Raw genomic sequence first — 72,089 nt, 5'->3', positions numbered from 1 at the left:
TTCTCACTTCCACTGTATAATCATAAGGGATTTGACTTAGGTCATACCTGAATGGTCTAGTGGTTTTCCCTACTTTTTTCAATTCAAGTCTGAATTTGGCAATAAAGAGCTCATGATCTGAGCCACAGTCAGCTCCCAGTCTTGTTTTTCTGACTGTATCGAGCTTCTCCATCTTTGGCTGCAAAGAATATAATCAATCTGATTTCGGTGCTGACCATCTTGTGATGTCCATGTGTAGAGTCTTCTCTTGTGTTGTTAAAAGAGGGTGTTTGCTATGACCAGTGCGTTCTCTTGGCAAAACTCTATTAGCCTTTGTCCTGCTTCATTCTATATTCCAAGGCCAAATTTTCCTGTTACTCCAGGTGTTTCTTGACTTCCTACTTTTGCATTCCAGTCCCCTATAATGAAAAGGACATCTTTTTGGGGTGTTAGTTCTAAAAAGTCTTGTAGGTCTTCATAGAACCGTTCAACTTCAGCTTCTTCAGCGTAACTGGTTGAGGCATAGACTTGGATTACTGTGATACAAAATGGTTTGCCTTGGAAACCAACAGAGATTATTCTGTCGTTTTTGAGATTGCATCCAAGTACTGCATTTCGGATTCTTTAGTTGACCATGATGGCTACTCCATTTCTTCTAAGGGATTCCTGCCCACAGTAGTAGATAAAATGGTCATTTGAGTTAAATTCACCCATTCTAGTCCATTTTAGTTCACTGATTCTGAGAATGCCGACGTTCACTCTTGCCATCTCCTGTTTCACCACTTCCAATTTGCCTTGATTCATGGACCTGACATTCCAGGTTCCTATGCAATATTGCTCTTTACAGCATCAGACCTTGCTTCTATCACTAGTCACATCCACAACTGGGTATTGTTTTTGCTTTGGCTCCATCCGTTCATTCTTTCTAGAGTTATTTCTCCACTGATCTCCAGTAGCATATTGGGCACCTTACCAACCTCGGGAGTTCCTCTTTCAGTATCCTATCATTTTGCCTTTTCACACTGTTCATAGGGTTCTCAAGGCAAGAATACTGAAGTGGTTTGCCATTCCCTTCTCCAGTGGACCACATTCTGTCAGACCTCTCCACCATGACCTGCCCATCTTGGGTGGCCCCAGATGGCATGGCTTAGTTTCATTGAGTTAGACAAGGCTGTGGTCCTAGTGTAATTAGATTGACTAGTTTTCTGTGATTATGGTTTCAGCGTGTCTGCCCCCTGATGCCCTCTTGCAACATCCACCGTCTTATTTGGGTTTCTCTTACCTTGGACATGGGGGGTCAACCTTAGGAGGGCAGAAACCTAAAGGAAGAATGAATTAAACCTTAAAGCCTGGGAAAAGTTGACCTCAAACACAATACAATAAAAATAATAATAATAATGAGGCAGAGAAATGCTACACAAATGAAGGAACAAACTAGAAATACAGAAGTACAAAGAAATGAAGAGGAAATAGGCAGACTACCTGAAAATGAATTCAGAATAATGATAGTAAAGATGATCCAAAACCTTTAAAACAGAATGGAGGAAATGAAAGAATCAGTTAACATATAATAAAATTAAAAAATAAACATACAAAGACAAACAACACAATTACTGAAATTAAAAATACTCTAGAAGGATTCAATAGCAGAATATCTGAAGCAGAAGAACCAATCCATAAGCTGGAAGATAAAATGATGGAAATAACTTCTGAAGAGCAGAATACAGTAAAAAGAATGAAGAGAACTGAGAACAGTTTCAGAGACCTCTGGGACAATATCAGATGCACCAATATTCAAACTATAGGGGTCCCAGAAGAAGAAGAGAAAAAGAAAGGGCGTGATAAAAATTTTGAAGAGATTATAGTTGAAAATTTCCTCAACATGGGAAAGGAAATAGTCAATCAAGTCCAAGAGGCACAAAGAGTCCCATACAGGATAAACCCAAGGAGAAACATGCCAAGACACATACTAATCAAACTAACAAAGACTAAACACAAAGAAAGAATATTAAAAGCAGCAAGGGAGAAGCAACAAGTAACATACAAGGGCAACCCCATACACTCAACAGCTGATCTTTTGGCAGAAACTCTGCAGACCAGAAGGGAATGTCAGGATATATTTAAAGTGCTGAAAGGGAAAAATCTACAGCCAAGATTACTGTATCTGGCAAAGATTTCATTCAAAATTAATGAAGAAATAAAAAGCTTTTCAGACAAACAAAAGTTAAGAGAACTCATTACCACCAAACCAGCTTTACAACAAATGTTAAAGGGACTTATTTAATCAAGAAATACAAGAGAAGAAAAAATATGTACAAAATCAACCTCAAATAATTGAGAAAATGGCTATAGGAACACACATATCAATAATTACTTTGAATGTAAATGGACTAAATGCTCCAGCCAAAAAACACAGACTGGATGAATGGATACAAAAACAAGACCCATATATATGCTATCTATATATTCTGAAGCCACTTCAGACCTAAAGACACATATAGACTGAAAGTGAAAGGATGGAAAAACATATTCCATGCAAATGGGAAGCAAAAGAAAGCTGGACTAGCAATCAACATATCAGACAAAATAGACCTTAAAATAGAGAATATTACAAGAGATAAGGAAGGACATTGCATAATGATTAAGGGATCAATCCAAGAGGAAGACATAACAATTGTAAATATCTATGCACCCAATATAGGAGCATCTTGATACATAAGATAAATACTAACAGATATAAAAGGAGACATTGACAGTAACACAATAATAGTAGGAGACTTTAACACCCCACTCATACCAATAGACAGATCATAAAAACAGAAAATTAATAAGGAAACACAAGTCTTATTTGATGCATTAGATGAAATGAATCTCATTGATATCTTCAGGACATTCCACCCAAATGCAGAAGAATACTCCTCAAGTACATATGGAACATTCTCCAGGGTAGACCACATCTTGGGTCACAAATCAACCTCACTAAATTTAAAAAAATTGAAATCATATCAAGCATCTTCTTTGACCACAATGGTATGAGACTAGATATCACTTACAAGAGAAAAACTATAAGAAATGTAAACACATGGAGATTAAGCATCACATTTCTAAATAACCAACAAGTTACTGAGAAATCAAGAGGGAAATCAAAACATTTCTGGAAACAAATGACAATGAAAACACAACTCAAAAACTGTGGGATGCAGTAAAAGCATTTCTAAGAGGGAAGTTTATAGCAATACAATCCTACCTCAAGAAATAAGAAAAACATCAAATAGACAACTTAACTTTACATCTAAAAAACTGGAAAAAGAACTATATATATATATATATATATATATATATATATATATATATATTTGAAGAAAAGAAAGCATAAAGATCCGAGCAGCAATAAATGAAAAAGAAGTGAAACAGCATTAAACATGAATAAAAGTAAAAACTGGTTCTTTGAGAAGATAAACAACACTGAAAAGCTTTAGCCAGACTTATCAAGAAAAAGAGAGAGAACAATCAAATCAACAAAATTAGAAATGAAACAGGAGAGGTTACAACAGACAATGCAGAAATACAAAGGATTATAAGAGACTATTATGAACAACCATATGGCAATAAAATGGATAACATGGAAGAAATGGACAGATTTTACAAAAATCAATCTTCCAATACTGAATCAGGAAGAAATATAAATCATGAACAACCCAATTACAAGCACTGAAATTGAAGCTGTGATAAAAATTTCCAGAAAAAAAAAAAAAAAAAAAAAAAAAGCCCAGGACCAAATGGCTTCACAGGAGAATTCTATCAAGCTTTTAGAGAAGAGTGAATGCCTATCTTTCTAAAACTCTTTCGAAGAATTGTAGAGGAAGGAACACTTCCAGACTCATTCTCCGAAGCCACCATCACCCTGATACCAAAACCAGATGAGACAACACACAAAAAGAAAACTACAGGCCAATATCACTGAAGTACATAGGTGCAAAAATCCTCAACAAAATTTTAGCAAGCAGAATTCAGCAACACATCAAAAAACTCATACACCAGTTGGGTTTATTCCAGGGATGCAAGGGTTCTTCAATATATGCAAATCAATCAATGTGATACGCCATATTAAAAAATTGAAAGATAAAATCCATATGGTAATCTCAATAGATGCGGAAAAAGCCCTTGACAAAATTCAGTACCCATTTATGATTAAAACTGTTCAAAAAATGGGCATAAAAGGAACCTACCTCTACATAGTATATGCTAATTATGATAAGCCTGCAGCAAACATTATTCTCAATGGTGAAAAACTGAAAGCATTCCACCTAAGATAAGAAAAGGACAAGGGTGTCCACTTTCACCACTATTACTCAGCATAGTTTTGGAAGTCCTACCTACAGCCATCAGAGAAGAAAAAGAAATAAAAGGAATCCAGATCGGAAAGAAGTAAGGCTCTCACTGTTTGAAGATGACATGATACTGTACATAGGAAACCTTAAAGATAGTATCAGAAAATTACTAGAGATGATCAGTGAATTTAGCAAAGTTGCAGGATACAAAATAAATACAAAGAAATCACTTACATTTCTGTATACTAACAATGAAACATCAGAAATGAAATTAAGGAATCAATTCCATTCACCATTGCAACAAAAATAATTAAATATCCAGGAATAAACTTACCTTAAGAGACAAAAGAACTGTACACAGAAAATTATAAGACACTAATGAGAGAAATCAAAGATGACATAAACAGATAGAGAGATATTCCATGTTCCTGGGTAGGAAGAATCAATATTTTGAAAATGACTATACTACCAAATGCAATCTACAGATTTTCAATGTGATCCCTATCAACTTACCAATAGCATTTTTCACAGAACTAAAACAAAAATGTCACAATTCATATGTAAACACAAAGACCCCAAATAGCCAAACCAGTCTTGAGAAAGAAGAATGGAGCTGGAGGAATCAACCTTCCTGACTTCAGATTATACTACAAAGCGACAGTCATCAAGTCAGTATGGTACTGGCACAAAAATAGAAATATAGACCAATGGAACAAGATAGAAAGCACAGATATAAACCCATGCACTTCTGTATACCTTATTTTTCACAAAGGAAACAAGAATATGCAGTGGGGAAAAGACAGCCTCTTCAATAAATAGTGCTGGGAAAATTGCACAGCTACATGTAAAAGAATGAAATTAGAACACTTCTTAACACCATACACAAAGATAAACTTAAAATGGACTAAAGACCTAAATGAGAGACCAGAAACTATAAAGCTCTTAGAGGAAAACATAGGCAGAAGACTCGATGACATAAAACAAAGCAAGACCCTCTGTGACCCACCACCTAGAGTAATGGAAATAAAAACCAAAGTAAACAAGTGGGACCTGATTAAACTTAAAGGGTTTTGCACTGCAAGAAAGCTATAAGCAAGGTGAATAGACAAACCTTGGAATGGGGGAAAATAATAGTAAATGAAACAACTGACAAAGGATTAATTTCCAAAATATACAATCAGCACATACAACTCAATACCAGGAAGACAAACAACCCAATCAAAAAGTGGGGAAAAGACCTACACAGACATTTCTCCAAAGAAGACATACAGATGCCTAGCAAACACATGAAAAGATGCTCAACATCACTCATTATTAGATAAATGCAAATCAAAACCTCACACCAGTCACAATGGCCATCATCAAAAAGTCTACAAACAATAAGTGCTGGTGAGGGTGTGGAGAAAAGGGAATGCTCTTGCACTGTTGGTGGGAATGTAAATTGATACAGCCACTATGGAAGATGGTATGGAGATTCCTTATAAAACTAGGAATAAAACCACAACATGACCCAACAATCCCACTCCTAGGAATATAACCTGAGGAAACCAAAATTGAAAAATACACCTGTATTCCATTGTTCATTGCATCACTATTTACAACAGCCAGAGCATGGAAGCAACCTAGATGCCCATCCACAGATGAATGCATAAAGAAGTTGTGGTGCATATACACAATGGGGTATTACTCAGCCATAAAAAGAACACATTTGAGTCAGTTCTAATGAGGTAGATGAACCTAGAGCCTATTATACAGAGTAAAGTAAGTCAGAAAAAGATAAATATTATATTCTAGTGTATATATATACAGAATCTAGAAAAATGGTTCTGAAGAATTCATTAATGGGCAGCAATAGAGAAACAGACATAGAGAATAGAATTATGGACATGGGGAGAGGGGAGGAGAGGGTGAGATGTATGAAAAGAGTAACATGGAAACTTACATTATCATATGTAAAATAGATAGCCAATGGGAATTTTCTATATGACTCAGAAAACTCAAACAGGGGCTCTGTATCAACCCAGAAGGTGGGATGGGGAGGGAGATGGGAGGCAGGTTCAAAAGGAAATGGATATATGTATATCTATGACTGATTCATGTTGAGGTTTGACAGAAAACAAAAATTCTGTAAAGCAATTATCCTTCAATAAAAAACAAATTTAAAATATATAAATTATGAAAAGGAATCACTGAGTTATACACTTAGAAGACTCTAATAAAGGCCAAAGTAATTCGTTACTAACCTTTTCGTAATTTCAATTGGTACCCTGAGAGAAGTACAAGATAAAAGTTAGCCTGCTAGAGGTTTTCAACTCTCTAATATATTAGGTCCCTCTTTCTTGACAAATATTCTCACAACTCTGTTCCAAATTTGCTTTGTCCTGACCCCATAAATGACTGGATTTAAACAAGGAGGAACAACTACATACAAATTGGCCAGGAGGATGTGAATGTAATGAGGAACATTTCTACCAAACCGGTGTGTCATAAAGGAGAAAAATGCTGGTGTGTAAAAGGCTAAGATGACACAGACATGTGAACCACATGTGCTGAGTGCTTTGAGTCTGTCATCCCTAGAAGGAAGGTGGAAAACAGTTTGTAGGATCTGAACATAGGAGAGGGCAATGAGGAGCAAGTCAAATATCAGGGTAGCAATGGTAAATAAGCCATAGATGATGTTGACTCTTATGTTAGCACAGGCTAGACGAGCAATTCCCATATGCTCACAGTAGGTATGAGGAACAATATAGCGTCCACAAAAGGGAAGCCTTTTAAGAAGAGGACAAAAGGGGATGGCAAGGAGGACTGGCCTCACCACTGCAACAGAGGCCATGATGGCTACCATTTTGTTGGTGAGGATAGTGGTATACCTCAGTGGATAACAGATGGCGACAAAGCGGTCAATTGCCATAGCCAGGAGTACACCAGATTCCATTCCCGTGTAGGTGTGGATAAAGAACATTTGGATGAGGCAGGCTTCAAAGCTTACCTTCCTATGGTTGAACCAGAAGATGGCCAGCATTTTGGGTATGGTAGAAGTAGACAGACCTAGATCAATAAAGGAGAGAAGAGCCAGGAAGTAGAACATGGGTTGATGAAGGCTCTGGTCTGTCTTGATTACAAACAGAATTGTGACATTCCCTACAAGGGCTATCAGGTAAACAACAAAGAAAGGGAAAGCAATCCATATATGGAAATCTTCCAGACCAGGTACACCCAGCAGAAGGAAGGCAGAAGGATGTGAGGTGGTATCATTAACAAAGGACATTCTGCTGAAAATTCTTGGAGGATGGTCTGCTGTCTTCTTCAGTATTTCTGGGGAGACATGAGGGAATATATATATGGTGGTTGAATGTCACTGTATATATTTATATAGTAGAATAACAATAAAATTATTGAGAACATAATGGAAGGAAATTAGGGCCCTATTAAACTTAACTCTCAAAGATATTCAAATTATTTTTGTCCTGTTTAAAATTCCACATAGATGTTATAAGTTGCACTTCTCTGATGTTAGTGTGGTATAATGATTCATAATCATCTCTGTGTGGATCACAATAAACTGTGGAAAATTCTGAAAGAGATGGGAATACCAGACCACCTGACCTGCCTCTTGAGAAACCTATATGCAGGTCAGGAAGCAACAGTTAGTACTGGTCATGGAACAACAGACTGGTTCCAAATTGGGAAAGGAGTATGTCAAGGCTGTGTATTGTCACCCTGCTTATTTAGCTTATATGCAGAGTAGATCATAAGAAATGCTGGGCTGGAGAAAGCAAAAGCTGGAATCAAGATTGCTGTGAGAAATATCAATAACCTCAGATATGCAGATGACACCATCCTTATGGCAGAAAGTGAAGAAGAACTAAAGAGCCTCTTGATGAAAGTGAAAAAGGAGAGTGTAAAAGTTGGCTTAAAGCTCAACATTCAGACAACGAAGATCATGGCATCTGGTCCCATCACTTCATGGAAAATAGATGGGGAAACAGTGGAAACAGTGGCAGACTTTATTTTTTGGGGGCTCCAAAATCACTGCAGATGGTGATTGCAGCCATGAAATTAAAAGACTCTTTCTCCTTGGAAGGAACGTTATGACCAACCTAGACAGCATATTAAAAAGCAGACACATTATTTTGCCAACAAAGGTCCATCTAGTCAAGTCTATGGTTTTTCCAGTAGTCATGTATAGATGTGAGAGTTGGACTATAAAGAAAGCTGAGCGCCAAAGAATTGATGCATTTGAACTGCAGTGTTGGAGAAGACTCTTGAGAGTCCCTTGGACTGCAAGGAGATCCAACCAGTCCATCCTAAAGGAGATCAGTCCTGAATATCCATTGGAAGGACTGTTGTAGAAGTGGAAACTCCAATACTTTGGCCACCTGATGTGAAGAACTGACTCATTTGAAAAGACCCTGTTGCTGGGAAAGATTGAAGGTGAGAGAAGGGGACGACAGAGGATGAGATGGTTGGATGGCATCACCAACTCAATGGACATGAGTTTGGGTAATGCCTGGGATTTGCTGATGGACAGGGAGGCCTGTCCTACTTCAGTCCATGGCGTCACAAAGAGTTGGATACAACTGAGCAACTGAATTAAACTGAACTGAACTGAACTGAATCATCTCTGAGGTCATTCTTTTGTGGAATGCTCACCTACATCTGCTAATATCAAGTGAAAATCCTTTCAATAATCGTAACTTGTATAATATTTTCAAGTTACCTTGGTTACCTAGTTGAGCAGTACAAAAAAGAAAAGCCTCCAAAATGTTATTTTTTAAAAAGCATAAGTATTGGATTAGGAATTTTTCCTTATAATGGTCAATAGTGTTATTTGCTCAGTCGTGTCTGACTTCTTGAGAACTCATGGACTATAGCCCACCAGGTTCCTCTGTCCATGGAATTCTCCTGGCAGGTATACTGGAGTGGGTAGCCATTCCCTTCTTCCTGACCCAGGGATTGAATCCAGGCTCCTGCCATCTGAGTCATCAGGGAAGCCCCATAATGGTCATTGTAGTCAATAAAACATCCACTTCTTAGGCTTATTTGCCTGTCATAGTCCCTTCTCTCTAGGTGTTACTTTTTTTTTATTTGGCTTAATAGACTGTGTTTAAATCTGTATTTTAGTGAAACTATCTTTTATGGTGTGGTTGCAGAATTATTAGTATTTTTATACTTTTACAATAAAAAGCTGTGATTCTACACATGTACAAATGTGATCATCTTAATAGAGGTGGGAAAAATAATCATTTAATCCCATATCTATGTATTATATTAAAAGAAAAGTTTTCAATAGAATAGGCAAGGCATAAATCTTGTTCAATTAAGCAAAAGGAATCAATGAAAATTCTGCAGCCAATATCATAATGAATGGTGGAACACTGAAATTTTTTCCCCTAGGATTTGGAAAAAGCCAAGAATATCAACAAACATCAATTATATTTAATATATTACTGGAAGTAACAAGGTCAATACGTCAAGAAAAATGTACATAAATTGTTAATTTACAACTAATATTTAATTTATCAATTACTCAAGTATAAGAATATATTTTATATTTGTTTTAACAAAATACTGGAAATTTAAATTTTTAAAAACTAAAATTAAATTAATTAAATTTTGCAATTTTAAATTACAGTTTTATAAAACTGTCACCTTCAATGACATCAGAAACAGGGAGAACTTAGCAATAAAGTAGTTAAAATTATAAAACATGACAGAAATGTTAAAAGACTTAAAAATTTGTTTAACCTATAGTTTAAAAGACTGAAGTCGGTTATGATATCAGTTATTCCTAAATTCATCAGTAAGTTTAGAACAGCTTTGTTGAATTCCAAGAAATTTAAGCTTCATCTAACTTATTTTAAGAATACCTTCATTGGGAAAAGAATAACAAAACTTGATGAAACATACTATAGAATTTCAAACTTATAAAACTATAGTAATCAAAACTTATAGCATTTGTGCAATGATAGATAACTACAAGGTAATGAAAAGAAATAAACACATTTTACAAGCTCAGTTGTATTTTATCAAGTGAAAAATGTGGTAATTCAGTGAAAATAGGATAGTTGTTTCTTCCAGTAATCTGGTGCAATTGAATATACTTATGAGGCAAAAAAAGAACTTTGTCTCCAACTTCACAACATATGCAAAATTTTAATTATACTTCTAAAATAGACCTAGGTTAAAAAAAAAAAAAAACAGATCTTAAATTCTGTAAAATTTATAAAAAGGAGAATATCTTTGCAACCTGATGGAATGTAATGGTTTCTAAGACAGAACACAGAAAGCAAGAACCATAAGAAATAAGCTATTACATGTTACATGAAATTTTAAAACTTATTGTAGAGAACGTGAATTTAGAGAGTAAGACTTGAATAAAATATTCATAATCTCTACTCTCTGAAAAAAAATTCATGTCAAAAACATACAAAACACAACTAATAAATAAGAAAAACAAACAATGGAAAAATAAAGGGACCTAAACTGACACTTGGCAAAAGAAAATATACAAATGACATTCAAATTCTCAAAATCATTAGGCGTCAGGAGTTACACGTTTAATATATCATGACATATTACTACACAAGCACTAGAATGATCAAATTAAAAACCATGACAAAATCAAATTTTGGTAATAATGTGGAGTAACATATTCTCTTAAATTACCTGAAATAATTGAACTCCTGGGTGTTCATTCAAGACAAATTAAAACATATGTTTACACAAAGACTTGTGCAGGAATGTTCGTAGCAGCTTTGTTCATAATTACCCCAAAATGGAAACATCACAACTACTCATCACCAAGTGAATAGACAAATCAGTTTTGGGATGTTTACATAATGTAACTCTATTCAGCAACAAAGCTGGATTTGCTTCTTATGTGTGCAACAGCATAGCTGAATCTAAAGTTATCATACTGTGTTACCAATTACTACTAAAGAATATTAAGTAAATAATTTTATTTCTATGAAGTTCTAGATTATATAGATAAAATAAGTGCTGAGGATATCTGTTCAGTGGTTTCAGGGACAGAATGTGAAGAAACCTAAGATTTTTGACATGATAGAAAAATTATTTATGAGGATGTAGGATATAAGTCAACCCACTCCAGTACTCTTGCCTGGAAAATTCCATGGGCGGAGGAGCCTGATAGGCTACAGTCCATGGGGTCGCGAAGAGTCGGACACGACTGAGTGACTTCACTTTCACTTTTCACTTTCATGCATTGGAGAAGGAAATGGCAGCCCACTCCAGTGTTCTTGCCTGGAGAATCCCAGGGATGGGGAGCCTGGTGGGCTGCCGTCTATGGGGTTGCACAGAATCTGACACAACTGAAGCAACTTAGCAGCAGCAGCAGCAGGATATAAATGGATATACAATTACCTTTGTTAAAAATGTACAGATAAAGTGTGTACATGTAAATGTGTGTAAATTTTACTTTAAAAAATCAAACTTAGATCTGAAGGAAAATTCAATATATAGTTCTTGAAATTGCTGGTAAGAGTATTATGTGTGTCTATTGATTGTATATGTTTAAAATGTCTATGAATAAAAAGCATAAATATAAACAGTCATTTTGTAATGCAAACTATAGTATAATTTGATTTAATAAAACATTCAATTTTGGAGCTTATTTTAAAGATAGAATCATTTATCTCACTCAGTTCCTGCTGAGAGCTAAAAATCCTAAAATCTAACAATAATATTAAAAAATTAAGGTCAAAGAACATAAACTAAAGAAACAACCTACATTAAATCTAAATATTCTGCTTATTGTGGTTGATTAAAAATCAATTGTTTGGTGTTTGGGAACACTCCTTTTTAACACAACAAAACATGGTTTTAAGTCTTCACTCTCCTATACTCTGATGACCTTAGGAAAATCATTCCCTGAGCTTTATTTTAACTGTCTAGTCTGAGATAATCATGTATCAACTTCAAATGGCTCTTGTGTTAATAAAATAAGATGTTGTATATGTGAAACATAAACATACCTTAACACTGGCCCCTTAGTAACATTAGTTGAAATAATCTGATAATAATGATAATAACATTATTATCCACGAATATGACTCAGTGCTACTGTTTGATTTTCTAATAAAACACAATAGCTTACGAAGAGTATACACGTGGCCCCTTCTGAGGGAATATGTTAACTGAGCCCCACCATTCATTTTAAGTTCAAAATTAATTTTTTCATCTAATTAGATGAGGAGCTGTGTTTTAAAGCCTCTTTTTAATATCCCAGATACACATTGCACTTAGGGAACAAATGACAAAACTTTTAATACTACTTTATTGTACTCATTTTTGAAAGACTTTCTACCTGGGGTAAATTTAAAAATACTTGCTTTTCATTCTAAAATATAGAATATGTGAGTTAGATTCAACTCAGAACAAAATTGGATGCTGTCAGTCAACTCATGTTTTATCACAGAAACTGTGGAAAGCACTGTCACCTTTACAGAATCTGATTCTTGAATGTAGGTTAATACACAGAGAAAGCAAATATTTAACATCCCTGTTTTGTAGCTCAGAGTGCAAAGGTCATCCCTAAGGCCTTACAACCCATATGATACAGCAACTATTTCAGAGGTCACTTTACTGACTATAACTTTGATTTCCATGGTTCTGGACTCCAATCACTTACTTACCCAGGCCCATATCTGCAGGGAAAGTACAGAACACGGTGTCTGGATGCTCCCTCTCTGTAGCAGTAACTGAAATAAAGGGGCCTGGCATGTCATCTGTGGTATATCTGCAAGTTATTCTACCTGATGTAACCTCTAGAAACTCTCCTCAATGTCTACAGTGCTAAGCTACCCCACCAGTATGAGCCTTTTGTGGAAGACCCCTCATACACACAAGTATAAAGTATGACCTGGGCTACCTTCCCAAGGAAATGTGCTGCCTCCTCTGTGTGTCAGGCTGGCCTTCTTGCCCACGATCCCTAAGAGGAACACTTTATACAAAGGTTGTATCTCCCCTGAGAGGGATGTTCTGTGTCCATCTCTTCAGGGACTGAGAACATCTAGTGTTGACTCAAGCATTGACTATGAACCATTTTGGTTTAAACCTCAATCTAGGCAGTCAAGAACTAACTCATTTTGCATTCTGTCCCTTAGCCAGAATATTTTTTAATGTAGTTTATCTTCAATGCATATATCTTAATACATATATATATATATTTTTTTTTTATAATATTCCCTTCTTTCACTTACATTCCAGAATTGACAGCTATGCAGGTGGCACTAGTGGTAAAGAACCTGCTTGATGATACAGGGGACATAAGAGATCCAGTGTGATCCCTGTATAGCAAAGATCCCCTGGAGGAAGGCATAACAACCCACCCCAGTACTTTTGCCTAAAGAATCTCATGGAAAGAGGGGCCTGGAAGTCCATGGGGTTGCAAAGAGTCATAAACTACTGAAATGACTTAGTACACATGCACACATGCTCATTATTTTATATAATTTCAAGTTGTAAAACATGTTGACAGATAAATGTTATTTTTATTTATTTTTTTATTGAAGAATAATTGCTTTACAGAAGTTTGTTGTTTTCTGTCAAACCTCAACATGAATCAACCAGGGGTATACATATATTCCCTTCCTTTTGAACCTCCGTACCATCTCTCTCTCCATCCCCCACCCCCTTCCAGGTTGATACAGAGCCCCTTTTTGAGTTTCCAGAGTCATACAGCAAATTCCCATTGGTTATTTTACATATGGTAATATAAGTTTTCATGATACTCTTTCCATACATATCACCCTCTGCTCCCCTCTCCCCGTGCCCATAAGTCTATTCTCTATGTCTGTTTCCCCATTGCTGCCCTGTAAATAAATTCTTCACTACCATTTTTCTAGATTCCATATATATGCATTAGAATACAATATTTCTCTTTCTCTTTCTGACCTACTTCACTCTGTATAATAGGCTCTAGGTTCATCCACCTCATTAGGACTGAGTCAAATGTGTTCCTTTTTATGGCTGAGTAATATTTCATTGTGTATATGCACCACAACTTCTTTATCCATTCATCTGTGGATGGGCAGCTAGGTTGCTTCCATGTTCTAGCTATTGTAAATAGTGCTACAATGAACAATGGGATACAGGTGTATTTTTCAATTTTGGTTTCCTCAGGGTATATGCCTAGGAGTGGGATTGCTGGGCCATATGGTGCTTTTATTCCAAGTTTTTTAAGGAATCTCCATAGCATCTTCCATAAAGACTGTATCAATTTACATTCCCACCAACAGTGCAAGAGCATTTCCTTTTCTCAACACCCTCTCCAGCATTTATCACTTGTCAACTTTTTGATGAGGGCCATTCTGACCGGTGTGAAGTGATATCTCACTGTAGTTTTTATTTGCATTTCTCTAATAATGAGCAATGTTGAGCATCTTCCATGTGTTTGCTAGGCATCTGTGTGTCTTCTTTGGAAAAATGTCTGTTTAGGTCTTTTTCCCACTTTTTGATTGGGTTGTTTGTTTTCCTGGTATTGAGTTCTATGAGCTGATTGTATATTTTGGAAATTAATCCTTTGTCAGTGGTTTCATTTGCTATTATTTTCTCTCGTTCCAAGGGTTGTCTTTTCACTTTGCTTATAGTTTCCCTTGCTGTGCGAAAGCTTTCACTTGCTTTTATTTTTGTTTACTTGTTTACTTTTGTTTTTATTTCCATTACTCTAGGAGGTGGGTCATAGAGGATCTTGCTTTGATTTATGCCATCAAGTGTTCTGCCTATGTTTTGCTCTAAGAGTTTTATAGTTTCTAGTCTGTCATTTAGGTCTTTAATCCATTTTGAGTTTATCTTTGTGTATGGTATTAGGAAGTGTTCTACTTTCATTCTTTTACATGTAGCTGTCCAGTTTTGCCCGCATCATTTATTGAAGAGGCTGTCTTTGCTCCATTGCAAATTCTTACCTCCTTTGTCAAAAATAAGGTACTCATAGGTGCATGGGTTTATTTCTGAACTTTCTATCTTGTTCTGTTGGTCTATATTTCTGCTTTTGTGGCAGTACCATACTGACTTGATGACTGTAGCTTTGTAGTATAATCTGAAGTCAGGAAGGTTGAATCCTCCAGCTCCATTCTTCTTTCTCAAGACTGCTTTGGCTATTTGGAGCCTTTGTGTTTCTATATGGATTTTGAATTTTTTTGTTCTAGTTCTGTGAGAAATGACATTGATAATTTGATAGGGATTGCATTGAATCTATAGATTGTGTTTGGTAGTATAGTCATTTTCACAATACTGATTCTTCCTACCCAGGAACATGGAATATCATCTCTCAATCTGTTTAAGTAATCTTTGATTTCTCTCATTAGTGTCTTATAATTTTCTGTGTATAGTTCTTTTGTCTCCTTAGGTAAGTTTATTCCCAGATGTTTTATTCTTTTTTTGAAGTGGTAAATGGGATTGATTCCTTAATTTCTCTTTCTGATTTTTCATTGTTAGTATATATAAATGCAAGTGATTTATGTTAGTATATAGAAATGCAATGATTTGGTGTGTTGTACCCTGCAACATTGCTAAATTCACTGATTATCTCTAGAAATTTTCTGACACCATCTTTAGGGTTTTCTATGTACAGTATCAGGTTATCTGCAAACAGTGAGAGCTTTACTTCTTTTCTGATCTGGATTCCTTTTATTTCTTTTTCTTCTCTAATTGCTGTAGGTAGGACTTCCAAAACTATGCTGAATAATAGTGGTGAAAGTGGACACCCTTTTCTTGTTCCCGATCTTAAGGGGAATGGATTCAGTTTTTCACCATTGAGAATAATGTTTGCTATAGGCTTATCATATATGGCCTTTACTGCGTAGAGGTAGGTTCCTTCTATGCCCATTTTTTAAAGAGTTTTAATCATAAACAGTTGCTGAATTTTGTCAAAGGCTTCTTCTGCATCTATTGAGATTACCATCTGGTTTTTATCATCCAATTTTTTAATATGATATGTCACACTGATTTGCATATGTTGAAGAATCCTTGCATACCTGAAATAAACTCATCTTGATCATGGTGTATGAGCTTTTTGATGTGTTGCTGAATTCTGCTGGCTAAAATTTTGTTGAGGATTTTTGCATCTATGGCCTGTAGTTTTCTTTTTGTGTGTTGTCTTGTCTGGTTTTGGTATCATAGTGATGGTGGTCTCATAGAATGAGTTTGGAAGTGTTCCTCCCTCTGCAATTTATTGAAAGAGTTTTAGGAGGATAGGCATTAGCTCTTCTCTAAATGTTTAATAGAATTCTCCTGTGAAGCCATCTGCTCCTGGGCTTTTGTTATGGGGAGATTTTTGATCACAGCTTCAAATTCAGTGCTTGTAATTGGGTTGCTCATAATTTCGATATCTTTCTGGTTCACTCTTGGAAGATTGAACTTTTCTAAGAATCTGTCCATTTCTTCCAGGTTATCCATTTTATTGCCATATAGTTGTTCATGATAGTCTCTTATTCTCCTTTGTATTTCTGCATTGTCTGTTGTAACCTCTACTTTTTAATTTCTAGTTTTGTTGATTTGATTCTTCTCTTTTTTTTCTTGATGAGTCAGCTAAAGGTTTGTCAATTTTGTTTATCTTCTCAAAGAACCAGCTTTTTAGTTTTATTAATCTTTACTATTGTTTCTTTCATTTCTTTTTCAGGTATTTCTGCTCAGATCTTTATGATTTCTTTCCTTCTGCTAATTTTGGGGTTTTTTGTTCTTCTTTTTCCAGTTGTTTCCAGTTGTTTTAGGTGTAAAGTTAGCTTGTCTAGTCAATATTTTTCTTTCTTAAGGTAGGAGTGTATTGCTACAAGTATTGCTACAAGTATTTTTCTTTCTTATGGTAGGATTGTATTGCTATAAGCTTCCCTCTTATAACTGCTTTAGCTGCATCCCATAGGTTTTGAGTTGTGTTTTCATTGTCATTTGTTTCTAGAATTTTTTTTTTATTTATCCAGTAGCTTGTTGGTTATTTAGAAATGTATTGTTTAATCTCCATGTGTTTGTGTTTTTTAAGTTTTTTTTTTCTTGTAATTGATATCTAATCTCATAGCATTGTGGTCAGGGAAGATGTTTGATATGATTTCCATTTTCTTAAATTCACTGAGGCTTGATTTGTGACCCAAGATGTGGTCTATCCTGGAGAATGTTACATATGCACTTGAAAAGAAGGTGTATTCTTCTGCATTTGGATGGAATACCCTGAAGATATCAATGAGATCCATTTCATCTAACGTATCATTTAAAACTTGTATTTCCTTATTAATTTTCTGTTTTGATGATCTATCCATTGATGTGAGGGGGTGTTAAAGTCTCCTACTATTATTGAGTTACTGTCAATGTCTCCTTTTATGTCTGTTAGTGTTTATCTTATGTATTGAGGTTCTTCTATGATGGGTGCATACATATTTACAATTGTTATATCTTCCTCTTGGATTGATCCTTTGATCATTATGTAGTGTGCTTCCTTATCTATTGTAATTTTTTTTTTATTTTAAGATCTATTTTGTCTGATATGAGGATTGCTACTTCAGTTTTCTTTTGCTTCCCATTTGAATGGAATATATTTTTCAATTCTCTCACTTTCAGTATATATGTGTCTTTAGGTCTGAAGTGGGTTTCTTGTAAACAGCATATATATGAGTCTTGTTTTTGTATCCATTCAACCAGTCTGTGGGAGTAAATGGCAACCCACTGCAGTATTCTTGCCTAGAGAATCCCATGGACAGAGGAGCCTGGTAGGCTGCTGTCCATAGGGTTGCAACGAGTTCGACACGACTATAGAGACTTAGCATGCATGCATGCATTGGAGAAGGAAATGGCAAACCCCTCCAGTATTCTTGCCTGAAGAGTCCCAGGGACAGAGGAGCCCAGTGGGCTGCCATCTATGGGGTCGCACAGAGTTGGACATGACTGAAGCAACTTAGCAGCAGCAGCCAGTCTGTGTCTTTTGGTTGAAGCATTTAATACAAGTTACACTTAAAGTAATTATTGGTATATATGTTCCTGTGGCCATTTTCTTAATTGTTTGGGGTTGATTTTGTACATTTTTTTCTTCTCTTGTATTTCTTGAGTATATAAGTCCATTTAACATTTTTATAAAAATGGTTTGGCGGTACTTAATGCTCTTAACTTTTGCTTGTCTGAAAAGCTTTTTATTTCTCCAATAACTTTGAATGAGATCCTCGCTGGGTACAGTAATCTTGGTTGTAGATTTTTCCCTTTCAGTACTTTAAATATATCCTGACATTCCCTTCTGGCATGCAGAGTTTCTGCTGAAAGATCAGCTGTTAAAGATGTGGGGTTTTCCTTGCATGTTACTTGTTGCTTTTCCCTTGCTGTTTTTAATATTCTTTATTTGTATTCAGTCTCTGTTAGGTTGATTAGTATGTGTCTTGGTATGTTTCTCCTTGGGTTTATCCTATATGGGGCTTTTGTGCCTCTTGGACTTGATTATTTCCTTTTCCATGTTGGAGAGATTTTGAACTGTAATCTTTTCAAAAGTTTTCTCATACTCATTCTTTTCTTCTTCTTCTTCTTCTGGGGCCCCTATAATTCAAATGTTGGTGCATTTGATCTCAGAAACCCTGAGGTCTCTGAGACTACCTTCAGTTCTTTTCATTCTTTTTATTTTATTCTGCTCTTCAGAATTTATTTCTACCATTTTATCTTCCAGCCTATGGATTTGTTCTGCTTCAGATTCTGCTATTGATTCCTTCTAGAGTATTTTTAATTTCAGTAATTGTGTTGTTTGTTTCTGTATGTTTATTCTTTAATTCTTCTAGTTCTTTTTTAATTGATTCTTGCATTTCCTCCATTTTGTTTTAAAGGGTTTTTTTTTTTGTTTTTTGTTTTTTTTTATCATCTTTACTATCATTATTCTGAATTCTTTTTCAGGTAGTTTGCTTATTTCCTCTTCATTTATTTGAACTTCTGTGTCACTAGTTTGTTCCTTCATTTGTGTAGTATTGCTTGCCTTTTCTTTATGTAAGTTATTGTGTTTGTGGTCAACTTTTCTCAGTCTTTGAAGTTGAATTCTTCCTTTTGGTTTCTGCCCTCCTGAGGTTGGTCCAGTTGTTTATGTAAGCTTCATATATGGTGAGATTTGTGTTAAGTTTTTTTGTTTGTTTTTATTTTTCCTCTGATGGGCAAGGCTGAGTGAGGTGGTAATCCTGTCTGCTGTGATTGGGTTTGTATTTTTGTTTTGCTTGTTGTTTAGATAAGGCGTCCTGTAAAGGGTGCTACTGATGGTTGGGAGAGAAAGGGTCTTGTAATCAGATGGTTTCCTTTGTGTGAGTTCTCACTATTTGATTACTCCCTAGGGTTAGTTCTCTGGTAATCTAGGGTTTGGGAATCAGTGCTCCCACTCCAAAGACTCAGAGCTTGATCTCTGGTCAGGAACAAAGATTCCACAAGTGGTTTGTTACAGCATTAAGTGAGAATAAAACAAATACCCAAAAACAAGAAACCGAAGAGGAACCCCAGACAAATGGCACTTACAAAATCAGGCAAATAATAATTAAAATAATGGAATATACACATATACATATTCATATACATAAGCAAAATAAAAACAGCTCAACAAAAACAAAGTATTATATATTGACCCGGTGAACAAAGGAAACCAAAAATTATATCTACCAGTTAAGAACAAAACTAACTAAAGTGCAAACTAGAAAACAAAACTAAAGAAAGATAACAAGTAGAGAATAAAGCAATGAACACAAAACTAACAAATATGTCGAGAGAAAAGGAAAGCAAGCAGAGATAAAAGAATAGACACGCAAAGTTAAATAGAAGTAGGTAAAGAAGATTAATATACTTTAAAGATTAACTACAAGGGGAAAAGAACTGTAGGAAAGCAAACCAAAGGATAAATGTAGAAAAAAAATAATGCTAGGTTTTAAAAAATTAGAAGTTAAAATTTAAAAAAGAAAAAAAAAAAGAAGAAAGAAAGAAAAAAAATGTTCCACAGAACTGCAAAAGCCCAACTTAGAGGCAGAAAGTGAAGTCGCTCAGTTGTGTCCGACTCTTTGTGGACTGTAGCCTACCAGGTTTCTCCATCCAGGGGATTCTGCAGGCAAGAATACTAGAGTGGGTTACCATTTCCTTCTCCAGGATATCTTCCCGACTCAGGGATCGAACCCAGGTCTCCTGCATTGGAGGCAGATGCTTTAACCTCTGAGCCACCAGGGAAGCCCTTAGAGGCAAAGATTGATAACCAAAAAAAAAAAAAAAAGTAACTTAAAAAAAATAAAAAACCTCAAAAATTAATTAGATTTCTTAATGCCAATAAAATCGACAGCTACAACAGAGGGGGAAGAAAAAGAAAATCCAAAGTAATCTACAGAACAAGTCAAGCATAAGGATAATAAATGTTCTTGAGTCACTGCTGTCAGAGTCCTTTCCCTCACTGGGAGCCACAGTCCACCTCACCTCCCTCGGATGCCCTCCAACACTGTGCTGATCTCTGGACCTGCTGTGGGTGCAGTTCAGATTCTAATCTGGTCCTATTCTTGTGTGTTCTTGCCTCCAATGTCCACAGCTATCAGAACTAGTGCGTTTTGTTTTGTGGGAGCCCTCAATGTCTTTTTATATATTCCTTGGACACAGAGTCTGCCTAGTTGATCGTGTGGATTTAATCTGAAGCTTATTAAGCTGTTGGGAAGGTTTGGGGCCTTCTTCCTTAGCCACACTGCCTCTGGGTTTCAACTGGGATTTCTTTCCACCTCTGCATGTGGGTTTTCACTGGGGTTTGCTCCTGAGGCTGAGCTGTAGGACTTGGGCGAGGGTCAGGTGTGGAGGTGGTGAAGCTGCTTGGGTTGCAGGAGTTCTGACAGCACCAGGTACTCAGGGGAGTTGTCAGCTAGATCACCAGGAAGCATAGTGCTTTAGAAGGGTATGGCAACCAGTATTGGCCAATACACTCCAGTATTCTTGCCTGGAGAACCCCCCTGACAGAGAAGCCTGGCAGGCCTCAGGCAACACGATTGCAAAGAGGTTGGACATGACTGAAGTGACCCTGTGTGCATTGATGAAAGATTTTTTTTTTTTTTTTTGTCTGTGGCAGCTCTGCCCCAGTGAGGGTTGACCATGAAGGTGTTGTAGCTGCTTGGCTTGCAGGGACCCTGACGGTGCCAAGTGTGCAGGGACACAGACTGCCTCTGCCACAAGAGTTATGGTCCTATCCGAGTCTTTTTTCCGAACCTCTTGTATCTAGCGATCAGAAGGCCTCTTTGGCCAGTCTTTCTCTATAGCTCTGCCTGTTTAGGCACTTAAGAGGTCTCCATTGTCTGGGATCCTTCTCTGTTGTTTGGCACATCAGGCACATAGAGGGGCCCCTCTCGCTGAGGTCCTAGTCTTTAGATCCGCACTTCAGGCATGTAAAAGGGCACCCTGGGTGGGGTCCTACTCTGTGTAGTTCAGTGCAGTCAGGTGTTTGATGGGCCAGCCTCTCTATTGTTCAGCTGCCGATGCTTGTGGGGAGAGAGAGGCTATGGTGATGACACCACCCCTCCGCATGACTCAGCAGTATCGCCTTGCTCCCATGGCTGCCTGGCTTTCCTCCACAGACATTTCCCACCACAGTCTCCTCCCTGACATCCCCTTGATCTGTCTTTTCACAGATAACAGCAACCCTCACCCTGGGATTGCTCCACAGTCCCTAAACTCCAACTTCCAGCCACTACACCATCTAGGGGACCTGCATGCCTATCTGGGGTATGTATGGCTGTGGCAAGAACTCTCTGATTCTCATTCCATTTAGGCTGCCACAGATCAGCTGTTTCACTCTCAGCCTTAAACGTTTCTCCTCTGATTTAGACAATTGCCCCAATGTGGGGATCAGACCCCTGCTTCAGTTCCCCCATCCACTGAGAGCAGGTCCAGTCCTACTTACACTGTTTGTCCCTCTAGTTCTTTCATCCTACTGAGTTTTGCATGGTTCTATATATTCTTTTCCACTGGTCAGGTACTCCTGTCTGCTCTCAGCTGGTGTTCTGCATTCACTTCTGTGTCTGAAGGTGTATTTCTTATGTATCCATGAGGAGAGATGTACTCCACATCCACCTACTCCTCTGCCATCTTGTTCTCAACAGCTATATGTTTACTTAACCTCTGTTTGTCTGTTGTGTCATTATCTGTTTCTATATTAAATCATAGGAGAGAAGATGAAACTATGCTGAAACTAAATTTAAAATTCTGTATACATGATAACTGTGTGACTGTGTGTAACTCACTTCACTCCTAAATATCTGCTGCTGCTGCTGCTGCTGCTGCTGCTAAGTCGCTTCCGTCGTATCTGACTCTGCGCGACCCCATAGACGGCAGCCCACCATGCTCCCCATCCCTGGGATTCTCCATACAAGAATACTGGAGTGGGTTACCATTTCCTTCTCCAATGCATGAAAGTGAAAAGTGAAAGTGAAGTCATTCAGTTGTGTCCGAATCTTAGCGACCCCATGGACTGCAGCCTGGCAGGCTCCTCCGTCCATGGGATTTTCAAGGCAAGAGTACTGGAGTGGGGTGCCACTGCCTTCTCCCCTAAATATCTACTTACTTTTAAAACTTGAACTACCTATAGAACTACATATAGTTTCTATAACATTGTGATTGTTCAAAGAATGTTAAATTCCATTATTATTAGTTTTATTACCTCTTGTTTCTTAATGTTTTTTTTTTTTTTATGATTCTTATGTCATATGAAATTGGGGGGTACTTTTCCCCGTTGTACCCTATATAAGGAATCAATTTTTCTTACTAGTTGTGTCTACACCTATTTACATGTAAAATCTGTATACTTATTTTTGTTCCACAGTTTTTAAATATATTCATGTCATATATTTTTGTTTACTCAGCTGAGAAATAAGGCAGTTTCTATTCCAATAATGAAAATGCTACTTCCCCAATATAATATTAATGTCAATGTATAATATTATTATTGCATGTGTTCTTTTTCTTGGTACTTGTTGAATTACTTGTTCATAGACCACTCTGGCTTCCCAAGTGGCTCAGTGGTAAAGAATCCACCTGCCAGTACAGGAGATACAGGAGATTCAGGTTAGATCCCTGGGTAAGAATATCCCCTAAAGAAGGGAATAGCAAGCCGCTCCAGTATTCTTGCCTGGAAAATCCCATGGACAGAGGAGCTAGGCGGGCATAGTCCATGAGGTCACAAAAAGTTTTGGACACAACTGAGTGACTGAGCCCAACACACAGCATGGCACATACCACTTCTACTAATGTATAGCTCTACCATATTATGTCGGTGCTTTCATTTTCACAGGTTCATTGAATATTTTGCTAAAACTACTGGTAAAGAAAAGTCTGAGGGCATATGTGTGTTTTATTTAATGAATACATAAACATTTTGCTTAATATTTCTATGTTATGTTTCACTAGCTGTAAAAACTAGTTTTATTAAATTATTCCTCTTCCCTTCCACTTCTCAGTCTTACTTTCAGACTTTCTCACTTCAAGCCAAACCATGAGGGCATGATCTTATCCTGACATGGGTCAAGAACAAACAAACAAGAAAACTACAAAAAAAAAAAAAAAAAAAAAAAGTTTGCCTTTGCACTTTTTACTCAAACTCTACCTTTGTTAGTTTGGAATAATGTTTTCTCTGGTAGAAAACTTTGAGTTTTTGTCCTGTTAAAACACAGCTACCTCACCAAGCTTAACCCTTCTGTCTTTTCAGATAGATATATTTCTCCAGTTACCTCCTCTATATGCACTCCTTTTCATCCCATATTATTATTTCCATTTCCTGAGCTATAGACAGGGAATAATTAATAGCTACTTCTCACCATAGCTACAAGAATTCAATGAGTTCATACTTTAAAAGTTATGAAGTATGGCTCATAATATGTGTTATGAGTCTGGTTCATAATATGTGTATGTAAGTGAGTGTTATATTAATATTAGTCAATTTTTGCCAACCTCATGTGCTTTTTTCATGTAAATTCTCTTTAACTTATGCAGTTGTTTACATTTGTATGTGATTATATCTATGCATATATTAAATATTTATTATTGTCCCTTTTGGATTATTGTTTCTAAAATGAGTGAAACACTTTGTAAATCTATACACAGAATATCATCCTCCCCTGGCATTGTACTATTTCAATCATCTGTGGAGAGATGAAGTTTTGTTTTCTCCTACTCAAGCCTTTTCATCTCTGAAGAGCAAATTTCATAATCTGTTTCTGAAAGTTCTAATTATCCTTTCTCTTATCTGCTTGGTTCTCACCCCATAAATAACAGGATTTAGAGCAGGTGGGATGACAACATAAAAGTTAGCAAGAAGAATGTGGATGTATTGAGGAACATTTCGGCCAAAACGGTGGGTCATGAAGGAGAAGAATGCTGGAGTATAGAAGGCCAATATGACACAGACATGGGAGCCACGTGTGCTGAGTGCCTTTAACCGGGCACTCCTGGAAGGTAGGCAGAAGACAGCATGCAGGATATGGACATAGGAGATGACAATGGCTATGATGTCAAACACCAAGATAGAGATAGCACATAAGCCATAGATGATGTTGACCTTTATGCTGGCACAGGACAGGCGGGCAATGCCCATGTGCTCACAATATGTGTGGTGGATGATGTGGTGCCCACAGAAGGGTAACCTCAGGATGAGCAGAACAAAGGGAATTGCAATAGCTAAGGGTCTCAGAAGGATAAGCAATGCTATCACTAATACCGCCTTGTTCGTCAGTACCAATGTGTAGTGAAGAGGGTTACAGATGGCCACATAGCGATCATAGGCCATGGCCACAAGCACAGCCGACTCCATACCAGTGCATAGGTGAATGAAGAACATCTGGGCAAGGCAACCCTCAAAGGAGATTTCTCTCAGGTTGAACAAGAAAATGCCAAGCATCTTGGGGATGGTGGATGTGGACAGGCCCAGGTCAATAAATGACAGAATGGCCAGGAAGTAGAACATGGGCTGATGGAGACTGTGTTCAGTCTGAATCACATAAAGAGTTGTAATGTTTCCCAGTAGAGCAGTCATATATACAATACAAAATGGAAAACCAATCCACATATGCACATCTTCTAGCCCTGGAATTCCCAGAAGGAGAAAAAAGTAGGGGTGGAACTGTGTGTCATTAGGAGGGACCATGCTTCTCTGGCACTGTGACAGCTGCACATTTCATACCAGATGTCTCATTCATTGAGAGGCTCCAGCACTTCTTGTCCAGTTATATGGATTTCCTACAGAATTATACAAAAATATGTGTGGTCTTTTCCAGTCACCAAGCCCATTATGACATAATTGTGTGACCTTTATGAAAACTAAAAAACATCATTCTTGTTTAATTTTGATGTAGCTTATCAGACATTACATTTATTTTCATTAATCTCTTCAATAATTTTAATGATTATTTATTTAATTTTATACTTTTATATTTTATTATTAATTTAATAATTTAATTTAACGAAACTTTTATCAAAGATCAATAGCTTATCAGACAAATGGCCAGATATTTGGTGTGCACAGATAAATTAAACATCGTTACTCCTCTTAAGGAAGTTCAATTATAGCTTCAGAATTAAAACAATAATTAAATGGTTTCTTTGGAATTGTTACAGGTATATTTTCCTTTTATCCTAGGTAATTACCATCTCAGAGTTAATTTCCACAACCTGTGAAGATAGAACTTGCACAAAATCTTTTTAGAAGTACCAAACCCAGTAAAGAAAGCCACTCAATCAACTCCTATATCTCTTTCATCAGAAACACCACCATTGTAGTTTGGATAGACTGTCCTGAATGTAGGAAATCCAAACTCATGGTGGATATAGTTGATAGAGTTGACCTGGCCTCACCATTAGATTTTACAATTGATTGTTGAAAATAGCAGAAGAGATAATGATGAAATTGTAAGAGCTTGGTTCACAGCAGCATGCAACTTCTTAAGTACTTATTCAAAGTGATATTTAAGATGTAGTCCTGAAGACATAATAGTAGACCATATGAAATTAAATTGGAAAGAGAGTCAAGGTGATGGAATTTTTAATATAGAAGAGGAAAGTTTCAGGATTAAAGTATCATAGCTGAGAAGAGCATAGCATTTGGATTTTGTGGATCACACAAAAGTCTGGATCACTGTTTTCTTCAACCTTTTCCCTCTTCTTTCATGCCTACACTTTATCTCATTTCTCTATGTCAGCTTGTGACTACCCTTCAAAAATATCTGTCACATTTCTTTAGTGTACAGTGTTACCATCTTGTCATGTATTCTAGCAAATATTTACTTAGCACTGTGCTTAGAAATTGAAAAGAGGAGATTTCGAAGATGTGTCCATTGCTCACATTGGGCTGCACTCTGCCAGGCAGTTAATGTACAACAGTTGAACTGCTTCTTAAAGCTGTCAGAGATTAAGGTAGTCAGGAAGCAGGGCAAAGCTCTCTACATGGTTCCTATAAATATACTGAAAGAGGGATTACACAGCAGTGGCTTCTCATCCTTTACAGCCTGTGGAGAACTACATAAAAATACAAGTTTTAAGTCCAAACTGTGGAAGTTTTGAATCATTAGGTATGGTATAGTGCCTCATGATTTCTGTGAAGCTTCTCAAGTTATTCTGATTCAATGTTTTTGTCATTTGGGAACTGCTGCAAAATAAGATAATGCATATAAGCATTTATGAGTTAGAATGTGTTAAAATATGTGTGCATTTAGTAGAATGGTATGTAATTCAATATCTCATAACCCTGACTTTATATGCCGTTTACCCTTCTTTGAATTCTCAAAACAAAATATAGTCACTGATTCCACCCAGAACTATGACACTTACAGGTTTTGTAGTGCTTCATCCCTTTCCTCAACTGGAGTTACTTATGGGAAATCTTTTGTTTATTATATGTATATCTTCTAAGCACTTAAAAATGTATATTGGTGCCTTTCTAAGAAGTACATGAAAGTAGAATGATTGTGTGCTTAGTTGCTCAGTCGTGTCCGACTCATTGTGACCCCATGGGCTAGCCCACTAGGCTCCTCTGTGGATGGGGATTCTCCAGGCAAGGAAACTGGAGTGGGTAGCCTATCCCTTCTCTAGGAGATCCTCCCGACCCAGGAATTAAACCAGGGTCTCCTGCAATGCAGGAGGAATTTTTTACAGCTGAGCTACCAGGTTATGTGGTAAATATAATCATCAGCTATGAACATTTTTCTCAGGATTTCCCTATGCCCATGTTAAAAAAGAACAGATAAGAAAAAAAAAAACATAAATAGACTTATGTAGATGAAACATTTCATGTTGTTTGAAGACTCTTGAAGTTCAGAAATTCTTGGAGCCCTATTTGTTCTCCAACTCTCAGGCAGAAACTTCCATGAATTTCACAGATATTGTGCAAAACTACCAACTGATAATGTGGATTTTGTTTGTTTGTTTACTCCATTTATAGGAGGAATGGTAATTTAGAAGGTCAAAACTTTTCAGATAACTAGATTGTGATTGTCTTGACTTTTTATCTTGAGAGCTAAATGGAGGCTAGAGGAATATACAAAGTTAAGGTCTGCAAAATAATTGCAAAATGCTAAGAAAAAGCAAGGGAGATAAGATTGAAGGTAAAGATACAACCACAACAGGCAAAGGAAAAAGTGAGATAATTGACAGAGACTTAGAGAAAGACAATACAGGAGATTGTGAAGGTATTTGCATATGCACACATGCATCACTTATCCAAATATTTAAGAATGATGTTTTAATAAAATATTTGTGGGAGTACAGCTCTGAATCTATGTAAATTATCATCTTGTTACATATTGGGGTGATACCTTCTATATTCAATTAGCTTTCATTTTTTCTACATTTCTGTCATCTATTTTGGCTCATCTTAAATCTCAATGAAATGACCATAATAAAATGGTTCCTGTCTTAGTATATCCTTTCTGGCCCCAAGGCCAGACTTACCAGCAAAGCTTTCTGAATTAGCTAGTTCAACTGCTCCAGAATGTTTCCATTTCATGCACTCTGACTGCAATGGGAGATTTATACTGTAAACACTGCCTTTAAAATGGAGTGTCTCCAAACATTAGTGCTCTCTGGAGAACAGAAGTGTCCAGAGGCACAGAGCTAGATGCTTCATAAATATGAAGAATAACATCATTGATGATTAAAAAAAATATAAAAAAGTCCTATATCTGGATGCTGATTCCCAAGCTTGAGGTGACAACTGATGAATTGTCTATTTCTAAGTAGGAGACGCTTTGAGGAGGGCTCACTTTCCACTTATTTTCCTCTCACACCCCAATGCTAAGCACAATTCAACCTTAAATATGATCTCAAAAAACTGAAGCTCAGCTAGTAGCCATCACTTCATGAGGTATATGTTAGAACTTAAATGGGAATGATAATATAATAAAACAATGACCAGTTGTTTCAAACACAAATACTTTCTTCTTTATTATTCTTATTAACAGTAAATAAGACAGGGTTAAATTTAATGATAGAAAGGCAGAGGTCTAAGGAAAGAAATATGTTATATAGGAAATTAGCTAAATGGATGAACTTTGAGACAGATTGTATGGATTTGAATCTCATCTCCCTTACTTAATAGACGTAAGAGTTTAGGCAAGAAATTTAAACTCTGTGTCTCCATTTTCTTCTCTATAATGAAAAGAATAATACCAAATACAAATATTGCTCTGAAGACTAAAAGAGCTGATTCTTGTGTGGCACTAAAAACATTTCTTGATATATAGTAAGAAGTTTGTAACTATGTGTTGAGCTACTTAGCTAATACTTAATATTCTCAAGCTGTGATATTCTGTGGAAGCTCATACTGATTGGAGTTGCCATGAAGATGTCTCCTAGAACTCACACCTGGAATTATAGGGGAGTCAATAAATGTCATCATATTCCTTGCCTAGACTTATTGCCAATAATGAAAAAATCATTGGGTCAAACAAATGGCTTTTAGAACATCAGAATTAATGCTGAGTAAAAGCTGCATGTCGTTTCTTGCCTTAGTTATGCGTCTAAGCTGGGAAAGTAGGCTGTCTAACAAATCTTTGTCCCCACTTCCTTGTATGCATGCCCAGTTGCTCAGTCATGTCAGACTCTTTGCAACACCACAGATGATAAACCTCCAGACTCTTTAGTCCATGGGATTTTCCCAAAATAATAATGGAGTGGATTGCCACTTTCTCTTCCAGAGGATCTTCCCGATCCAGGGATCAAACCTGTGTCTCCTGCATTCTCTAGCATTGGCAGCCATAGTCTTTACCGCTGAACCACCTAGTAATCCCCTCACACCCTTAACTTACCTGAAAACCTTGGGTTTTTGGTTGCAGAAGCAGAAGTTTTTAGAAAGCTTATTGGAATTCATGAATTTTGGAGACTGACACTGAGATCTGCAATGCCAGCACTATTATATGACAAATAAATCTAATAAATCTATGTATTTCTGGAGTCTCTATCTAGGATATTCATCTTTTTTGTTAATTCAATTGTCAGTCGTCATCTTTCATAATATCAGCAGTATATTAAAAGTATTTATCTCTCACAGATCATGTCCTGCTTCCCTCTTGAAGGTCTGAAAGGTAAATTCTGACTAATTGATTTTCTATAAACTATTTTAAAAGTTTTAAATAAACTTAAAAAGATAGAACAGTTGTAAAGAAAAATGCAGATGCAGTAAACAGATCTCTCAAATGACCCATTCATAATTTCCCCCATCAATAGTATTGTACTTTAGTATGGTTATTTGTTATGGTTAATGAATCAGTGTTAATCAAAGTTCATATGTTATTAAAGTTCAGATATTATTTATAGTCCCTTAGTTTTACCTAATGTTCTTTTTCACTTATAGGATCCCATCCAGGATACCAAATGACATTTACTAGTTTGGTTTAGTTAGATCTCTTAGGGTTCTCTGGGCTGTGACAGTGTCTCAGGCTTCTCTTGGTTTTGATGACTTGATTGGTTTTAGAAATACTGGTCAGATTTTTGTAAAATATTCCTCAGTTGAGAGTAGTCTGATACTTTCCTCATGACTAGATTATATTTATAAGATTTGGAGAGAAAGATCAGTGAGGTAAAATATTATATCAGGACATAAGGGTACTTACTATCCCCATGGCTTTACCATCTGAGGCAGTGTTTGTCAGGATCTTTTTCTTCACCCATTTCCAGGTTTGCTCTGTGGAAGAAAATTACTCTCTGGAGGTAAGTAATGTGGAACCTTTAAGTGAGGTGTGATGCTCCTCTTCCTTGAGGACAGAGTATCCTCATATATTGTTTTGGACTTTTTTTTTTTATAAGAGATATATCTATTTCTCCCATTTGCTTATGTATTCAATCATTTATTTATACCAATGTGGAATCATATTTATACTGTAGGTTATATTCAGTATTACTTTATATTCTCACATTTTTTAGCTGTGGCTATTGGAAACTCTTTCAGTTGACTACTGTGTCTCTTTGACATACCCCTATAATTGTAGGTTCTTATTTGGAGGGGGGTAAGGGGTAGACTTCTTTACTTTCTGATGCCACATCATGCTATAATGCTTATCTTGCATATCATCTACCCCAAACTTAGAATATGATATTTCTCTAAGTATCACTGGTTTCTTTACTTTGATAATGGTGTTAAAAAAGGCTGCTGCTGCTGCTAAGTCACTTCAGTCATGTCCGAATCTGTGTGACCCCATAGACGGCAGCCCACCAGGCTCCCCCATCCCTAGGATTCTCCAGGCAAGAACACTGGAGTGGGTTGCCATTTCCTTCTCCAATGCATGAAAGTGAAAAGTGAAACGGAAGTTGCTCAGTCATGTCTACTCTTCGTGACCCCATGGACTGAAGCCTACCAGGCTCCTCCATCCATGGGATTTTCCTAGGTTTGCTTTACTACTTGGATGTCTTTGCTTTAAGACCGTCTCAGCTGACAGAGCAAGGAAATATATATGTATATATTAACCTGTGCATGTTAAATTGAATACATATCTATAAATATCTACACATTTATCATCTATTGAATATACCATTGTGATGTCTCTAACTCCAGTTCATTACCAAATGAATTATTCTAGTATCCACTCATGCTTATCTGTAAAATACCACTCCAACAATGAGAAACCTGGGTCCCACCACGTGCCATCCATTTGAATAATTGCTCAACAGCAGCATTTACATGTAAATATAATAGAATTACTAACCTATAACCCTGTGGGCAAAAATGCACCTGCTAGGGTACAGCACTTATGTATACAGTGCTTTCTGCCTTTAGTCTCATAGACTCCGCTCATGTCCAAAGTTATTTATGTTGATACACTTTCCTCCACCAACTTTAGTGAGGTTTTAACCTACATTTGTAGTCCATTGTGTCTGTTACATTTTGCATTTCATCATGGGATCCTCTGAACTCTTAAATGATTTTCTAATGTGCATACACTTAAGTCATCTTTTGTGCTGTAAAAGTTCATGTATTTTTCAAATGTGTAGCATCATATATTCACCATTACACTGTCATATAGCATAGTTTCACTAACCTGAAAATTCCCATGTTCTTCACATGTTCAACATCTCTTCACTCCTCCTTCTCCTGGCAGCCATGGTTATGTTTGCTGTCTCTATAGTTTTGCTTTTTTCTGGAATATTCTTTAGAGGCACACCATATGAAGCTTTTTCAGATTGGCTTCTTTTCACTTAGGAATATACATCTAAGATTCATCTATGTCTTTTTATGTCTTGATATCTCATTTCTTAAAAATGCTGCATAATATCAATTATATTATGTTCAATAGATGTATTAGTTTGGATATTCATTTATCTTTTGAAGGGCATCTTGATTGCTGCCGGTTATTGGCAATTATGAATAAAGTTGGTATAAATATCCACATGTAGGTTTTTGTTTGGACATAGTTTTCAAGCCAGTTGGATAAATTTCTTGGGATATAATTGATGGATCATATGGTAAAACTATATTTAGCTTTGTGAGAAAATTCCAAACTTTTTTCCAAGTGATTATTTTTCCACAGTAATCCATTTTGCGGGCCTTGCATGGCATGGCTCATAGCTTCATTGAGTTATGCAAGCGTCTTCACCACAGCAAAACTATGATCCATGAAGGGAATTAAAAAAAAAAAAAAGCCAAGCTGGATGAATCACAAGTGGAATCAGGATTGCTGGGAGAAATATCAACAACCTCAGATATGCAAATGATACCACTCTAATGGCAGAAAGTGAAGGGGATCTAAAGAGCCTCTTGATGATGGTGAAAGAAGAGAGTGAAATAGCTGCCTTAACATTCAAAATACTAAGATTATGGCATACTATGCCATTACTTCATGGCAAATAGAAGGGGAAAAAGTGGAAGCAATTACAGATTTTATTTTCTTGGACTCAAAAATCACTGCATATGATGACTGCATCCATTAAATTAAAGCTTGCTCCTTGGAAGGAAAGCTATGACAAGCCTAAACAGCACATTAAAAAGCAGAGTTATCATTTTGCCAACAAAGGTCTATATAGTCAAAACTATATTTTTTTTCCAGTAGTTATATATAGATGTGAGAGATGAACCATAGAGAAGGCTTAGAGTCAAAGAATTTATGCTTTTGAACTGTGGTGCTGGAAAAGACTCTTGAGAGTCCCTTGGTTAGGAAGGAGATCAAATCAGTCAGTCCTAAAGTAAATCAACCCTGAATATTCATTGAAAGAACTGATGCTGAAGCACCAATATTTTGGCCAATGAGAAGAGCAAACTCATTGAAAAGAGCCTGATGCTGGGAAAGATTGAGCTGGAGGAGGAGAGGATGACAGAGGATGAGGTGGCTGGATGGTATCACTGACTCAATGGATATGAGTCTAAGCAAACTCTGGTAGATAGTGAAGGCCAGGGAAACCTGGGGTGTTACAGTCCATGGGGTTGCAAAGAGTCAGACACAACTTAGTGACTGAACAACAACAAAGTATTCCATTCAATGTATATATCACATTTTGTTTATTCATTTGTTGGTGGCAATTGGACTGTTTATACCTTTTGGATATTGTAAATAATATTGCAACAAACATTAACTTACAATTACCTTTTTCCATATAAACCTAAGAGTAGAATTACTGTGGCACACAACAAATCTATGGTTGATATTTTGAGGTAGTTTGAAATAGTATCTCTAGCAGCAGCCCCATTTTACATATCCACCAACATTGCATAAGAGTTCCAATTCATTCACATCCTCACCAACACCTGTTATTTTGTTTACTCCTTTATTTGTTTAAAGCAATCCTGCTGCTGCTACTGCTGTCACTTCAGTCATGTCTGACTCTCTGTGACCCCATAGACGGCAGCCCACAAGGTTTCCCCATCCCTGGGATTCTCCAGGAAAGAACACTGGAGTGAGTTTCCATTTCCTTCTCCAATGCATGAAAGTGAAAACTGAAAGTGAAGTCCCTCAGTCATGTCCGACTCTTAGCAACCCCATGGACTGCAGCCCACCAGGCTCCTCCGCCCATGATTTTACAGGCAAGAGTACTGATCCTAGTAGGTGTGAAATCCTGGCTTATTGTGGTTTTCATTTAAATATCCCTAGTTATTACTGAAGTTCAGCCTTTTTTCATATGCTTATTAGCTATTTGTATGTGTTATTTAAAAAATGTCTATACAGCCCCCCACCAATTCATTTTTTAACTAGTTTTTTTTTTTTTTTTTTGCCTTTCTGTTTTGAGATGTAGGTATTATATTTATATATTCTGGATAATAAACTGTTATTAAAATATGACTCATAAATGTTTTCTCCCATTCTGGAGTTTTGTTTTTTTTTCTTTTCATCATAACATGCTTTGATGCACAACATGTTTTTGTTGTTGTTGGTTGGTTTTGTTTTGAGGATGTCTAATTTACTTATGTTTTATTTCATTACTCATGCTTTTGATGTTCTAAGAATCTATCGTCACAGCCAAGGTCATGAAAACTTAGTCCTAAATTTTTTTTAATAGTTTTATTTTTTTTAGCCCTAATATTTAGGTTATTAATTAACTTAAATTTTTACATGGTGTGAGATAGATCTAATTTAATTCTTATTCATTTGAGTATCTAGTTTTCTCAGGACTATTTTTTGCATAGAATGTCTTCACACATTGAATTGATTTAGCATTCTCATTGAAAATCAACTGAGTCTATGTGTATGGTTGAATTTGTGGGCTTTCACTCTATTCCACATATCTATGGCAAATCACACCTTTTGATAATATCATGCCTTTTGATACTATAACTATTAGAAGGCTCTATTATAATATAACTTTAATTATAAAGAAATAAATTTGTTCAGATCAAATGATGGAAAACTTTATAGTGTACTAACACTAATCAAAAGTAAGTGACTATACTGGAAAAAGTAAATTTCCAAGCAACTCTCTTATCAGAGAGAAAGAGTGACTTTTTATAATCAAAAGAAGTCATTTTATCTTTAAGACCTCACAATCACAAAAATTTAATACCTTCTTTAGTACCTTAAAAATATGTGCAGAAAAAACTGATAGAACTGTAGTGATACATACATAAAATCATAATTAAAAATATCAATAGTTGATATGACAAGCAGAGAAAAATAATTGGTATAACAAGCAGAAAAAACATCTATAAGAATATAAATAGATCACAAACACTATTAAACACCTTGATATAATTAACATTACTAGAACACTTCCCCTGAAAGAGCCAAGTACAAATTATTTTCAAGTGCCGGGATACTACTTACCAAGATAAAATATATTCTGCCCTATAAAACATCTTATCAATGAATGATTCAAATTATACAAAAGTTCTGTTGACATAAATTGAATTAAATTATAAATCAATAATAGAAAGATAACTGGAAAACTCCAAAATGTGAAGTCTAAGTAACAGATTTCTCAATAATATATATTGACCTAAAACAATTAGACTGCCAGATATTTATCCAACAAAAATGGGTTTATTGATGGTCAGTAAATAATTATGATTTGGGATCTATAAAGAACCATTTGCCAGGTCCCACAAAGCAAGGGAAGGAGAACATTTTTATGTACATAAGAAATAAAGGAATTTTGGTCAGGCTATAGTAAATGAAGAGTCTATGGCTTTTTATTGGCTTAATCTTTGCCAAGAAAGAAGAGCATTGCTTCTTCCTGTTGGATTCTACTGTTGCTCCAAGAGATGAGCACTCCCCCTTCTAGTCTCCTCACTCTATTTGACTAAGGTTTCTGTTTATTATCATTATTTTTTACATTTCCCCTCTTTATTGAGATTCTCTAAAGCACTGCTGATCAAGAGTCAGGTTTCCCAGTTTCAGCCTTTTTTTGTCCCTCAAATGCCAGGAAGGATCTTTCCTGGTACATTGTTTTATGTTGGAGGGAAAAATATGCAGGTTAGATAAATATTCAGGGTAACAAGGAAGGTTAGAGGAAGAACACTTAGGCCACTTCTGGTCTAAAGTCCATAGGTTATCAAGATCATAGATATTGGAGATCATCTGAACCATAATGTCATCATCAAAGGTTTGGTGACAAACATCAACAGCCCGGGTTCAGATATCTTTAGAAAGTTGTCTCATATGATGTCATGTGCTTCAGTTCCTAGAAATCTTTAGTTTCAGGTTATCAGATGATGGGTAGGATTAATAAAAGTTAATTAATTTATTTATTATTATTTTATTTAATAATTATTAAATTATTATTTTAATAATATATTAATTATTCCTTAGAATCTATGCCTAAGGAAAATGACAAGCACTTGAGTGGTTTGTTTTTACAGGTAAAAGTGATTTTAAAAGACAGAAGTAACAAAAGCCTGCTTCTTACCATTAGTTACAGTCATCTAGGTAAAGGGAAAAAATACAGACATAATTTTGATTGTGTGGTTGGAGTCAAAGTTAAAACTGTAAAAGCATTGTTAGATTTGATTTGACTATAAAGCTACTCTTAAAATTTTAATAGGGAATGTCATGGCTTACTGGTTAATGCATATGAATCCTCTCAATCTGCAGAAATATGTATATGTTTCCTTCTAAAGATAGATACTGCATTTATTTTGCGAATGGTTTCGGTAATCCTGAGTGACTTTAAAAGTGGAATCACACATCAAATGATGATTTAAAGTCAATTTACTCAATAAGAGCAAATTAATAACATTAATAATAAAAGTTAATCTTTTAGTTTTTGTTGTCTTTTGTAATATTAAATTTAAGTTGTGCCACAAATGAAATACAACATCCAATTGAACAAAAACACTCAAAAGACTGCTCTTGGATGAACTTTTGAAAAGATGTCATTAAAATTCTTTTTGCATACCTTCCATTCTCTAAGAAAAAAGAGCATTTAAGTACTTAAGGTGTTACAAGAAACAGATTCTTCAAATATATGGTATTTAGATGTGCCTGTGACACCTTACATTAATTCCTTCAAGAAAGATTTTGCTGAATCTTCAGTCCCTGTGCCTTGCTGATATATACCCTATCGTTCCCATTTCCAATCACTGAAAATATGTGTTCTAATCCATTTAGTGATATTATAAAATTGTGCAGTCATTTTTCTCTTATCATACTGTGAGCTTACCATCAGAAAATTAGTTCCTAGACTCTTATTAAACAGTTGGTCTTGTGTTCTATTTCATTATTTTTATGAAATTAGTTTCTGCCACAACTAATTTAGAAAAATTAATCAATAATGCCTTAAATGCCTTGGAGTCATAGTGGAAATATGTTTTTATAAGAAAAAAAAAGTATTTCTGAGAATATTCATCAAATTCCTTTATAATAGCTGACTTTCAAAACTTGTTTCTACCTAATGCCTGAAATTCAACTACTTTTGCAAAGCATCAATGAAAATGATAAATGCATTCTACATTCCACAATAAAGAGGTCTTTGGAGGAGAAGTGGGCTATTTAGGTAAAAGCTTTCCTAAATATGTTTAACATATGTAGATAAAGCAAAGTATCCACCTCTCTTCCACTTCCCTGATGGCTCAGTAGTAAAGAACTCACCTTCCAGTGCAAGAAACATGGGTTTGATACTTGGGTCAGAAGATCCCCTGGAAAAGGAAATGGCAACCCAAACCAATATTTTTGCCTGAGGAATCTCACTGACAGAGGAACCCGGTGGGCTACAGTTTGTGGGGTCACAAGAGTCCTACACGACTTTGCGACTAAAATAACAACGTCTGTCCCTCACACACATAAAATACACCTAGTTTAACCTGACTCAAAATCCACCTGTTAGAATTCTGTACATTCAATCTTCTCATAACAAAATTTTCATGCTTTAATATAAGTACTTTTTTCAGGTTCTTTCATTTCATATGCCTCCAGAAAGAGAGAAGTATAGTCACATAGTGAGGGCACATATTGTCTATAGATTTTCCTGAAGAGTAAGGAAAAGAGAACTGAAATTAAAGGGAAGAACTTGAGATGCTTTTAACAACTCATTTAGTAGTCAGTATCATTCTTAAAGAAATCAGATACATTAAAAAATGTATTGATGAGCTCTTCCAAGATCTTTTTAAAATTTTATACTTAAGTTTATTTATTTTATTCAGAGGAAACTAAGGCATATATAATAAACTAATTTTCCCCACTGAAATGCTATGTCATTTTCAAATAGATGGATATGGAGTTTCACTCAATCTTCATAGTTAAAAATGAAAGGATTTCCAATGGACTGTTTCCCTACTGTAATGAATAAATGCAGTTTATTCAGAAGAATGAATACTCAACACCAATAGGAAAAGGAAACACTGGGATTTAAGACTAAAGATTTTGTTCTTTTAGTATCTGCAAGACCTTTTGATATAAGGAACATTTAAAAAGATGATCAGTCTACAGTAGACTGAAAGTTACTATTCCAGTTATATCCAGGCCTTCAAGAACTAAGGAAACAACCCTATTTTGAGCTGAAAGCATGACTCACATGTGCACGAATCTGCTTTGTCTTCACACCATAGATAATAGGATTGAGGGCAGGTGGAATGACCACATAGAGATTCGCAACAAGGATGTGAATGTAAGGTGGAATTTTTTGGCCAAAATGGTGGGTGAGGAAGGAGAACAGGGAAGGTGTATAAAAAACACACATGACCCCTACATGGGACCCGCACGTATTCAGGGCTTTGTGGCAAACATCTCAAGATGGGAGATGGAAAACTGCATGGAGGATGTAGGCATAAGAAATTCCAACCAGTGCCACATCCAAAATGAGGAAAGAAGCCACAAAAAGTCCATAAATAGCATTAATCCAAATGCTGGCACAGGCCAACTTGACAATTCCCATGTGCTCACAGTAGGAGTGAGCAATAATTCTAGCCCCACAGAAGGGCAGATGATGGGTTAGGTAGAGAATAGGAAACATGAGTAGAATTGGGCGCATTATAATACCAATACCAATGCCTGCTAGTACTCGGGGCGTCAGGATGGTTGTGTAGTGGAGTGGTGCACAGATAGCCACGTAGCAGTCAAAAGCCATCGCCAGCAGAACTGCAGACTCCATTCCTGTAAAGGTGTGTATCAGGAACATCTGAGCCACACAGGCTGAGAAACTAATCTCATGTGCATCAAACCAGAATATCCCCAGCATCTGGGGCACTGCAGATGTGGAGAGGGCCAGATCTATGGCTGATAAGATGACTAGAAAGTAGAACATGGGATCCCGCAGAATATGGTCAGACCAAATAATCAGCAAAATGGTAGCATTGCCCAGCAGAGCCATTAAGTAAATGAAGCAAAAAGGCAGGGAGATCCAGACATGGACATCCTCAAGTCCTGGGATGCCTACAAGGAAAAAGGTGTCTGGGTGGAAAGTGGAAGTGTTGGTGTGGAGCATCTTGCCATCAATGAGAAGACAAAGAGTTGACCATCTCTGGAAGTGAAAATAAGAGTCATAAAAACTCACACCAGTAGGTTTAATTTTTATCTCTATTTGTATTATTAAAGTTAATGCTAAAACTTACGTACAAAAGCAGGTATTGTCACAGACAGACTATTTTTCAGTGGAAGGAAAGTTAACTTTATGAAAGACCTTTCTCTGAATATTAGGCAGTAATATCTTATGCTCATTTGCTCAAACCTCATACAAGACATAGAATTCATTAATGGAACATGAAGGAGTTTATGTTTATATTGAGATTTTAGTCTTTTTGAAGACAAAGTATACCTTAATTAAACATATCAACACCAAATCACAGAACGTCAGATACGGATACCTGCACATAAACCATATATATATATATATATATATATATATATAGGAACAGAGTTGCACCAAGATATATGGAGCGATGCATATCAAGCAGAAATTTCTTAAACCAGTTTATTCAATATCAATATTTACACTGATACCATATCCTAAATGAAATATGCTTCATTTAGTTATCCTTTCATATTTATCCAAAAATCCCAATGACACACTATAATATACCACAGATATAGAAAAAAGGTATACAAAGATATACAAGTTGTACTGTATGAGTATGAAGATAGTTGCACAAAATGAGGAAACATTACAGCCTAAAATAACCTCCAGGAGACATATGTGTCTCTTTGATATTAATAGTCTGATGGGATATATAGAATAAAGAATCTCCAGGGTTACTACTGGCTGCCATAATGCTAAGAATATCTCAAAATACCTAAAATCTTTACACTTCCTTGTCATGTGTTGGGGAGAGTTTGAGGGTGAGCAGTGAAAATTTTGTTGAAAGGAGATGATTTCAGAGAATAAAAACACCTTTCTAATCACAGTTATGAGGGTCAGCCTCAGGCTGATGAAATCTGTACTCCTAATTTACCACACTGTAGTTATGGTTTTCCATTCTTTCTCTCTTTCTTCCTCACCTTGTCTGTCTTTCATTCTCTTTCTTTTCTGTCATCTCTTTTTTCCTTTTTTTCCTCCATCTTTTTTCTTCTTCCCTTTTTCTTTCTCTCCTCTTTCTTTCTGGAACAAAAAACCAGAAGAGATAGTACAGCACTAATGAAGAAAAGAAGGGGGCAGAGGAGTGTGGGAAGAAAGGGGTGGAGGAAGGAAAAGAGAAGCTTAAAGAAGGGAAAGAAGAAAACAAAAATGGAAGTGAAAAGGAAGGAAGAGAGGATGGGATAAAGAAAAGAAGGAAGGGAGGAAGGAAGAGGAGTCACAGGCTAATCAACTCTTGATTAAAGTGAGAGACAAAAGTCTAAATTTTGGGAAGTATTTTAATAATGTTATGACCAAAATAGAGAATCCCCAGCCAGTAAATCCTTCTAGTGTATTTAATCTCCATCTTAAGATTTCTTACTTCTCTGCTTCCCTCTTGGTAATAAGCTTTATAAACTAGCATTTAACTCTGGGTCTATGACGATCTTATTTTTAAATTATTATAATACACAAATTGCCCCAATACACAATTATCCCAGCAGTAAAGATCATCATTTATACCATAGTTTAAGTTCCCTTTATAGGTGATTATTTAAAAATTTAAATTGTTTCAGCATGAACCACTGAAAAACTCTTTCTCTCAGAAAATCTTTATACATTGGTGATATAGAGCTTAATAAATTCAACTGTAGCTCTTTCCTTCACTGTTGAACAGTAGTCTCTAATGACTATCCATCTCTATCACACATTTCAAAGGAAACTTACCTTGAGGAGGAATAGGGCTAGAGAACTCCAATATACCTACGAAAGAGAATATAGTTTTATACTACCCGTACTTAGGATCTTTGGGGTCATGTCTGAAAGCAAAGCCAACTCATACCCCCTATGGGAATCAAGATTAACAACTCAGAGTCTCCTGGGGAAAATTCCATTATTTGTACCTGGGGCAAAGGGACTGATGTGGAGGCAGACATAGTCTTTAGTCCACACCTTTCCCCCAATGCAAGCATATATTGTTATTAGGAAGTCAGAGACACAAAACTAATACCATCAAAACCTATGCATATGAAGTGAACAGAATGAAGTGAACAGACTCCCTTACTGGTTGAATTTTGCATCACAATTTTATTAAATATAAAAATGCAGTTTAGGGCATCAATCACGGACTCATGTATCTTCTTTTCCCACGTTGATGTCTTAGCACTCATCAACAATGTATTGACATATCATGATTTTTCTATAAAACAAAGTCTTTATTTTTTTCCCATGCGGTGCTAGTCTTACTGGGTGTAAGATAATAAAAAATAAATAACATAAAAATTATAAAAGGAATGTATTTAGATAAATAAAATGAATGGGAACCAAAGAAAGAAAAGATATGTTATTCTAACATTTTAAAGTCATAAATCAAAATGTATTTTTTACATAATGAGAGCATAAAGATAAAAGTATAATATTTAATCATAGAAAAATTAAAACTGGGCATTCAATCATGAAAGGAAGACTTCAATATCCCTATGCAGAGAATTTTTTTAGTTCCTAAAAAGCTACATAGAAACTGAAACCTTGATTACATTTTGGGCAACTGATCCTGTTCTTCACTGAGCTTATTGTTATACAAAGTAGTACATTTCATTACATTGAAGTAAATGTATACTATGATTTTTTTTTTCTTGTAATGATGAGACATCCTAACCAAGATGATAATTGTAAACATGTTTAAGACAATTATTACCTACTGTTGCTATTACTTGTCACAAATAATTTGCCAATTTATATTCTATTTTGCATGAATAAATTTATTGGATTGGAAAGCTTTGCTAACTTACTTGCTCCCTGCTTTCATAATTAAATCAGTTACTCTTTTCTTCTCAATACAATGTATCCTTTACCCAGCCTGTTTCAGTAGTTTCTGGCATAATAACATACCAATACATATATTTGATATCAACTTTCTTGTATTATGCTATGACTGATAAATAAGCACATAAGTTCTTTCATTCTTTCTTAGATTGATTCATTCAGCAGACATTTATTGAGTAGCTTGTGACACTTAATAGATAGGTTAAGTAGCATTAAATTTCATATGATCTGGGAGTAGAGGGGATGATAGGCAGTCATTGCAAGATATTATATTAAGTTGTAAGAGAACCCTGAATAAATGAAAAATAAATGAAAAAAGTAACCATTATTCTACTTTAAATAGTGTAAGAGAAATTTCCCTAGAGTTTGTTATATATAGAAATTCATTCCCATGTAAACCAGTGTTTTTCTTTTTCTGAAATACGATTTCATTTGAGTAGTTGATTTCAAAACGTAAATGTCAGAAAATTGGTGTAATATTAATATTTAGTTGTTGGGGAAGGGAGGGCAAGTCAGTAAGTCTTAAAAAGTAGGTATATTTGGATTGCAGAGGAGTTTATTAAGGACTCCTTAATTGCAACCATGAAATTAAAAGATGCTTACTCCTTGGAAGGAAAGTTATGACCAACCTAGATAGCATATTCAAAAGCAGAGACATTACTTTGCCAACAAAGGTTCGTCTAGTCAAGGCTATGGTTTTTCCTGTGGTCATGTATGGATGTGAGAGTTGGACTGTGAAGAAGGCTGAGTGCCAAAGAATTGATGCTTTTGAACTGTGGTGTTGGAGAAGACTCTTGAGAGTCCCTTGGACTGCAAGGAGATCCAGCCAGTCCATTCTGAAGGAGATCAGCCCTGGGATTTCTTTGGAAGGAATGATGCTAAAGCTGAAACTCCAGTACTTTGGCCACCTCATGCGAAGAGTTGACTCATTGGAAAAGACTCTGATGCTGGGAGGGACTGGAGGCAAGAGGAGAAGGGGACGACAGAGGATGAGATGGCTGGATGGCATCACCGACTTGATGGAGGTGAGTCTCAGTGAACTCCGGGAGTTGGTGATAGACAGGGAGGCCTGGCGTGCTGCGATTCATGGGGTCGCAAAGAGTCGGTCACGACTGAGTGACTGATCTGATCTGATACCTCTACAAAATGATGACCAAGAAGAATGTTAAATGTAATAGCAAAACTGAAACCGGGAGAGATTTTTGGCATAGAGTATGTAGCAAATGGAGAAGGCGATGGCACCCCACTCCAGTACTCGTGCCTGGAAAATCCCATGGACGGAGGAGCCTGGTAGGCTGCAGTCCATGGGGTCGCGAAGAGTCGGACATAACTGAGCAACTTCACTTTCACTTTTCACTTTCGTGCATTGGAGAAGGAAATGGCAATCCACTCTAATGTTCTTGCTTGGAGAATCCCAGGGACGGGGGATCCTGATGGGCTGCCCTCTATGGGGTCGCACAGAGTCCGACAGGACTGAAGCGACTTAGCAGCAGCAGCATGTAGCAAAAGTACAAACACAACTTAGTGATTAAACAACAACAACAAATGAAATAAAATTAGCTGATCTGGAAGATTGAAAATGCCTGGTGATAAAGGTACTTCAGTCCTCAGACTGATGATATAAGAAATTAGGATACAAGAAATTAGAAAGAGGAATATATGATAAAAAGTAACAGATATAAATGAAATGACAGAAGATTGTGGAGATAACTTTCCTCACATTATATATGGATAAAGAGAAAAATAAATTATTTAATTATTTCCAAATTACAAATTTCTATTTTAAAGACTAGGAGGTAATGCTAAACATAAATATAAAAAAAATATAAATTAAATTTGTGGATAATATATACTAAATTTGACACTAATTGTACTTTAGTTGTGTCACTACAGCTTCAGAGTATTTTGTATAAGGCTAATATTAAAATAAAAACCAATAAACATCCCTAATAGAAACAGTGTTGTCAAGGGTGAGCATCAATAACAAAATATGATAACACAAATGATAATGATTATAATGCTGTTGTAGTGGTTTAACCACCCAATCATGTCCAATTCTTTTGCAACCTCATGGACTGTAGCCAGTTAGGTCCCACTGTCCATGGGATTTCCCAGACAAGAATACTGGAGTGGGTTGCCATTTTATTTCTCTCGGAGATCTTCCTAATTCAGGGATCAAACTCACATCTCCTGCATTGGCAGGTGGATTCTTCACCACTGAGCCACCAAGGAAGTCTGATGATAATGTTAATGGCTAATAATTATTTTATTTACTATAAAAAACATGCAGGTACTATATTGATTATTGTATAAACATTATTCAATGTAATTAAGTCTTCATGCTTAATCTTTGAAATAAAACTATGGCAATGCTTATAAAATAAGGAAATTGAGGATCATTGAAATATGTATATTAAAGACAGAACTAGGACCAAACAAGTTCTGTCTGTTAATGAAAAAAGGAAACAGAAACTACAAAATTAGTCTAAAAATAAGTTATAGACCATATAGAACTAAGAATGTGAATGTAGTCAACCACTCTAGGCTGTAGATGGTTTCTTTACTTACGTTTATGTCATAGTTTGTTTTATGAAACCTAAATGTATCTGTGACAAACTCTTTACAAACATTTATAATAAACTGTTATTGGCATTCATTTCCCTAGTTAAATTTTATGTGCAAAATAAGTACCTAATTTATGACACAATTTTGGATGTCTGTATTGAAAAGCAGAGACATTACATTGCCAACAAAGGTCCGTCTAGTCAAGGCTATAGTTTTTCCAGTGGTCATGTATGGATGTGAGAGTTGGACTGTGAAGAAAGCTGAGCGCCGAAGAATTGATGCTTTTGAACTGGGTGTTGGAGAAGACTCTTGAGAGTCCCTTGGACTGCAAGGAGATCCAACCAGTCCATTGTAAAGGAGATCAGCCCTGGGATTTCTTTGGAAGGAATGATGCTAAAGCTGAAACTCCAATACTTTGGCCACCTCATGCGAAGAGTTGACTCACTGGAAAAGACTCTGATTCTGGGAGGGATTGGGGGCAGGAGGAGAAGGGGACGACAGAGGATGAGATAGCTGGATGGCATCACTGACACGATGGACGTGAGTCTGAGTGAACTCCGGGAGTTGGTGATGGACAGGGAGGCGTGGCGTGCTGCGATTCATGGGGTTGTAAAGAGTCAGACATGATTGAGCTACTGAACTGAACTGAACTGATAATATTTATGATGAAATCATAGGATATCATATTTCAGTCCTTAAAATAAAAATGATTGAGTTCTGAAGGTAGAGAAAATGAGAAAAAGAAGGAGAAACAAGAGAGGATTGCAAAGTAAGAAGGGAGAAACACTTACAGGACAACTTGGAGCTAAAGAGGGAGTGAGAATCATCAAAAAAATCCACATGAATAATATAATACACAAAAAAAGGTACATTCTATATTTCTACTTCGAATCTACTGATACCAGTGATCAAATATCATATATAAAGACTGTCATGGACTTTCACGTACTATTTGAATTGGATAACAAAACCTAGATTTTTCAGTCTCTGAACTCATTAAAATAGTTACAGAAGGGAGCCAAATACATATTTTGTCAATCACACTTAAATGTACATAATTTAATATAATAAGTTGTTTCCCTGCTCAAAAGTTCCATCTCATACATATTAGGTGCTATCCCATTTTAATTCCTTATTTTTGTAATAACATTTTTTTCACACGGCCATAGATCTGCTTGGTTCTGACTCCATATATGACAGGATTGAGCATTGGTGGTACTGTAACATAGAGATTGGCCAAAAGTATGTGAATATAACGGGGGACATTTTGGCCAAAGCGATGTGTCATAAAGGAAAATAGAGCTGGTGTATAGAAGGCAAGAATTACGCAAACATGGGAACCACATGTGCTGAGAGACTTGAGTCGTGCTTCATGAGAAGGAAGATGAAAAACAGCACGGAGTATCTGAACATAAGAAAGGGCAATGGCTATGATATCAAACACTAGGATTGAAATAGCACCTAAGCCATAGATGATATTGATCTTGATGCTGGCACAAGATAGGCGAGCAAGACCCATGTGTTCACAGTAGGTATGAGGGATGACTTGATTCTCACAGAAGGGCAGCCGTAAAATGAGAAATACAAATGGAATAACAGAAATAAATGACCTCACTAACACACCGACACCAATCATAAAAACGACCCTGTTGGTGAGGATGGTGCTATATCGGAGGGGGTTGCAGATGGCCACATAGCGGTCATAAGCCATTGCCAAGAGGACTGCTGATTCCATACCAGTGAAGTTGTGGATGAAAAACATCTGAGTGAGGCAGGCTTCAAAGAGGATCTCTTTGAGACTAAACCAGAAGATCCCAAGCATCTTAGGGATGGTAGCTGTGGAGAGACCCAAGTCAATGGTAGCCAACATAGCCAAGAAGTAGAACATAGGCTGGTGTAGACGGCTCTCAGCCTGGATCACAAATAGGATAGTGAAGTTCCCTATCAGTGCAGTCAGGTACACAGCACAAAAGGGAAACCCAATCCAGATATGGAGAGTTTCCAGTCCTGGGATTCCCAGCAACAAGAAGAAGGAGGGATGAAACTGGGTATCATTGGGAAGGGACATCCTGCTTGGTAATGCATAAGTCCATGTTCCTTACAAATGGGTGTTTACCGATCTTCAGAGTACTGAGTAAAGCTCTGCAATGTTTTAAACCTAAGGAAAATAAGAATACCATACAACTGAGTATACTCTCTTCCTCAGTTAATCACACAATAAAAAATGTAGTATCAATACATAAACATCAGTGTGAAAAAGCAAATTCTTGAGAAGGTTTTAGAAATTTTGTAGTGGATTGTCATAAAAAATTCTACATAATGTATTCAACTTTGTTAGCACTTTTCTTCTCTGCTAATTTGCAATGGTTCTAAAACTAGTATTATGCTAAAATGTTGCCTTAATATTAATAATTCATTAATTGCCTTCTCTCATTATCATCAACATAATTTATTTTCAATATTGACATACATAGGGCTTTGCCAGCCTCTAAAATGGTCTGTAGTTTCATTTGATTAGATGGTAACACACAAGTATTAAAACAATTTTTCTAATAATTGCTAATGAACACATATTCATTAAGATGCAATCTAAAAGGTTCAAAATAAATATAAAGGATTCAGGTAAGCCATTTGTTAATATTTATTCATGAATATTAAAATGTGCGGTTAAAGTACAGTTAAAATGGCAGCATCAACTACCATTCATTAAGGTACTTGCCTACTAATTCCAATGTTGCAGAACATGTGCAAATATTATCTCTAATCTTTATAAACACAAATAGGAGAACATTAATCCCATCTTTACATATGGATCTAAACCTCATATAGTTTAAAAGACTTGTCAAAACTTGTAATGCTTATAGTTACAGAGCTATAGAAAGAAAATAGAGGAGAAAACAGTAAATTGAAATGAAGAGAATGGAAATAAGGAAAAGCTAATACATGCCTAACCCATATCATATGTACATAGCTCCCTCTCCTCTACACACATTCAAACAGACACATCATCTCTTTTAAACCCACATCCATCTGAATACAAGATGTCATATCTTCATTATAATCTAAGGAGGTCATAGTTGTAACAGTTTAAGATTCATGGCAAATATGTTGAAGAAAAAACTAAATAGATGCCTGTTCTGAGCAAACTGGATCTACCATTTTCAAAATTACCAAAGCTGTTCTTACATATTTTCATGTATTTTATGACAATTGTTAGATGAGTATTTTTAAAAATTTGATCATTCATTACTGATAGTGGTTTTGTAGTAAGAAGTGTCTTTTCATCATTTTGTATTATTGGAAAATGCCGGAAGAGTAATGGAAATTATGATCACAGTTTCACTAAGACAATCAGGTATCATCTAGACCTGATGATATGTGTGAGAAAGCAGGGAACTCCTAGGAGGAAATGGCAAACATGAAAACAAGAGAAGCTGAAAGCAATAGGTGTTATTTGTAGGAGGCACTCTGTGAAATGCCTTTAAGAATAAACTCTTTCTTCCATAATATTGTGGCCTTGAAATGCAACAGTGAATACTCTAAAAATGTGTGATATAGATAATTGAAAGTAGAATTCAATTGTGAAAGCAATATTTTCTGTGATTCATTAACATAAGTTAAAGACAGTCTTAATTTTTTTTTTTTTTTTTGTATTCCTAGACCAGAAATCAAGTTTTAGCTATCTTTGGTAATGAATGCTAATCAGATTATTGTGTGATCGTTTCATAAGATGTAGGTTATGTTGTACACTTGAAACAAATACAACATTATATGTCAATTATACCTAAATTTAAAAACGAAAGAAAAATATCTGAGTAGCATCCTCTTCTCTTGCACATTATAAAAAAGTACAATTAATTTTACCTCTTCAGTATTTTAAAAATCAGTGTATTTGTCTCATTCATAATGAAATTAGTTTAAATCATTATCATTTCTTGGATTTATTGCAGCACAGTACTTTACAGTACTTGAAAGTATGAAGTCTGCAGTCAGACTAACTGTTTTTAAACCCAGATTCATGATTTATTTACAGTGTAATCAAAAGAAAGTAAGTTACAAGCATTTTTCATCTATAAAAGAAGGAATAAATTTAAAGCTCTAAATATAATATATTTTTAGTTTTAGATAGATATTAAACACTTGAGCCTACTTCGAAGATAACATGCTATCCATCATTCTTTAGATGTCAGGAGAGTGATTTTTCTAAAATGCACAGGATAGATTCAGGCTGAAATCCAAATGGGTATATTATGATTACATGCTCCTTCCTAACTATGATCTTGTCCATTTCTCTAAACTTCTGTCTCAGTCTTCTTTCCCTCAAACTTATCTTGTGTCTCGTCTCTTCCTTTCTTTCTCTCCTCTTTCCTTTTGTCCATCACTGTGGCCTCCGGATACACTGAGTTAAGAGACAGAGAAGACTTACCAGACAGAGCACCAGGATGGAATCCTGTCTCTGTTTTGTCTTAAACCACTTAGTCTTTATGAGAGCACTGCTCTTTGCCTGGAGGAACTTTCAGTAGAAATTCCCCACAGCCAGTTTTATAAAGCACAAAAAAGACCTCTGAGGGTTCAAGATTCTAATCTGGTTTTGAATCAAAAAAAGAGAGCCATTAGGGAGCCCTGGTTTCTAAGGAAAAGAAACCAAAGATGTCAGGTTTACATTACTTTTTTTTTTTTATTTTATTTTATTTTTTAACTTGACAATATTGAATTGGTTTTGCCATATATCAACATGAATCCGCCACAGGTATAGGAAGGTGACTGAATAGGAGGTCTTTGTACTCTTGCCTCACAGAAACACCTGCTCAGCAAACAGTAATGGATGAAAATAAGAGTTCCAAAATCTAGATGGGAGGTTATAGGCCTCTGGTGGAGCAAAGAACAAGACAAAACAGATTAGTAAGAGTAAGAAGAAATGTTTCACTTTGCCCTCATCACTCACCTTTCCTCAGACTGTCACTACTCTGCACCAAGAAATTCCCTCAGCCTGAGTTCTCCTATGGGAGAATGAGAGAGTAAGCCCAGCTCCGGATAAATGTGTGTGTGTGTGGTGGTGGTGGGGGCTGGGGGGTGCGGCGGGAGTGTACATATACATATGATATGTATTAATGCACAGGATAGTCCTTTCTCATTATTCTCATTAGTTCTTTTCCATAAAGTCACCATGGACACTGAATTAAAATGTAGGAAAATATCATTCCTACAGGAAATGCAGATCTAGGTTCCTACAAGCTTCTTGTCACTGTTGTAGCCATGTGTTCCAGGAAACAAACTCACTCAGAAGGACAATGCAGATAAATATTATTTTATTCTGGTACACTTAAAAAAGAAATTTTTTAAATATTTATTTATTTTAGTGCATTTTACTACACTTGACAGCTATTACAAACAGCAAGATTATCAACAAGAAGCATGGAAATAAGAAAAATGTGGCACTGAATAGAATGCAAAAATAATACTTGTTTACAATGTGAAAGAGGAAATGAAAAGTCCACCTCAGCTGAGAATGTACATGTCAGGCAATTTAATTTGTCCCAGATCTTTGCATGTCTACAGATGACTGTGAAAATGTCATAACTATTTATTTGAAGTTACAAATAAATTCTTGAGAGTAGGCAAATTTGCAACTATAGAATTTCCAAATAATGGGGTTGCACTGTTGAAAGGTTTTTGCTGAACCACATAAGACACCGGGATTCTTGGCCTCCAGAGGAGAAGAATTCAATCTGGGGCCAGTGACAAGGCTTGATCACTCAGAGCTTTTGTGTAATAAAGTTTTATTAAAGTATAAAAGAGATAGAAAAAGTTTCTGACATAGACATCAGAAGAGGGCAGAAAGAGTGTCCCCTGCTAGTCTTTAGCCAGATATTATATAGCTACTAGCAGTCTGCTAATTAGAGAAAGGAAATGTCTCAAAATTCAGAGAATGGCACCAGGCCCTTCACCCACAACATGCATTGAGATAACCCTGGCATTAGGTGAGTTATCCTGGGCCATAAAATGATTGACATGAAACTTAAAGGCAGATTTCCAAGCAAATATATAGTTTTATTAACATAGATTAGGAGAACAATGTACAAGTAAAACATACAGGATCTAAGCCTTTAGGTGGAACTGACTTGAAGACAGAGTCTAGGGTAAATGTAAAGTACATTAACATCAGATTAGATCAGATCAGATCAGTAGCTCAGTCGTGTCCGACTCTTTGCGACCCCATGAATCACAGCACGCCAGGCCTCCCTGTCCATCACCAACTCCCGGAGTGCACACAGACTCACGTCCATCGAGTCAGTGATGCCATCTAGCCATCTCATCCTCTGTCATCCCCTTCTCCTCTTGCCCCCAATCCCTCCCAGCATCAGAGTCTTTTCCAATGAGTCAACTCTTGCATGAGGTGGCCAAAGTATTGGAGTTTCAGCTTCAGCATCATTCCTTCCAAAGAAATCCCAGGGCTGATCTCCTTCAGAATGGACTGGCTGGATCTCCTTGCAGTCCAAGGGACTCTCAAGAGTCTTCTCCAACACCCAGTTCAAAAGCATCAATTCTTTGGCGCTCAGCCTTCTTCACAGTCCAACTCTCACATCCATACATGACCACAGGAAAAACCATAGCCTTGACTGGACGAAACTTTGTTGGCAAAGTAATGTCTCTGCTTTTGAATATGCTATCTAGGTTGGTCATAACTTTCCTTCCAAGGAGTAAGCGTCTTTTAATTTCATGGCTGCAGTCACCATCTGTAGTGATTTTGGAGCCCAGAAAAATAAAGTTTGACACTGTTTCCACTATTTCCCCATCTATTTTCCATGAAGTCATGGGACCGGATGCCATGATCTTCATTTTCTGAATGTTGAGCTTTAAGCCAACTTTTTCACTCTCCACTTTCACTTTCATCAAGAGGCTTTTGAGTTCCTCTTCACTTTCTGCCATAAGGGTAGTGTCATCTGCCTATCTGAGGTTACTGATATTTCTCCCGGCAATCTTGATACCAGCTTGTGTTTCTTCCAGTCCAGTGTTTCTCATGATGTACTCTGCATATAAGTTAAATAAACAGAGTGACAATATACAGCCTTGACAAACTTCTTTTCCTATTTGGAACCAGTCTGTTGTTCTGAACCATGTCCAGTTCTAACTGTTTTTTCCTGACCTGCATACAAATTTCTCAAGAGGCAGATCAGGTGGTCTGGTATTCCCATCTCTTTCAGAATTTTCCACAGTTTATTGTGATCCACACAGTCAAAGGCTTTGGTATAGTCGATAAAGCAGAAATAGATGTTTTTCTGGACATTAACATAGCTTTATGCAAACATTTCCATAACGCAAACATTTCCATAACAAAAATGCATTGGTTAGCTCAAGGTTTGAGAAAAGTTCAGGTGGAACCAGGTGTCATTATGGCAACACAGAATTTTAAGAGAAACCTCTTTTTAAATTTGTATAAAGTAAAAGTGAAGTCGCTCAGTCATGTCTGACTCTTTGCAGCCCCATGGACTGTAGCCTACCACACTTCTCTGTCCATGGGATTTTCCAGGCAAGAGTACTGGAGTGGGTTGCCATTTTCTTCTCCAGAGGATCTTCCCAACCCAGGGATCGAACCCAGGTCTCCCACATTGAAGGCAGATGCTTACCATCTTAGCCACCAGGGAAATCTCTTAAATTTGTATATAGAGAAGGGGAAAAAAATATAACATTAGTTTGTTTCCTCCTGCTGCTTAAGAGAGAGATAAAAATATCTGACACTTGTAGCCTATTTCCTCTGTTTGGAGACCCCTGGCCTTCCTGCCTGTTCCCCTCTCACTGTGTATATGTAATGTATATAAGACACACTAACAATAACATAAAGAATGTAACTAAATTTAAAGTTAAATGATAAAATTCCAAGTTGTACAATGAATGAAATTAGTGAAATTGTCACACACAATAAAGATTCAAACATTAGTTAAAGGTCAAAAGCTAGCCTGGAATACATACATGTAAAATCAAGCAATAAATCTCAGTGGCTTGATTGTTTAAAGATGTCAAAGTTTCCACAATAATGTTTAAATGCTATTCAGTTTTCAACAAAGTCACATTTTCATTTGTTTCATGTAATAAATTTTCTGTGATAGAAACAGACATACAGAACAAAAGTAGTTGCCAAGGGCTATGTTAGGGGAAAAAATGGGAAGAGATTGGTAAATGGGTACAAACTTTCAGCTATAAGATGTATAAGATCTGAGGATTTAGCACCTAACTTAAGGACTATAGTTGATAATACTGTATTATATAATCAAAATTTGCTGGGGAGTAGAACTTAAATGCTCTCTCTCTTATACATACACACACATACACACACACACACACAAATGTTCTCACATACAAATAAATATGTGCAGTTACAGATATGTTAATTAACTAGATGTGGGAGGAGGGGAAATCCTTCCAAAATATATTTATATATCAAATCAACATGATGTGCATTTAAAAAAAATCAGTGGAATTTATTCTAATATGAAAGTAATAAAGTATATATCATGTCTTGAGATAAGTTATGCTATAAAATTTAGTCTAATATGATTTAAATATTTAAAATCATGTGAATATGAAAATTATGATATATAATTTAAATATCAAGGTGACTTTAGGACTGATATTAGTTTTTCTTTATCTTTTCTTATGTTAAAAATAAAAAAGGCATTATTTAAAACAAAGGGACTAGACATTATCTTTACTTTTTAGATTTGTGCATTTATTTTTAAAAACAAGCAATTCTGAAATGCAAGCAATCCTGCTGAAAGGCAGACTCCAGGCAATTGAGGAAGACTCATCTTTCCCTGTCCCCTTTCTTGGATTTTCCTGTTATGAAGACATCAGCTCTAAAGACTTACAACCTGATTTCTGAACTCAGACCATTCCCACTCAATGCCCATGGGACCCTCAGAAAATGGGAAGCAAGTCTATAACTGAGCTCATTATGAAAAGCTGTAAGTTATGAAGTTTTCTTCAGTTGAGGTGGGTACTCATCCTCACTCCAGGAGCACCCCTGGTAAGGTAAGGCAATGCAGTTTGCTCTCATTCGTGTCACAGGCTAGGTTGACAATAGCCAGATAGAAGGTTTCAGGAATCTCCTCAGGGTAAACAGGCTGTGAAAAACAGGCCTGTGTAAGATTTCTTGGAGCAACTGAGCCCCTTTGGATTTATTACCCCTGAACAGATGGCCTCTGTTTTACTCTGATGTGAGTTGAATCAGGGTGCAGCTTTCCTTGGGAATAAATTTGTGCATGAGTTTCTCTACTTAGATCAGGCCTTCAGAAAAAGGCAATGAAGAAAGGATGGGAGTGCAGATGTATCAGCCCTACATTCTGAACAAAACTTAGAGATCTCTGGTATTTGAATAACTCTTCATGTTGCACCAAACTGTCTAACATGCCTTATGTTATTTTATATTTACCGAATCCTGTGGAGCACTTGCCTCTTAATGGTTAATATAACATTTTACAAAATTGCAAACCTTGTAATTACACTTGGGTTCCAATTCTAGCTCCTTGAATTCATTGTAGAAGAGTTTGAGGAACCTATGTGAACATCATTTACTTGTATTCATATCTGTGTTACATGTTGTAGTACCTATCTAAAAAGTCCCTTTAAGGATTCAGTAAGACAATGCCCTCAGTATAAAGAAATATAATATCTAATAGAAGCTCAGTTCATGTTGATTTATTTTATTTTTGTTATAAGCTTGATAGAGATGTAGAGCTTGTTTTTTTCTTTTTTACTTTTTGGTGTATTTATTTTATACACTGTCTTTCACTCATATGTACATCCATGTTCTTGACTCTTCTAAGTATGCATACAAGGTCTTTGGGGTTTTGATTTATAATATCAGGATCTACTATGCTCTTATTTTGTAACTTGACATTTTTTCATGTATCAATGCATCACACTTGAAACTATCACAGCATTGTTAATTGGCTATATTCCAATACAAAATAAAAAGTTTAAAAAACCAACAAGAATAAAAATTATATAGAATATTTAACAGCATGGAGAAAGTCTGAGATGCAGAATTTTGCCAGAGGTGTTATAGGTCATTTATTTTATTCCTCCTTAAAATCAGATATTTCTTTTCCTCCATTCCCTCTTTTTTCCCCTATAATCAGACAAAGAAAAAAATATTGATATAATTTAATTTTGTTGTATTTCTTTTTTATAATTTATTTTTGTTGTATTTTTAATTTCTTGGACATGTCTTAAATATTTAATATGATAAAATAAATAGTATAAACAGTATTAAAGTAGTATTAAAATTTTAATAGTATGGATAGTATAAATAATATGAACATAGTATAAACTGTTAATGTACTATAGTGTTTGGGGATTAGTGTGAACCAGAGTCAGTTTATAGTGATTCCATTGTCTTAAAAAATAACACTCCCTTATGTTCTTATTTTTCTCTTTTTGTTCATTCATTCATTGGAACATCAAACAAATACATGAAAAGAGATGAACTCTGTCAAGTAAGAATTTGTACCATAATAAATGTGAAAGATGTACAGAAATAAAAATGCAGTATGGCGAAATAGAGACATGTAAGTGTACACATCATAGGGATGCTGAGGAGGGATATCAAATGATGGTTGAAAATAACTAGAAAAGTAATCTCAGAGGAATGATATGCGAGTAAATTCTTGAGTTATTGAGGGATTTTATGTGGAAAAAATACCACCATGAAGAACAAAAACACTGGGCACCACTTTCACAAACTGACAAGTTCTCTATGAGAGATGTGGGAAAGATATTTAAAAAGCTTAGAGAAATGTTTCAATATTTTATAAGAGAAGGAAAGCCTCATCTCCTCTGTAATTTCATGGTTTATATTTTTATAATGAATACCATTGCAACTCTGCATTATTTACTTATTTACCGTAAACTATATAAAGCACATGAATTTATCGACTACACTGGTGCTGATAAAAAAAGGTAACCACAGTGATACAGCTAAATTATATTCTTATCACAGTCCCAAATTTAGGCTCTTTCTAAGTCTATGCTTCCTAAGTATACCCTTTCTGATTGTTTTCTGTGTTTATAAAAGCTTTATATAAATGTGTTTTATGTCTATATATATATATATATATATATACACACACACACACAAACATACATGTTTCATTTTTGCTTGTGCTTTTGTGTTAACGGAAAAATCAAATTTCTGTTTCATTTTTCATTTGGATATTTTATATGTAAATACATAAAAATTACTTCATTCTAATTGCTTCTGAGTACTCTATAATATGCTACAGATTTTTTAACTTGATATTACTTTGAAGGACATTTTGGATGCTTGATTTTTTCTTCTATTATAGGCATTTTTACAATGAGAATCGCTGTATATACTTCTATGTCTATGTGCTTAGTAACTCACTCATGTCCAACTTTCGGTGACCCTATGGACTGTAGACCGCCAGGCTTTTCTGTCCATGGGATTCTCCAGGCAAGAATACTAGAGTGGGTTGCCATGCCCTCCTCCAGAGGATCTTCCCTCCATATGTATATATGAGCATTATTCCCTAGGATGGCAAATAGTTAAATTGATCTGCCAAACCTTTTGTTTCATAAGAATAGTTACTATGCAGTTTTTTCTTTAACAGGTCAATTGTCTTCTACCAATTATGCATACTAGTTGCTCGTTAGCTCAAACCTCTCTAATGCTTGATATCAAAAATCATGATATTCTGTTGGTTAAAAATATAAACTGTGATTTCTATCATATTCATTTTCATTTTTAATTTCATGATTGCAAGTAAGGATAAAACCTGTTTTAAATAATTGGAAAATTGCATTCACTTCTGTATGAATTTTTCTCTGCATAATTTATCCACTTATTTTCTACTGGGAAATAGATTTAACTTGTGTAAAGAGGTAGAACAAATAGAAAGAATGAAACTTAAAGTACATGAGTAATAGGAGAATGTTGATGGAAACACAACTATAGATAAAAGGATATAAAATTTCATTTGAGGATCAAAAAGGGAAAGTTTGTAAAAACTCATTTTAGCTCAATGAATGTAGACACAAACCTAAAGGTAAGCAAGGGTAGGGCTTCCCTGGTGGGTCAGTGATAAAGAACCCATCTGCCAAAGCAGGGGACATGAATTCAATCCCTGGGCTGGGAAGATCCCCTGGAGAAGGAAATGGCAATCCACTCTAGTTTCTTGCTGGGAAATCCCATGGACAGAGGAGCCTGGCGGCTACAGTCCTTGGGGTCGCAAAAGAGTTGGGCACAACTTAATGACTAAATAACAATCCCAAAAAAGTAAAGGAAGCTCAGAATACAGGTTATAACAATATTGTAATTTTTATCTACTAGAGCAAACACAAATTCTGGGGCCAGATGTGGGTCATGAGCAATGCAATGAACTGTTCATTTTCTGACACACTGTCATCAGGCTCACTCTTGCCATCATCCTGCATGAATCCCATATTAGTTTGAATTAACCCCCTTCTGTTTATTCTACAACAGTCCTCCAGGACTGCAATATTTAAATCTCAAAGCTACCCACCCCCTATAATTTGGCATGTGCCCAAACTATTATAACTAAAATCTAAAATAAAGTTTATTTTCCATTCAAAATACTCTATCACACATCCTGTTTCATTCTGGTTTGTATCTTACAATTGCATGTTTGTTACTAAGTCATCCAAACCCATGACTCTTACATAGTCTTCAGCTTTCAACTGATATCCCTTTCTTCTTGATGGAAGATTTTGCTTTCATATATGTAACTCCAGTTTTTTGATACCTAGATATCTTTTCTCATTTAGCATTTACAGAGCAGCCACATTGAAATTTATAACTCTGAAATAATATTTCACACTCAGACAGATAATGAAATAATTTCTATCAAAATATTTACAGACATTGTATTTATTCCATAGACTATAATTCTCTGCATTTTGGCTAACTTAACTTCTCAGAGGCTTCAAAATTTATGTTATGATTTGTTTGCATTAGATGAAAATCCATGAAGGGAAAACTGAAACATCTGATGATTATGTCAGCAGATAATAAGACTGATATCTATCCATCAACCTTCATTCTCATCGGCATTCCTGGATTAGAGACTGCTCACATCTGGATCTCCATCCCCTTTTGTGTGATCTATCTGTTGGCCCTACTGGGAAACTGCTCTCTTCTCTTTATTATCAAGACAGATTCTAGCCTCCATGAACCAATGTACCTTTTCCTTTGCATGCTAGCTCTGGCTGACCTTACTGTGTGCACTACAGCTGTGCCCAAACTTCTCAGCCTCTTCTGGTTCCATGATGGAGAGATTCGTTTTGAAGCCTGCTTCACCCAAGTGTTCCTGATTCACTCTTGCTCCACCATGGAGTCTGGCTTCTTCCTGGCAATGGCTTTTGACCATTATATAGCCATTTGTAATCCATTGAGACATACATCTATTCTGACACATTCTACAATTCGGTGCATCGGTCTAGCAATTGTATTCCGGGGCACAGTACTTCTCTTTCCTCACCCTTTCTTGCTACGGTGGCTTCCCTACTGCAGAAATATCATTTCCCATACCTATTGTGAGTTCATGGCCCTCATCAAGATTGCCTGTGCTGAGACCAGAATCCGCAGAGCCTATAGCCTCATTGTTGCCTTTCTTACAGGAGGAGTGGACTTCATATTGATCATTTGTTCTTATGTCCTCATACTCTACACTGTCTTCCATCTCCCATCCAAGGATGCCCGACTCAAGACCTTGGGTACTTGTGGCTCTCATGTCTGTGTAATCTTAGTGTCCTATACTCCAGCCTTCTTCTCTTTTCTTACTCACAGGTTTGGGCACCATGTGGCGCCCCATACCCACATATTTGTAGCCAACATTTATCTCCTAGTCCCTCCCCTGGTGAACCCCATTATCTATGGGGTAAGGACCAAGAAGATACGAGACAGGTTTCTTAAATTTTTCAATTTTTCAAAGTCTCTGAACTAAATCATTTTTATTCATAAGTAATATCTGAACAAACATTATATTATCTAACTGTGAATGTGTGCTTTCTTCATCAAGAACTTCTTTTAATTGTTTGAGGACTAAGGTTTTTCTATGGGAAGTAACTTACCCAAAGATGAGTTATTACATTATTACATCTATGTTGTCATAGTCATTAAGGCAGGTATAGTACCAAGTAAGGCTCTTTGTCAAAATAATAAAATATTGTTTCAAAAATGGAGAATCATATGAGGTAAAAAATAAGAGAAATTTAAAATCAACATGATATATAATCACATCTTTGGCTTACAGTATAAAATTTACTACTAGATTTAGAAATTTCCATTTTTTGCCCCAGTTTTTCCTTTTCGATGAAATATACTTCATTCTCAAGCATATGCTTTAATACTTTCCTAGTCAGAGTCTCTTGGTGCTACCTTCTCTGTTATCTGTTCACCAAAATTTTCTTCAATTCACCCTCGTCTTGAATGGCACTTCTCTAACTATGCAGTTCTATTCTCTAGTTATTACATTTTATTAGCCTTTTCAAGTTATTCTCCTACAGTGTTTTGGAATCTTATTAGTTGAATAGGCTCATGTTGACCAAATTATCCTTATTATCTTTTCTCTTTGTCATTAAATAATTTTGCTTTTCTTGATGTCTTCAAGGTTCACATGGGGCTTCCCATGTGACTCAGTGGTAAAGAGTCTGCCTGCCAATGCAGGAGATGCAAGAGATGCTCAAGAGCCAGGAAGACCCCCTGGAGAAGGAAATGGCAACCCACTCTAGTATTCTTGCCTGGGAAATCCCACGGGTAGAGTATCCTGGTGGGTGGCATCCATGGGGTTGCAAAGAGTCAAATGCAACTGAGCACACACCACACAGGTTTGCATGGGTAAATCTCATAGGCATCATGCTGACTGATAAGTCAGATACAAGAGAATACATACTGTATGGTTCTATGTAAATGAAAATCTAGAGAAAGTAAAACTATGAGGGATCATGTTCAGGCATTCATATTTTCAAGTTCCCTAGGTAATCCACAGATGCAGCTAAAATTCAGCTTCAGTTGTGCACAGAGATATTAGTTGACCAATGGGGAAATATTTTAGTCAAGTACTTCACCATTCAAGCTAAAAATGGGAAGTGAATCAGCATTTATCAAGCATTTGCTAGGTTCCAAGCTCTTCATTTTGTATTTTATATACATAATGACTTAACTCTTATAATATTTTCTAGGGTTAGTTATCATAAATATCCATATATTAAATAGTTCAACAAGCTCATATTCAATGGGTTAGTGAGTCGAGGAGCTAGAATTGGAAGACTTTTCCAGCTCTAAAACCGGAATTTTCTTCTAATCTCATAGTAATTCCATATATAGATATACATTCTTAGCCACTACACTATATCTAGTTATATTACACACTGATATGTAAGTGTGACAAGTGCTATGATAGAAGTATTAATACAAAATAGGCAATCAGCCAAGGCTATGGGGTTTAGAAAATCATAAAAGTGTTCCAGAAGGATAGGACATCAGGAACATTAGGTAGATAATTAAAAGTCAATGTGGATTAGGTCAAGTCAGTTGTATGTGTGTGTGTTTATGTGTGTGCACATACATGCCCTTGTGTGTTGGATAAAGGGAAGTGTCCAGTTTTGAGTTAGCCAATTCTACATTCAAGCATCTCACTTCCTAAAGATTATCTGATTTTCCCCCCTCTGGCAATGAACCATTTTGATTAATAATCAAATTTCAACTTTCCAGAATAATAGTTCTCAAGATTAAGGAGGCTTAAAGTTTCTTAAGAATACAGATTGCTCAGACCTACTCTAAAGCTATTAAGATTCAGAACTTCTGTCACATGTCTCATAAATAAAATCCTATTTTATTTTGATAGATCATACTGAGTACTTATGAGTCAGTGGTCCAAGCTTTGAGAAATACTGTTGTAGGAAACAGAATGAACACATAAAGGTCCTTCCACTTAAAGGAGTAACATGATTTAAAAGTTATAGCTTTTCATTAGAATATAGAAACTCAGAAGATGTGTCTCTAAAAACTTTTAAAAAATGCTAAATAATCAAAATCCATACTTTTCTCGAAAATGTCAGATGACTGAAATTAGAGAGCAACTAACTAACACAAAACCTCAGAGAAGATAGGCAGAGCAAAAGATGTATGAAACACAGGTCCATGCTTACCAGCCAAGATGCCATATGCCATACAAGCCTATAAAAAAGAACTAGTTCAAATTTTCAAGCAAACTCCTCACAACGAAGTGTAGACCTACTGAGAAGATAGAATGGTTGAGGGCCGTCTGTGTACGACACAAATGAGAATTTAGACCCACTCAGGTTTTCTCCCTAGAGCTCAGCCAGGTACTCTTGGAAAGCCTACTCTTGGAAAGTAGGACTAGAGGCCTGAGAAGACTTGCATCATGGAACAGACTTGGTAGATGGGAATGGCATCCACTGTAGGATGGGGACTATACCTCACCCAGTTCCTGTCCCCTAAGCGTCAAGTGAAGATCCATTGCCTGTGAGGTAAAGGAGTAGAAACAGACTCTATAATCCCAGGCTGAAGCAGGTTCATCAGAAGTCTCCTGCAGCACTGGGGGAGGGGCAGAATCACAGAGAAATCTGCACTTTCAATATCCAGGAACACTACACCTGCCTGAGACAGGCTGAAACAGAACAATCAGAAGACAGCCCCATCCTCCAGGTCCCACCAGCAGAATCACTGGGTTCAAGTAACAAAGCATTGTGCACTGTTCCTGAGGGGGTGTGGAGAGCCTGAAGATTGGTCTTGTCTGTGCCACAGGAATAAAGGGGTGATCCAAAGCTGATACTGGGATAGACATTAGAAAAACCTTCTCACCAGCCCTCAGCCTGAGTAAAAGGTAAAGTTAGAGAGATATGAATCCTGTGACTCATTCACTGAGGACATTCAAAGAAATCGCAGGAGGAAATGGATGGCCTTAGTAGTCCCTTACCAATTTAAAGATTTGAACCTGTAGTGAGCAACCTTCTAACACAGAAGTCTCCAGGCCTAAATAGCTACACTGGTGAGTTCTACCAAACTTATAAAGGTTAAATACCAGTTCTTCATGAATTAACCAAAACATACAAACAGACTGAATACTTTCCAAATCACTCAAGATAACAAATTAGGCTAAACAACTAGAGTCCATGTCGTAAGTAGAATGAGTGGATAATTTTCTAGAACCACAGTAAGGTTCTAGAAAACCCAAAGCATAACTGTTTGTTTTTAATAAAACCCAAGTTTGTTTTTAATAAACCCAAGTTCATGGTGTGATGTTAATTAATGCAAACTCCAAGAATTTATGACATTATATTTTCCATTGCAATAAAAATAAGTGGAAATTTTTTCCTAAAGTGCCTTCTATAGAACAAGTGTCATAGTATGGTTGGAGGATAATTTCAAAATTTAAAATGAATAATTTGTTAATTAAAAGCTCTGAGAGTCCTGCAGTAAAATATAGCTAAAAATTTAGTTTTATTGGCCAAGATTTACAAACATATTTTCCCTTGAATCTTTTCTACAAATAATGTCAGTAAAGCCATATAGAAATAGAAATAGTGAGTGATAGCACATGGAATTAGAATTTCATCTTAAATACACACACACACAAACTCAGGGGTAACACTGGACTTAAAATCTAAGGCTTCCAACATTCTATTAGGATAAAACTTTTCTATGGAGTGGCAGAATGGCAGAAAACACAGAGACAAACTGCTGAAAAAATAAGGGTTTCTTTGAAAAGAAGTATCAGCAAGCAAGACTCTGTAAGAACTCATCCATTAAACAAGCAACACAATACAGCTTAAAAAAAAAAAAAAAGAAAGAAAGAAAAGAAAAAAACTACACCTTTACAAAGATTGTCAACTTTCCTCAGTTTTGTTCATGGAAAATTCTCATCTTCACACATAGCATATACACAGTGTCAATTTTATATCCTCTAACATTAACATGGCAAAGTCAAGAGCAGCATTCTTTTTAATAGGGGTTGGTTCCAGGCATATGGGAAGTGCTCCAGCATCTGTTATTTTAGAACTAGCAATGATCAGCGTAACTCATTTATTTTTGTTTAAATCAATATATAAAGATCTTTTTTGTTTGCTTGTGTTCTTTTGCAGTGGGGGCAGCGTGGTTTAGTTTCAAACTGATGGTGACTATGGAATGTGATGTGTTGTGTTCAGTCATAGTAGAAGTAAAACAAAGTGTTGGTTTTCTTCATGTGAAGAGGCTGAATTATTTTCAAACAATGGAAATTATAAAACACCTTTATTAATGCATTTGACATGATTCTAACTTTTAAATTTGGGTTTGTGAAGGAAGCTGACAGGCCTTCTCTAAGATAGGCCTATATTGCTTCCAAATATTTCATTTTGACCATAGAGTGCCACTCCCTTCTTAGATTTGATTCTTTACCAGAGTTATGCTTTTTTCTAGGAAAATACTTAGCACATGCTCTCTAATCTGTTTAGTCCTGACACCATAGATTACAGGGTTGAGAGCAGGTGGAATGACTACATAGAAATTGGCCAGAAGGATGTGGATGTAGTGTGGTATATTCTGGCCAAACCTGTAGATCATGAATGAAAAAAATGCAGGGGTGTAGAAAGCCAGCCTGACACACACATGGGAACCACAGGTGCTGAGAGCTTTGAGCCGGGCATCATGGGAAGGAAGTTGAAATACAGCACTGAGGATCTGTACATAGGAGACGACAATGGCTACAATGTCAAACACCAAGATAGAGATAGCACATAAGCCACAGATGATATTGACCCTGATGCTGGCACAGGATAGGCAGGCAATACCCATGTGCTCACAGTAAGTGTGAGGAATGATTTGGTGCCCACAAAATGGTAACCTTAGAATGAGCGGAACAAAGGTGATGACAAAAGCCAGAGGTCTCAGGAGGACTGCCCATGCAATGATGGTTACCACCTTGTTTGTCAGCACCAGTGTGTAGTGAAGAGGGTTGCAGATGGCCACATAGCAATCATAGGCCATGGCCACGAGCACAGCCGACTCCATGCCAGTGCATAGGTGAATGAAGAACATCTGGACAAGGCAGCCCTCAAAGGAGATTTCCCTCAGCTTGAACCAGAAGATGCCAAGCATCTTGGGGATGGTGGATGTGGACAGGCCCAGGTCAACAGATGACAGAATGGCCAGGAAGAAGAACATGGGCTGATGGAGACTACTTTCAGTCTGAATCACAGAAAGGATGCTAGTGTTCCCAAGTACAGCTGTCAGATACACAACAAAGAAAGGAAAACCAATCCATATATGCATATGTTCCAGTCCAGGTATCCCCAGAAGAAGGAAAGAGGAGGGATGAAATAGTGTGGCATTGAGTGAGGCCAGCATTTGGGGATCTTTTTGTAGTGAAATATTTCAGAGACCAAGATCTTCTCAGTCAGAGAACACGTCTCATCCTACAGAGAAAATGAAGAGATCAGTGAAACTTCTACTATAACTGCTGGCTTTGTTGCATCATACAGGCCTGAAAGTCTATGAAATTTCATGGTAAAACGTGGCCACAAGATTTTAATGTACTTCATCAAATCCATTCATTCAACTGAATTTTACATTTTAGTTCAGCAAACATTGACTGTGTATCTACCATATCTGCACTGAGTTCTATGCTAAGACTGAATGCAAAAGATGAGTTAAACAAGGTATCTTTCCTGGTGGAACTTAAAATGTTAATGGTTGAAAGAGTCATAGAAATAGGGCATTCAAATTAATAAAATAATTTTAAGATAAGTTGTTCCCTTGCTACATGAGTACACAAAATATTTCCTGAAAACTTTTTATTATTTTGTAGAAAAACTAGTTGATTCATGACTATATATTTTATATACAAAGTAGGAATACATCTTAAACATAAGAAGAAATGCATGGTATGTGAATTATATCTCAAAAAAAGCTATCTTTTAGAAAATGACAGCCATTATTATTCTGAATATACCACATTTCTGACTTAAACATACACAATACATTATTAAAAGGAACTATAAATGTAACAAGAACTTTGTAAGACAGCTTTGGATCTGTGCTGGCCTTCCACTATTTAAGCCACCCAAAACCATTCCTCATGTCATCGTCATCTTCTGGTCTCTCCTTTCTTGTTAGTTCTAACATCATAAAATAACCTTTTATGAAGTTTTATCAATGAAGCCATGGGAAAGTTCATCTCTGGATGATCTTCTTAAACTGAGTCTGCTTAGTATGGAATGTATATTTCCCTCTTCATTTCTCTGCTGACTGTAGGCAAATGGAGCCTGCTATTTGTGTCTTCCTGTCAAGACAGAAACACAGATATATACACATACACACAAATGTTAATGTTCAGGTTTATAAAAGATCACAAAATAGTCAAGTAAAATGAGTTAATTTATACACGTCACTCTGAAATGAAATCTACCATTAATTTTACTATACAAAGTTGTCACCATGATATATCACCTTAATAAGTCTGAGCACACTGTAATTGAGTTGTTTCTTTCTCTTTCACACTCACATACTCTGTCTCTCAATAGAGAGAGAGTTGGATAGACATATACATAAAAAAGGGACATATGCCTGTGCAAAACAGGGAGACACTGCATTAGACAGGGAAACTGTATTAGAACATTATTTCTAGGCATGAAAGTGTGTGTGTGTGTGTGTTGAAAGGTCACATTGCTGCTTGAGCCTTGGACACATTGCATGAGAAATTCTACAAAGGAGACTTTGATCCCAGATGGAGATAAAACTGTGAATTAAGATAATAAGTCAAAAGCAAGCAAATTATAAGATTGAGAAAAAAGAAAAGGGATATGGAGAAAGAAATAAGAACTATGTAGGAAAAATACATATCAAGAAGGATGATGTTATAAGAAGTCATACTTATTTATTTATTGAGTTTTTTTAAATTTTATCTTATATTGCATTATAGTTGATTAACAATCTTGTATTAAGGGATGGCATTTAAATTGAGGGGATTTGGGAAAGAAATGAAGTAGAATCCTATTATCAAATTTCTCTTCTGTGACTTGAGTTCAGCTAACTTAGAGCTTAGTGTCTGGGAAACAGCATAATATTTAGGTATAGATATTAGGAATTGAAGCCAAATGCTAGTGCTCATTGCCATGTAAATTTAAGTAAATAATCACTCTTCTTTTAGTCTGAAATTCCTCCCCTATGAATGAAGTTAAAATGTTGATATCACTGGTTGTTGCAAGGTTTACATGGGTCATAATGTGTTCATCAAAAAGTAGCTACAGTTACTGATTAACCTATTGATGAGAACGTGATAAATAGAGAGCTATAGTGAACTTGGTTCTGCATATCTCAACTTGTCAGGTAATTCTTACATCAGGGCAGACTTTAAATCCTGATACTCAGTTCATTTGCATATAAATATTTTGATAGAGTTCATTATATTTATCATGAAGTACATCTGATTACCCTTATCCTTAGACATTTTCACAAATATATGCATTACATACTTGGAGATTGTCCTACTTGAAACGATTAGGACTATGTTCTAGTTGGAGGAAACTAGCAAGTTGTTTGGTTATGTTTTACTAGGATGTAACTGGTGAGGGATCATTTCTGAATAGTTGAAGTTAAGTTCAATTATAGTTTTCACTCTGTGTTGAATATAATCTCAAGATGGGGGCATTTCTCCAACCTTTATATTGGTTTAGAAAGGGTTGATGGTGAGAAAGAAAACACAAAGAGAATTTCGATAGATAAATAAATAGATTGAGTCAGGTTAGCAAAGAGCTCTAGTGCACAGAAAGAATGTCACAAGCATCAAAAGATATATGAGCTGCACACAGAGAATGTTTAATAATGTATTAGAAAAATGAAAGCAGTAGTTGCTCAAGTGTACATAAAGGATTATACCAACACATTCTTATAGTCAGCTCCCTTATCCCCTCCGCTCATTCAGAAAGCTTTGCTTGCTTCCCCCTATCCTACCACCTACCATTCTTTTTCTTGTGCTCAGCTGACCACAGAAAAAGATTTTCACTTCTAAAAACTAACTTACCTGAAGAGATTTCTAGAGAAGTTAACATCCTTTTGAACTCCCTTTGCTTAGGTGGGAGGTTTCATGGTTTGGTGATCACAGCCTCCAGAATGAGACTTTGGTTGTATTGGGAACACTCTAAGGTTGGGAGAGAGAAGAACAATAAAGCTCTGAGATCTGAAACAACTCCTTTTTCAGTGAAATAGAACATCACCATATATAAGTAGCCTACATCCTGATCCTGGACACAGACTTTCAAATTTAGTATTGTTTATTTTCAAAGGAAAATTATTATTATTTTTTGACCTTCTAAAATTATTTAAAAAATTTTCCACAACAGGGTTCTTGGGATTGGTTCTAAATTCTTAATCCTAACTCCTTGAGATGACTGGGGCTGATCCTGGCAACATGATGTATAAAGCAATGGCTGCATAAATTGGAATCTCTCTTCTTAGTATTGTATAGCTACTATTTTGATTAAATTAGCCAATGCAGGAGACAGAAGATGGGGCTTCAGTCCCTGTGTCAGGAAGATCCCCTAGAGGAGGAAATGACAACCCACTCTAGTATTCTTGCCTGAAAAATCTCATGGACAGAGGAGCCTGGCAGGCTACAGTCTTCAGTTCAGTTCAGTCATGTCCAGCTCTTTGCAACCCCATGGACTGCAGCATGCCAGGCTTCCCTGTCCATCATCAACTTCTAGAGCTTGCTCAAACTCATGTCCATGAAGTCAGTGATGCCATCCAACCATCTCATCCTCTTTCATCCCCTTCTCCTCCTGCCTTCAATCTTTCCCAGAATCAGGGTCTTTTCCATTGAGTCAGTTCTTTGCATCAGGTGGCCAAAGTATTGGAGTTTCAGCTTTAGCATCAGTCCTTCCAATGACTATTCAGGACTGATTTCCTTTAGGAGTGACTGGTTTCATCTCCTTGGAGTCCAAGGGACTCTCAAGAGTCTTTTCCAACACCACAGTTCAAAAGCATCAATTCTTCAGTGCTCAGCTTTCTTTATGGTCCAGCTCTCACATCCATACATGACTACTGGAAAAACCGTAGCTTTGACTAGACAGGGATTTGTTGATCAAGTAAATGTCTCTGCTTTTTAATATGCTGTCTAGGTTGGTCAAAGCTTTTCTTCTTTTAATTTCATGGCTGCAGTCACCATCTACAGTGGTTTTGGAGCCAAGAAAATAAAGTCTGTCATGGGCTACAGTCTATGAGTTTGCAAAGAGTCAGACATGAGTGAGAGACTGAGCACACATGCATGCACCTGGAGATAACATCAGATCACACAGGTCAAAATCCATTCCTACAAGATTTTCCCCTGCCCTACTTCCAATACCAGTCACAAGCCCAGTTATCATCCATGCTTCTGACAGACCAGCATACAGACCAGATTGTAGGTTGATTGTAAACTCTAAACTCACTCTTTTGACTTCAGTGGCAAGTTGCAAGTTAATGTTATTACTTGTACATTTGACTGACTGGTTATAAATCAGAGATTGCCACGACCTCCTCCGTGTGTGCTTGTGTACTAAGTCACTCCAGTTGTGTGCAGCTCTTTGCAACCTCATGAACTGTAACCCACCAAGCTCTTCTGTCCATGGAATTTTTCAAGTAAGAATACGGGGATGGATTGCCATGACCTCCTCCTTGGGTTCAATTAATTTGCTAGAGCAGCTTACAGAATTCAGAGAAAATTTTTACTTAAGAGAACACGACTTTAGTCCCTACTTCTAGCACAGAGTCCCTAAAACCCTTGGAAGTTAATGCCCTCTTTAGGCATACTACTCTCCTCAAATTTCCACATCTTCACAAACTCAAAAGCTCTCCAAATCCCATCATTTGTGTTTTTATTGGAGCTTTATTACACAGGTAATGTTTGATTAAATCATTGACCATTGGGGATTGAACTCAATCTCTAGCTCATCTCCCCTCCCAGAGGGTGAAGATGGAAAGTTGCAATCCTCTTAATTACAGGATTGTCTCTGCCAGCAACCATCTCTCCCACCCACACCTTCATTTTAGGTGGGGCCTAAAAGTCACTCCATTAACATAAAAAAAGACATTTTTGTGGCTCTTTTCATTTAGGAAATTCCAAGTTTAAGTGCTCTGTGCCAGAAACAAGGACTGAAGCTGAATATTTCTTATTATAAATATTTATATCACAATCCATGTACAAATTGCTTTATCCTCACAATCTCAATTGATTTCTATTGAGATATAATTGACCTAAAACATTGTGTTGGTTTAAGGTGTAGAACTGTATTCAATATACTTACATACTGTAATATGTTTATTACATTAGTGTTGGTAATACTGTCACATCATACAATTATCTCTTTTTTGTGGTGAGAATATTTAAAAACTAATCTGTTAGAGATTTTAAAGTATGTATGCATGCATTCTAAGTTGCTTTAGTAGTGTTTGACTGTGCAAACCTATGAACAGTAACCTTCCAGGCTTCTCTGTCCCTGGGGATTCTCAAGGCAAGAACCTATGGGGTAGGTTGCCATGCCCTCCTCCAGGGGATCCTCCCAACCCAGAGACTGAACCCACTTCTCTTATGTCTCCCGTATTGGCAGGTGGGTTCTTTACCACTAACTCCACCTGGGAAGCCCATTTTAAAGTATATAATACAGTATTATTGACTGTAGTCACTATACAGTGCATTAGATCCCCAGAATTTATTCATCTTCTAACTACAAGTTTGTAACTTTGACCAACATTTCCTCAGTTCTCCCATCCTTAGTCCCTGGTAACCACTGTTCTAATTTCTGTTTCTATGAATCCAACTCTTTTAGATTCCCCCATATAAGTGATATCATATCGTATTTGTCTTTCTCTGTCTGACTTATCTCTCACTTAATGTCCTGATGGTGCATCCATGTTGTCAAAAATTACAAGATTTTCTCCTTTATTTTGGCTGAATAATATTTCATTGTGTATATACACGACATCTTCTTTATCCATCCTTAGTTGGCAGTTAGGTTTTTTTTTTTTTTAGTATCTCAACTCTTGTGAATATTGCTTCAAGAAACATGGGAAAGCAGCTATCTTTTTCAGTTTCATGTTTTAATTTATTTTGGATATATACACCATCAAGATTCAAATGAAAGAATGGTCAACAGTTTCATATGTTGATGAGAGTTGTATTATGACGAGGGCAGGGGCATTTGTTTCAGTTTGGTGACTAGAGGTCATTTATCAACTTGACTAAGACTGTTTTAGTTTTAGCAGGATGTTGGGTAGGATAACAGATTAAAGAGATTAGGGATGAGCTGAGAAAAATCAAATTATATGCTTTATTTTGCTGGTATAATCCTTTTAACATGTAGTTAGGTAATTCCAGATGATCTACAATCCTCAAAGGGTGATATTATTCATTCACTTGTTTTCCAGTTATATAACCAGACATTTGTACACTTTCCCACTTGTAAGTTCTAAGATTTCAACTCTCACTTAGAAATTTCCACCTGTTTCACAGTGTTATAAGGTTCTGAAGTAAGTGTCTAGTATGGGAACTTTCTGCTCTTCTCTTTGACTTCATTGGGGCTCAGTTCCTTTTAGCAGTAATACCTCAATCTGCCAACACAATTGGATAGCCGCTATAAAGTTAGAACTCTCTTCTTCTGAGTTGAAGTATCAAAATACAGCTAGATCTCTGTCTTCCTTCTCTTTCTTAATACTTTCTGGGTTCCAACAACTGACTTAGGTAGTGCTCTGGCTGCAAATATTCTCACAGCTCTCCTCATTACTTTCCTTTATGCTTAGCAAAAGATTTTCCCTCCAAATAATTACCTCTTCTTCCCCTCTTTCTTCTAGGTTTTTGTTAGTGAGTGGGGAGACAGTATGCATTCAGGTGTATTCAGGTAAAATTCAGACGAATTTGAAGGAGAGAACAAGGGTATTCCTCAGAAGAATCTGGAAAAAGTTGTTTAGAAAAAATAGTTTGAGAGGAAAAAGGGGACCATTTATAAATTATGTTCATCACTCTAATTCCTAGTTGTGATGGAAAGTCATCATAGCAAATAGTTGAGGCTAGATTCTGCACATAGAATTAAAATGCTTCAGTGGAAGATGTAGAAGCTGTACAAACAAAGGCTCAGATTCTAATTATACCTGTTCTACAGTTTGCTCAATGGCATTTCTAAACCAGGTAAGGGCAAAATCAAGGGCCAAACTGATTCAGCTCTCTCTGAGAGGTTTCTTCAGGCTTGCAGATATCTGCATCCTTGCTGTCTACATATGGCCATTCCTCTTCTTGAAAGTAAAAGTCCCTCAGTCATTTCTGACTCTTTGTGACCCCATGGACTATGCGGTCCACGGAACTGTCCAGACCAGTATACCAGAGTGGGTAGCCATTCCCTTCTCCAGGGGATCTTCCCAACCTGGGGATCGAACCTAGCTCTCCCACGTTGCAGGCAGATTCTTTACCAGCTGAACCACTAGGGAAGACCAAGAATACTGGAATGGGTAGCCTATCCCTTCTCCGGTAGATATTTCCAACCCAGGGATTGAACCTGGGTCTCTTGCATTATAGGCAGATTCTTTACCATCTGAGCTACCAGAGAAGATCTTCTTATGAGACAAATAATCCCATCACAAGAGCCCTACTGTCATGACCTGTTCCAACCCTAATTACATTCCAAAAACCCCATCTGAAAATACTCTCACATTGGGGTTAGAGTTTCAACACATGAAGTGTCTATAAACTTTCAGTCCATAACAGTGCCCTGAACTTTCAGGGTATTATGTATGATCCTCAGTCTTAACCACTGCTGGCTGCAGAATTTGGGAAGCCCAGTGCAAAGTGGAGTTCCTGGGGTTGTTAAGAAGTTAGAATAGGAAAAAGGAGTCCAGAATGGAGGTGGCTAAAAGACAAAGAAGGGAAAAGCCCTCAAAAATAGAAAGGAAGGTCCAAGGACCTAAGTGAGGACCTCAGGTCCTCCTGGCTCACCCAGTTTACATAGGGCAGGCCCAGGGGGAGGAGGAAAAGACATATAATAAGAGGAGCCAAAATTGAGGGGAAGGGACTTCTCTTCTCTTCTCGGTCAATCTGCCCTCACGCCTCAAGGATGCGTTTTCCTTTGCTTTCTAAATCAAACTGAGCTGTAACACTGCTCCATCTGTTGCTTCAAATTTTTGCTGCCTTGAGACAAAACTGAGGAAATTACACACTCCCCCACAGGGTCCTTGTAGAAATTGCAAGAGGGCCATAAAGAGCTTTGTTTTTCTTTGATAGTGTTGACTGAAAAAAAAAAAAAAAAAAAAGACATCTGACCTAAAAGTAGAAAGTTCTTTCATTTGGTGGGAATGTTTAGGACTCTGAGTCCAGAAGTCAGCATCCTAGTAACTCAGAAAACCACTCCAAGAAGGCAGGAGGGGAAGTCAGGCTCTATGCTACTTTGCAACAGAAGGAGGAGGCAGTCTGAACATCAAAGATCAGTATTTAGCATTCTTTGTATGGGAAGATGCAAGCCTCTAGG

The 72,089-nt window shown here is 36.4% G+C and overlaps 5 protein-coding genes and 1 pseudogene across 5 annotated transcripts; 1 reads left to right on the top strand and 5 right to left on the bottom strand.

Annotated features, from left to right (window-relative positions):
- Window positions 1-6,618: 6,618 nt before the first annotated feature.
- On the bottom strand, window positions 6,619-7,578 carry LOC129627800 (olfactory receptor 52E4-like). The gene has a single exon (XM_055547304.1). The coding sequence runs from the start codon at window positions 7,576-7,578 to the stop codon at window positions 6,619-6,621; it is 960 nt and encodes a 319-aa protein (XP_055403279.1).
- A 16,908-nt stretch (window positions 7,579-24,486) lies between these two features.
- On the bottom strand, window positions 24,487-25,425 carry LOC129629096 (olfactory receptor 52E1-like). The gene has a single exon (XM_055548875.1). It carries the CDS (start codon window positions 25,423-25,425, stop codon window positions 24,487-24,489), a length of 939 nt encoding a protein of 312 aa, XP_055404850.1.
- Window positions 25,426-38,171: 12,746 nt separating this feature from the next.
- On the bottom strand, window positions 38,172-39,107 carry LOC129629098 (olfactory receptor 52J3-like; annotated as a pseudogene).
- A 6,586-nt stretch (window positions 39,108-45,693) lies between these two features.
- Window positions 45,694-46,629, bottom strand: LOC129629097 (olfactory receptor 52E2-like). The gene has a single exon (XM_055548876.1). It carries the CDS (start codon window positions 46,627-46,629, stop codon window positions 45,694-45,696), a length of 936 nt encoding a protein of 311 aa, XP_055404851.1.
- A 10,936-nt stretch (window positions 46,630-57,565) lies between these two features.
- LOC129628615 (olfactory receptor 52D1-like) lies at window positions 57,566-58,543 on the top strand. Its single transcript, XM_055548082.1, has one exon. The coding sequence runs from the start codon at window positions 57,566-57,568 to the stop codon at window positions 58,541-58,543; it is 978 nt and encodes a 325-aa protein (XP_055404057.1).
- Window positions 58,544-62,982: 4,439 nt separating this feature from the next.
- On the bottom strand, window positions 62,983-63,948 carry LOC129627799 (olfactory receptor 52E1-like). Its single transcript, XM_055547303.1, has one exon. The coding sequence runs from the start codon at window positions 63,946-63,948 to the stop codon at window positions 62,983-62,985; it is 966 nt and encodes a 321-aa protein (XP_055403278.1).
- Between the last annotated feature and the right edge of the window lie 8,141 nt (window positions 63,949-72,089).

The sequence above is a fragment of the Bubalus kerabau genome, chromosome 15 (assembly GCF_029407905.1).
Source record: "Bubalus kerabau isolate K-KA32 ecotype Philippines breed swamp buffalo chromosome 15, PCC_UOA_SB_1v2, whole genome shotgun sequence".
Lineage (NCBI taxonomy): Eukaryota > Metazoa > Chordata > Mammalia > Artiodactyla > Bovidae > Bubalus > Bubalus kerabau.
This window is presented reverse-complemented; position numbering and strand designations above follow the sequence as displayed.

Bases quoted from the DNA above. Each gene is read 5' to 3' on its own strand.
- LOC129627800 (XM_055547304.1), bottom strand. From the start codon at position 7,578: ATGTCCTTTGTTAATGATACCACCTCACATCCTTCTGCCTTCCTTCTG.
- LOC129629096 (XM_055548875.1), bottom strand. From the start codon at position 25,425: ATGGTCCCTCCTAATGACACACAGTTCCACCCCTACTTTTTTCTCCTT.
- LOC129629097 (XM_055548876.1), bottom strand. From the start codon at position 46,629: ATGTCCCTTCCCAATGATACCCAGTTTCATCCCTCCTTCTTCTTGTTG.
- LOC129628615 (XM_055548082.1), top strand. From the start codon at position 57,566: ATGAAGGGAAAACTGAAACATCTGATGATTATGTCAGCAGATAATAAG.
- LOC129627799 (XM_055547303.1), bottom strand. From the start codon at position 63,948: ATGCTGGCCTCACTCAATGCCACACTATTTCATCCCTCCTCTTTCCTT.